The sequence below is a fragment of the Podarcis bocagei genome (assembly GCF_964188305.1).
Source record: "Podarcis bocagei genome assembly, chromosome: 13".
NCBI lineage: Eukaryota > Metazoa > Chordata > Lepidosauria > Squamata > Lacertidae > Podarcis > Podarcis bocagei.
The window spans coordinates 31,186,437-31,258,213 of NC_138138.1; the positions used below are offsets into that span (position 1 = coordinate 31,186,437).

Below are 71,777 nucleotides of genomic sequence, written 5' to 3' on the forward strand. Positions count from 1 at the left end.
CATAAAGTTTGATAAAACACTAAGGACATTCCTCTGTTTAGTCTGGCAATTTCTAATAAATCAATGTGAAAGCTGTAGAGGAGTGGAGAATCTGGAGGATCTTCATTCAAATGTTTTTGAGATGGATATGTCTGGTGAGAGCCACGGTATCTACAATGCTGTCTATGCTGTGGCACATGCTTTGCATGCTGCATATTTTTCCAGGCAAAGAATAATGTTGGATAAAGGCAAAGTGGAACATGTGAATTTTCACCCATGGAAGGTAAATAAATCACTCTGAGGATGGAATTTGGCTATACATCATGGGATAATGGGCATATTTTGAATTTTGAGAATGAGTCTTGGCCACCAGTCACAAAATGGTTTCCATGGGTATTATAGGACATACTTTTGGGTTCAATTGCATCCACAGGTGCAATTTTGGCTCCCTACTCCAGGGAATGTCCTTGTGTGGTTGTCTGAAGCTGGTGAGGGGTATGTGTCTATTTTTTTGTTTAGCAAATTGCTGTGGGGAAATTCTCTTAAGATGTTAAGTAAAGTATTGGGGGGGGGGGGTAGAATATATTTTTCTCCCTCCTCAACCCAATGAAAAATAAATGGAGAATATGGAATTTGCTAACTATTTTGTGACATTTTAGTTGCCCTTCTATCAATTTTGGATTTGCTTTTGTAGGCCAAGGTGACTACCTTACTTTTATAAATAAAATAAAACCAAATAACTGACACCAATGAATTCAAACTGAGAGGTTGTAAGTTGATAGGGAACTGAGGAAAATATTATTTCCATGTTTATGTTAACAGTAGTTTGTAGATGTCTGAATGGATGAGAGTAAGAAGATTCACTCCAGTTGATAATAATTGTTGTAGTTTCTCCCAATCAAGTTACACAACTAATTCACATTGCTATTCCGCTTTTTTGTGGAGGCAAAATGATAGAAATCTTCTGAATTTGTACTTTGGGTCCAGTTTTAAAATGCTTGTACATTGCAGAATTGAACAGGCAGAAACAATGGGTTCCATTTTATAAAATTTATTGCATTGTCTCCAAAACTAGCTCCATCCTTTCCTGGAAAACATCCACTTTAACAATGGAGCTGCCCAAGAAGTCTTGTTTGAGAACAATGAATTGAGCATTGGATATGATATCATCAACTGGGTCACTTTCCCCAATCAGTCCTACCAAAAAGTCAGGGTTGGAAGAGTTTCATCAGGTCAAATGTTCAGCATTATCAATGATGCCATTGTGTGGAATAGAAGGTTAAAGGAGGTAGGGACACGTTCCATATCTTAATAGAATGGTGCTACTCTTGGTTATCTGCATTGCTGATGTGAAACCTTCAGTCCATCATTTGTCTTGAATGATCATAGACTGGTGCACTATATCTAGATAAGTTCAGATAAGGTGTTTCTCCGCAACAGACCACGTTGAATTCTATGCAAGGCAGGTGGCAGGGAATTGTTTTGGACCCTGGCCAGTGGTGCTGGCAGTATTTGAGTCTCTGATGACCCCGGGAGACAATCAGCACCCATGACTGACTCCTAGGGGCAGAGCTGGGGCATAGGCCTGATGGAACACTGTACTTCCTTAGTGTGTACCATGACTGTAAAAGAAGAAGCCTAGACTATGACAGCTTAAGTCCTGCTGTCATTGACTGATATTCTCTCTCTCTCTCTCTCTCTCTCTCTCTCTCTCTCTCTCTCTCTCTCACACACACACACACACACACACACACCTTTGTCACAGCAAGACTTTAATTCATAAGCCTGACTCACATATGTCACAACTCAGCCAGGGAGGAAATTGGGCAGAGTCTCCCAAACTGGTATTGTTTGAGGCATAGAGCTGGAAAACAAATGTCACACACTTAAGTTCCTGTGGGATCCAGGGAAGGTCAGCGGTTCAAATCTGTGCAACGGTGGTGACCTCAGCTTCTGCCAATCTAGTAGTTACAAAACATACCAGTGCAAGTAGATTAATAGGTACCACTGCAGTGGGAAGGTAAACAGCATTTGCGAGCACTCTGGCACTCATCATAGTGGCCTGTTGCACCAGATGCGGTATAGTCATGCTGGCCACATGGCCCAGAAAGCTGTCTGTGGACAAACAGCAGCCCCCTCAGCCTGAAAAGTGAGATGAGCACCGCACCCCATAATCGCCTTTGACTGGACTTAACTGTCCAGAGGTCCTTTGCCTTTTACTTTTTTACCCTTTTGATAGGGTAAAAGCTGCTTTTCGTCCAAGCTGCTTTCATCACGTCCTGGCTTACTTCCCTTGTAAGCGCCTCCTCTCAGCCTCGAGACACAGAAGGTTAACCCTTCACTACACCCAACACACACCTTCTTCCTTTCTCAATGAACTGCAGGGTAAATCAGTACAGGTATGCATTTCTTAATGCTTGTTTAACCTGGAGGTAGGCTGTCTGAATTGTGCATTGCTTTGTAACGATTTGTTGGGTCTCTGGACCTTAATAAAGATTGATAATGATATATTTTTATAAACAGATACCACCACGGTCTACATGTGTCAAAAGCTGCCATACTGGACACAGAAAAATAGTTCAAGAAGGAAAACCAGCCTGTTGCTATGACTGCACTCCGTGCTCAGAAAGCATGATTTCTAACAAGAAGGGTATGTAGCAATATAAAGATATGCACAGGGAAATGTGTTGCAGATTGCTGCATACTTTGTATGGAGCACAGCTCAGCAACAAAAGGATTAAAAACTGCTCCTTGTACAGTGTAATCCTAATCCTGATCAGGAGGATCCCAAGAAATTCATGATTTTAAAGGATTGAGGGGTTAGAGCAGACTGCCTCAACCTTGGCTCTCCAGATGTTTTTGGCCTACAACTCCCATGATCCCTAGCTAGCAGGACCAGTGATCAGGGATGATTGGAATTGTAGTCTCAAAACATCTGGAGGGCTGAGGCTGAGGAAGCTTGGGTTAGAGCCATTGCTTTCAAAATAGGCATTGTTCCTTCCTGAGACTTCTCTCAATCTGGATATTATAAACAAAACTCCACAAACCTCTAGAGCAGGCATTTTACTGAAGTTCACAAGGCACACGTAGAGATATTTGCTCACATTCGAGTGTATGATGTTCTTTTGCTTTGAATGAATGAAGTTAGGAAACTCTCCATGAAGTTCTTTATGGTGTTTTCTATGGAGTTTTTAATGGAGTTTTTTAAGAACAAGCGAATTTGCCTCTCTTCCTGGGCTTGCAAGAACTAAACTGAACTAGGTTGTAAAGGACAGAAGGAGGTTTTCTCTGCTCTGGGCAGAGCGAATAGAAAATAAAATACTCCTGTGCCTTCATTTTCCAGCCTACTTTGGGGAAAGGCACTACCTTTCCTTAAAGGGACAACATTATTCCTTTTACTGATACTAATATACTGATATGCTATCACTAAATAATTGAAACGGGGGCGGGGGGGGGGCAGAACAGATATTTCTGGGAATAAATGGACTAAAGGGAAATAAATGTGTTGAGACAATTTTGGCCAACACTAATTGCGTGCATATATTGTATATATATTATATTGCAGATGCAGCTTATTGTATCAAGTGCCCAGAAGATCACTATCCAAATGAGAACCATGACCAGTGTATCCCTAAGGTTATATATTTCCTATCTTATCAAGAGCCCTTGGGTTTTGTTTTGGTTAGTGTTGCTCTTTCCTTTGCTCTGATCACTTGTTTTGTGCTACAAACATTCATGAAGAATTGGAACACACCCATTGTCAAAGCCAACAACCAGAACCTCAGCTGTGTTCTGCTCATTTCCATCCTGTTATGCTATCTTTCTTGTTTGCTCTTCATTGGCAAACCTGAGAAGGTGTCCTGCCTTCTCCGACAAATGACTTTTGGTATCATTTTCTCTGTGGCAGTTTCTTGCGTGTTGGCAAAAACAATCCTTGTGATCCTGGCCTTCTTGGCCACAAAGCCAGGCAATAGGATGAGGACATGCCTGGGCCAAAAAGTGGCTATTTCCATTGTTCTTTCCTGCTCCCTCCAACAAGTGTGTTTTTGTATTGCATGGTTGTTGACCTCTCCACCATTCCCAGATGTTGACATGTACTCACAGACTGGGAAGATCATACTGGAATGCAATGAAGGTTCCATCACCATGTTCTACTGTGTCTTGGGCTATATTGGCTTCCTGGCCCTCTTCAGCTTCATTGTAGCTTTCTTAGCCAGAAGCTTGCCTGACACCTTCAATGAAGCCAAGTTTATCACCTTCAGCATGCTGGTGTTTTGCAGTGTTTGGATCTCCTTTATTCCTGGTTATCTGAGCACCAAGGGAAAACACATTGTGGCTGTGGAGCTTTTTGCCATCTTGGCCTCCAATACCGGGCTGTTGGCTTGCATCTTCTTCCCCAAGTGTTACACCATTGTTTTCAGGGCTGATCTCAACACAAAGAACCTGTTAACTGGAAAAAGGATTGGCTGATTTTGCATGTTAATATCTCCATTCATTCATCCAAATATGTAATTCCTGCAATTTGCTCACTTTTGTGGTATGTTGCTTTTAATCAGTTTTCTAGTGACACAAGTGTTAATGAAGTATTAATAAAGTAGGGCTGGTAAAATAGTTGACTTTGGGATGTCAGGTTGAATGATGGAACCACACTGGAATAAAATGAAGACTCCATCATCACGTCCTACAGTTAGGTTTCTGGTCATCTGCAGCTTCACTTTTGCTTTTCTAGCTGGGACATCACTTGACATGTTCATTCACACTGAGCCCCTCGTTTTAGGCATGCTGGCTTTTTCTAGTGTTTGGATTTATTTCATACCTGCTCATCTGAGCACGATAATAATATACTAATGCTATTTAAATGAGTCCGTGGGAGAGGGTAATTAGTAATTGTAGAGTAGGGTGAACTGTACTAAAGATTGGAAGGATGAGACACACAAGGAAATAAAAATAGAGAGGTTTGTTCTTTCCTTCTCCCATGTAATGGATTATAGGATTGCCACCTTAATTAGTCATATTTAGCTTGAAAAGCCTCACTTATTTAAATGGAAACTGAATGCAACATAATGATTGACCTAACACCACACACTAGGAATGATTGATATAGCCATGTTTCTGAAATATAATTTCAGCACACTGTCCCTTACTCATATTAGCTCTCAAACCTCATCATTAAACTAGTTACAGACTATATTCTCTAGTGCCTTGTTATTAATATTTCTGTCTGTCTCTACAGAAATAATCTCTGGTGAATCTTGCTTTTTTAAAAAAACAGAGAATAAAAGATGTGCAAACTGAATGACAGAATCTAAAAGAATTAAAGGTGTTTAGATAAAACCACCCAGACAATAGGAACAAATATCAGGAGTGTAGGTAGGGTATGAAGGAAGATTCTTAAAAGCCATTTCTGAGATGAAAAGTCATGGCTTGAGTCATATTTGAGTGAGATGGACAAATATGACAAAAGTGTGACTTAGGAATCCCTCACTCCCCCCTCCCAAAATCCAGAAGCTACCCAGATATAATCATTTGAATGAGACACATCAGAAGAAAAGCCCAAATGTGCAGAAGCCGGTTGAGAAAACTAGACAGAAAAGGTAAGGTTTGTTACATATCCCTTATCCACTCTCTTCATTTCAGATGTAATTGTTTCAGTCACAACCCATAATAAAATTTCATACATCATTTCATACAAGGAAACAAGGGAAAATGAACACTTAACAGCAAACACAAAAATGAATTCACACCCCATGATTAACAATTCAGCAAACTATCTTTTGGAGGTTTTTTAAATGGCTGTTTCCAAAAGCATAGCTGTATTAGTCCCTTGCAGCAAAACTGGCAGTCTTCTGGCATCTTAAATGCCAACAGATTTAAAAAACTTATTCCATAATAAATTTCTTGGTATTGAGTGAGGTGCCACAAGACTGTCATATTTGCATTTTTCACAATGGTGAACAGTCTACTTTGACACATAATTTTGTGATTAAATATTTCTGCATTATTGTTTAAAATACTTCTTCCTCCCATAATTAGGATTACCTGATGGAAATTTTTATGCAGCAAAATAGAACAACAATGAATCTATTAATTCTCCATGGATTTGGGGACCTCCAGGAACTTCAGTTTTTTGTTTTTCCACTGTTTTTAGGAATTTATGGAATAACAATGGTCGGGAATTTTCTTATTTTATTATCTGTATCAGTTGATAATAAACTTCACACTCCCATGTATTTCTTTATTGGCAATTTATCATTCTTGGAACTCTGGTATACCTCAAACATTACCCCCAAAATGTTGGTGGATTTACTGAGAAAGGACAAGACCATTTCATTGACAGGCTGCATCATACAGCTATACATTTTCTGTGCCCTGGGAACTGTTGAATGCTTTCTCCTGTTGCTCATGTCATATGATCGTTATCTTGCCATCTGTAATCCACTGCACTATGCCAAATCAATGAATTGGAATTGTTGCCTTAAATTAACTGCTGGAACATGGTTATGGGGCTTCCTGTTAGCTGCTGGGCTGAACATCATTGTATCCATGTCTTTAACACTTTGTCGCCCCAATCAGGTTGATCATTTCTTTTGTGACTTGACACCCTTGTTGAAGTTGTCCTGTTCTGATATCCACCTAGCAGAAGTGGCCATCTTTGTAGCATGCTTTGCTGTGTCATTAGTTCCTTTTCTTCTAACCATCACATCATACGTCTCTATCATACTGACCATTTTCAAAATTCCATCATCATCTGGAAAGAAGAAAGCCTTTTCCACTTGTAGCTCTCATCTAATTGTAGTAAGCTCCTTCTATGGGACTCTGGGCATCACATATGCAGTCTCTATAGGGACACAGTCAGTAGAATTAAACAAAATACTTTCCTTGTTGTATACTGTTCTGACTCCTATGTTTAATCCCATTGTATACAGTCTGAGGAATAAGGAGGTTAAAGAAACACTAAGAATGTTGTTGAGTAAAGCTTTGGCTTTCATAAACTGGTCAAATGCTATGCAGCAATATTGATAATATTTCCCCCCAAAAATGTTGAGGTTGGATTTGCTATAAGTAAACTGCAGCAAAAGGCAGCAATACAGGGCTTGAGACACTGTATGCCAGCACCACAGGACACATTATACTACAGATGTGGTAAAATCTTCCAATTCCTTCTAGTCTACCTAAATACTTTAGCCTTCCTTAAACATTCTTGAGACACACTTTCTGAGAAGGGAACTTGCAAATCTGCTTTGAAAATCCCATTACCTGCAATCTTGTGACCCAAGTCTGGAAGCTCCCTGATAAATTCTCATAGTCCTATTAAAATTCTGCGCTCGTATTTTCATTATTTCAAATTATAATGCACTCATCATGATAAATATTTCTAGGTCAATTTACAAGGTGTTGGCGCAACACTAGCTTTTCAACAGGGGTGCTGCTGCTGCTGCTGCTGCTGCTGCCCAGCAGGGTGGAGAGTGAGGTGACAAGGTCTGCAGGGTATGGTTGAAGTGATGTGAGCACAGGGTTGGCCCCCCCCTGTGTACCAGCACCATGCTAACCTCTTTGCACCCCTTTTGCTCCTGGTAAGTGGCAGCTACAACACTGCTGGAAAGCTAGCATTACAGCTCCACCCTTCTGACTCTTCCTTTCTTTCTCACACGATGTATCTAAAATAGCAAGTTTGAATTTTTATGTAAAAGCTTTGTAATTTATTTTGACATACCAAGAGAAATGAATAACAAGCTTATCTTCCCAATGGATGTGTTTGGGATATGGTATACATTGCAGAGCTCTTGATTTACTGGTTTTTGTTTTAAGTAATTACCACCTTTTGTTTCTTTGACGTATACACTATTGTTTTGACAGCAATAAGATTCTATTTCTTTTTATGTGTTTTAAAATTTAATACAGCTCCCCTCCTCTCTTCTCCCCCAACCTTATACTGTACACAACATAAATGTCTCACATCAAATGTAACTGATTTGTAGAAAAGACTCTATGACCTGAAAATAGAGACAATACAGTACTTTTGTAACCCAGGAAAATCTTTAATAAAGCTTAAATAAATAAATACAAAGAATAAAGATTAATTTGAGACACAGGAGCCTTTGCATTTAACTCAAAACATCTGTAGGCAGGATAATGTATTGAAAGCCACAGAGAGGTCAGTGACACGCTCCTTCCATTGGCTTGAATAAGCTTCTTCCTTTCCATAACTATAATTATCATAGGTGTGCAGCCATCATGAGAAGGTAAAAGCTGTTTCCATGCATTTGTCCGAACACACAAAGGGTTAAAATAAAGATGGGGCAGGGGTGCACATACAAGGTCTGTAAAGTATAATTAATTAATTGACACTGGAATAAGAATGGCTCTATGTATTGCCGAAAGGTTTAACATTGGAAAATTCCACTGGAGTATAGCCAGCAAGAAGAGCTCTCTAAGCTGCCTAAATGGGTTGATAATTCGGTATTGTTATTGTTCTCTGGTAGCTCTGTTGTGGTGGTTTTAACCTTAGACCATATGAGAGGTATTGAATTGTAAATTGGAAGGGTGGTGGCTGAATCTTTGATCTCAGGTTCTGTGGAAGTAAGGGTGTATAAATAACCCCTCCAGTGCGTGAATACAGCTCCAGGGAAAATGGAGACTGTAAGGAGAGACAGACCTCTGATTTTAGATCTGTTTGAAGTATTTCATATTTTATTTCTAAGGTGCTGAGCCTGTGCTGGACTTGCACAATATATTCTATGGAAATATTTGGATGCATCTTTGATGTTTTTGTTGTTTTGAGGCAAGTTCTGCAAGTAAAGCTTTAATTAAACTCATGAACCTTGCCAATGTTTTATTTTCAAAAGGAGTGAGTTTTTATGCACCCTGTCACTTCAAACTGTTCAATATTAATATTTGAAATAAAGCCACCACCCAGAGTACCCTGACAGCTCTTTGGCCCATCAATGCTTTATATTGATCTGATATATGCTCAGCTTGTTAATTCCCCCAGGTTTGAAAGCTCTTCACACTGTTCTGCAGCTGTCCCATATGTTGCTTGCAAGAATCTGAAATTGCCAGATGCACAGAATATTCAAATAAAGAATTACCCCACTGGAGGGATCATGAACAGTTTTCTTTGACTTTTCCGTGGATCTGTAAGCAGGGGCAGTCTCCTTCCATCTCCTCCATTTCTTTACATGCCTCTCCCCACCAATGGTAAGTTTTTTGTACTTTCAGTTTCCAACTGCTTAAGAGCAGACATGGTTCCATGCTGTCTGAGACCCAATATTTCCTGAGATGTGGAACAATATTCACTTAGGAATATCCTCATCCAGAGATCCATAATGAATGCACGAGAAAGCACAAAAATCCATGGAATGGACAAAAAGATGCACAATTTCAGGGCTGGGATGTGGGCTGTGTCCACTCTCCATATATTGGCTATCAATTGGAATGACTAAACTCTGAATACAGCTGATAACACATTCACATCACACTGAAAGTATATGACGCTTCAATGTTTATACCTTATTCACAGATTGGATGTGTGTGTGTGTGTGTGTGTGTGTAGGTGGTACATATGCACATAAGTATGTTTCAGAAGAATCTGTACATTTTTTATAAAAAAACCAATATCAGATATGGAAACAATAATTTTTAAATAGAAATTTACAGTGATCTGTACTTCTCCACATTCACATGGTATGCCAACATTCTCTTCACTCAAGTGGCAATATAGGCTTTCTAGTCAAAAGCTTCCTCAATGCATTCTGGACATCCTTGTTCCTCAGACTGTATATAATAGGATTAATCATTGGTGTCCCCACTGTATAGAGCATAGAAAAGACTTTGCTTAAGTTGGGATACCAAGTTGTTGTAGGTACACCATACACCACCATCAGTGTCCCATAGAACACTGTAACCACAATGAGATGTGAGGAGCAGGTGGAAAAGGCTTTCTGTTTGCTTTTGGCAGATGGGATCTTGAGGATGGTGGAGACGATTTTATAGTATGATATAATAGTGAGAAGGAAAGGAGAGAAGGTTACAAGGATGGAGATAAGAAAAGAGGGGAACCTCACTTTTTGTGTGTCTCCACAGGCAAGTTTGATGACAGGGGCCAAATCACAGAAAAAATGATTGATCTCATTAGAAGCACAGAAAGGCAACATAGAAACCATTATTATGGTGAGCACTGGGGTCAGAAACCCACCAATCCACGACCCTATTGCTAGCTGAATGCACACTCTGAAGTTCATTAAGTTTCCATAATGCAGTGGTTGGCATATGGCTACATAGCGATCATAGGACATTGCTGCTAGAAGAAAACACTCAGTAACTGCCAAAGAGCCAAAGGTGTAAAACTGGAGGAGACAAGCTGAGAAGGAAATGGCCTCATGGGCAGTCAGTAATGTTTTCAGCATCTTTGGAACCACACTGGTGGTGTACCATATTTCTAAGAAAGAGAGGTTTCCTAGGAAGAAGTACATAGCTGTATGAAGGCTGTGGTCAGTCAACACAACTGCCATGATAATTATATTCCCTGTTAATATTACTATATAGACTGCAAGGAATGCCACAAACATAGGGATCCTTAGCTCATGAAGGTTTCCTAGTCCCAGCAGAATGAATTCTGTGATCAGTGTATGATTAGGGCTTCCATTTCCATCTGGAAAGAGAAACACACGGGGTATGAAGGAAAGGAAGACCAACAGAACAAGAAATTAGTTCAGCATAATTTGAATAATTTGATTTGCTATAAATCATATAGTGTCTTAGCAAATCCCTTAGATTGTACGATCACATGCAGCCATGGGAAAACTCCTTGCTAGGTGCCAGACTACATCAGCCATGCACATAAATACACACATAGGAAACTCACAACTTCCACCCCATACTGGGCTACCTCCAAATGCAATGCTTTAATTATCTCTTATGAGTGTATGACACTCATTCATTTTCATGGTGACCAGAGCTGAAGGAACATCCATGGTGTGAGGCAAGTGTCTAGGGCTGTCACCTCTGAACTATGTATTGAATTCCCAATCACTAATGATGCTTTTTGGCATAATATAAGCAGCCTTCTAGGTGTGTCAGAAAGGAGAATCAGGGAAATTAGACTAGATGAGCTTCAGCAGGACTTTTTTCAAGGGCTGTCATTTGGTTCACACAGAGTTTTAGCCAATTAAATTCTACAGAGTGGACTCACTGATATACAGTGGTCCCTCGGGTTAAGTACTTAATTTGTTCCGGAGGTCCGTTCTTAACCTGAAACTGTTCTTAACCTGAAGCACCACTTTAGCTAATGGAGCCTCTTGCTGCTGCCGGGCCGCCGGAGCACGATTTCTGTTCTCATCCTGAAGCAAAATGACATGTTACAGACTCCGCTAACCCAGAAATAGTACCTCGGGTTAAGAACTTCGCTTCAGGATGAGAACAGAAATCGTGCTCCGGCGGTGCGGCAGCAGCAGGAGGGCCCATTAGCTAAAGTGGTGCTTCAGGTTAAGAACAGTTTCAGGTTAAGAACGCACCTCCAGAACGAATTAAGTACATAACCAGAGGTACCACTGTACCATGCTCCCTCATTCAAAGAGGAACTGGACCCTGTGATGGAAATATGGGGAACCTGTAGTTCTGCATAGATTTCTGGACTCCAACTCACATTAACCCAGCCAGCATGGCCAGAGATCAGGGATGATCAGAGTTGCAGTCCAGCAAAATCTGGATGGCTAAATTGTCATTAATTCTACTCAATATTGATCTAGAATATATTCCAATGTATAGTTACCAGAGTAAAAACTTAAACACGTTGCAGGATTCCACCAAAAATAGTCCAGATTAATTAATTAATTAATATTTCATCCAGCAGAGCTTTACTGCTACTGAAGGTAAATGAGCATAATGTTCACAAATCCAATACATTCAGAATTGGCACTGCCCATAAGAAATCCAGTTGCAGCAGACTTAACTTAAACTTACAATAACTTACAAGTGTAAACTTTAATACTAAGCATACTATGTACAGAACACCACACCAGAATGAAAAGCGATAGAAAGAGAAAGTGAAACCCAGGCTTCTTCTGGCCTATTTTTATAGTCAGCATGAGATAACAGAATCAGTTTAAGCCAGCTGTACTCAGCTTCTCTAAAGGAATAACCCAAACATCTTGAACCTTCTGCTTGTTTCTTTCACACAGAGAAGCTTCCAGAACGCTTCAGATATCTACATATCAGATGAATACTTTGAGTAAATCCATTGAAGGAATGGGGACATAAGTTAGATTTCAGTAGGTCTACTTTAAGCTTAGGTCTGGATGCAATTCAGAGTTACTGTTTAAATGTGCTTTCAAAGAAGGAAGGAAGGAAGAATAAATTTTGTTTTACCTTTCAAAATATTGCCTCCAAAATGCATCTTGAATCTCCGTCTTGACAATTACCACAGAGTATTTTATTTCTCTCTCTTCCTGATACTTAGAATATAGTCTTTAGAATATAACCGAAAACCTGTTTTGATGTAAGAAGCGGGAAAAGTAGTTCGCTCAGTATTTTATGTGGAGGAAATGGGAGGAGTGATGTGACATCCTGGCAAACCAATAAATGAGGTGCATGCATCACCAATTAAAAGCAAATTATATTTGGCAGTGCTGTACTGACTTGATTGCAGCAACAATAGGGACTACTTTGAATCACCAGTATATATACACTTGGGAATATTTAATTATGAATCAGCTCAAAGCCTAAGTTACTGAAAAACAAGGGAGGATATAATCAATATTTGATATTGGGGAAACCCAGCCGAGTGGGTGGGGTATAAAAAATTATTATTATTATTATTATTATTATTATTATTATTATTATTATTATTATTATTATTATTATTCAGGATATTTTGCCCACTTCTTGAGTTGGATCAGTAAAAAAATAAGTTAATTACTTAAACTTAAGTAAACATCCAACCATCTGTAGCCACTTGGGAAGAAAAAAATGGCCCTTTGAGCTTTCCCCCTCTGTAATAAATTCTGTGTAAACATGTGGTGAAATACATTAAAAATAATACAGATACAACATGGTGAATGCCACAATGGTTTTAAACCCCTAATTATGAAATTTTAATGTATTCAATTTGTCAAAAAGATTGGTGCTTATTTTAACTTTTTATGTGGTTTGTTTCTATGGAGCAGATCCTCAGTGCAGGCTGGCATGGTTTAATATTGAAATTGCCCTATAACCCTAGTACCTTTTCTATCTTGTCCAGGACATAAGAGAACAACTGGCATCCTCTACCTACTTAACACTTAACCAGATTGCCCTGGCAAATATGAAGGTTATCAACTCCCTTAAGGAGGAACTCAACTTCAAACAATGAAGCTAATTTTGGGGTAAATTTCTGATTTGGGAGCCATAAATAAAAACATAAGAAAAGCCCGTTCTCAGAACTACAGAGATAAGAACTCCCCCCCCCCCAACAGTAGTGTCTTTCCCTTTTCAGCTCAATCTTATCTCAGGAAAGCATGACAGAGTAAGGTGTATGGAACAATTTTGCACCTTCATTTATTATACAGGAATAAGTGAGGCCCCCCAAATATATTTAAATTATAGGTTCTTACAATGGCAAATTAGCAACACACATTTGCTCCAACTCTTTCCTCAGCACTCTCAGTTTCTGTAGATTTATAATGCTAGATACATCCACTCCTTCTGCATACCTCTAAGAGAATTAAGATTTCTTAAGAATAGAATATTTGAATGTAACAATGACTGGGCTCTGCCTACATACAATTAATTTGTAACTGGCTAGACAGGTTGTGCATTTAGTTGTGTTTTTCTTTTCCTAGTAATAAATCAAATTTGCTGCTTGTGTGGAAGTATATGAATGTGGAGAACTCCATACTTCGGATTCCCATCTTCAGGTATCCCTACTGAATGAATGGTAATCAAGGTGACAGGAAGACCCAGTCAGCTGCCCATTCTGCCTTAGTACTGGCCAGTGGGGTGTATCCTCAGCCTGCTCAGACTTAGGGAGACAGCATATCTGCTGCTTCTGCATCAATCATACACTTGTGGGTGAGGTGGTGGGTCGTCCTTTTAAGGGTTGGGGGGGGGATGCCTCCGTCCCGCTTCTTTTCCCAGCAGCACCACCCTCCCTCCCATCTCTCAATGTGGCTTATTCGTCGCTTCAGGGCCATGTAGGAATCTTTGGCAGATCCACCTCTGGGTGGGTTGGTTTTTTCACCTACTGCATATTGAATAGCTGAGTCTGTTAGGATTTTTATCTCACCAGCTGCTCAGCGAGCAGCACAATGGTTGTTTATATCATGTGAGTGTCTGGGAGTGTGAGACAGGAAGTCTCAGCACAGTCTCAGTACTGTGAAAAAAAGTTACTTTCACTTCTGAGTGAAGTGTTCTCTTCCGTACTGCTGCTCAAAGAGAGCAGACACACTAATGGGTTCTCTGTATATATGGACTGTGAAATAAAGTAGTTTATAGCTGATTGTCTTTTTCTTCTGCAATGAGATGCCAGAAGACGAGTGTGCTCCTCTCAGGAGGGAGGGGTTGCTTATTACCGGTGTCTCTGGACTGAGGAAGATTTACAGCCAGAGGGTGACCACTGGAGAGACGCCTCGGTGTCTTGGGAAGGTGGCAGCCTTCCCGGGCATTTTTCCAACAGGGTTGTGGGCATTAGATGGTTTGCTGGCCTGTTAATTAAGTTAATCTGCTATTTTATTCATTCGTTTTTGGCAGGAAGGGGAGTTGTTGTATCCTCAGCCTGCTCAGACTTAGGGAGACAGCATGTCTGCTGCTTCTGCATCAATCATACACTTGTGGGTGAGGTGGTGGCGGGTCGTCCTTTTAAGGGCTGGGGGGGGGGAGAAGCCTCCATCCCGCTTCTTTTCCTAGCAGCAGCACCCTCCCCCCATCTCTCAGTGTGACTTATTCGTCGCTTCAGGGCCATGTAGGAATCTTTGGCAAATCCACCTCTGGGTGGGTTGGTTTTTTCACCTACTACTTATTGAATAGCTGGGTCATGGGCATTAGATGGTCTGCTGTACTGTAAATTAAGTTAACCTGGTATTTTATTCATTCGTTTTTGGCAGGAAGGGGAGTCATTGTGTTTCAGCCTGGTCACCCCCTTATGGCAGGTGCCACAGAAAGACTGTAGTTGGTCAAGGGAGCCTTGGATTCTAAAAGGTTGAAAACTTCTCCCCTAGTGGTTGCAATTTATTCCTGCACCAAGTGTTTTCCCCCTGCAAGGATTTTTAATAGGGCACCAGGGAATTATATGCAGTTCACACAAATTGGATGTTCAAGATGTATTAAAGAAAAACTCCACCCCAATGGGTGTGAATTATACCTAAAGTGACAGATTGCTTAGAATTGGTCCCAAATGCTCGGTCTGTCCTTCAAATCCCTTGGTGTATTCCTAGACTCTCTATGTTGAAGGGCCTGTGGGAACACAGCACGGCTTAAGTTATCTAAGGGATTTCTTTTTCCTCCAGAGGAGTTTAAGACTTGATAGGGCTATATTTTCAAAGCTGAGGTGAAATCTTGAAGGAGACGTGGCTTTTAATAAGATAAATATTTCTTATTCAACTAAATTAATTTGAGTTACAAACAGCTGTGCAGGACAGCATCCTTACTTGAATTTTTAACTGGGTGAGTAGAAAGAATAAGACAGTCAATTAGTTGTTGAAAATAGTAACAGTGGAAGAATAGTATATATTATAAGTTAATTGATACAAAGAGAGCAGTAAATAGTTGGTAAGTGGCTCTATTTTCCAGTGTGTTTCGGAATATAAACTTTGAGAGAATTCAACTTTTTGTATTCTCCTGAAGCAGTTCCAGCTTCCTGATAAGGCAATGGGCCATGAAAGGGAACAAAGGATGTGGATCTGTACAAGACAGAAAATGGGGCACCTTCTCCATTTAGAAAGACAAAGTATTTGATTAGAAGTGGTGTGAGCTAGAAGTGATTTGAATGTGAATGTGAATGGCATAAACCCCTCCATTGTAATCTCAAGTAGTGTGTGTGTGTGTGTGTTTTAGTGAAATTGAACATATCATTTTGTGATAGATAGCTATTCCTTGGAAAGTTCCAAGATGGCGCCGAGGTAAGACACGCATACCGGAGCTCCTCGGCTTTCTTTTAATCTTCCTTTAATTCTTTATATTTTATCTTAACTTACCTAGTCAGTCTTCGAAGCATCTTATAATTGCTGCAGCTATATGCCATGGCAACCTTCTGAGAGACTTGGCCCTACTCCAGATTGCTGCAGACTGCTCCTTGTTTCTCTCTTATCTGCGGGCCGGCCTCGGCTGCTAAAAGAAGAGAACGCCATTATCTTAATTGGAGAGAGGGCTCAAGAGGAAGACGTGGGTGGTGTTTAAATCCCGAATAAGTTATCGTTCGTTCCCAGGCTGCTGTCATAGAGGGCTGAGAGAGGCCAGTGGAGCCAGGACACTTGAGTTAAATGTTATGTTAATTTAAGAATCGTATAATCCTTGGCCTGAAGAAGTATGGGTAAGGACAAACTCTTGAGAGACTTTGACGAGCCCCTATCACCCCCTAAACCAAAACTATCAAGGTTGGTGCCACACCGGAATAAAAGAGGGAGTGACCATGCCGAGCATTGTCTTGCGGTGGAAACTCAAAATCGCTTCCTACCTCTAATTGATTTAGAAGACACTCCAACTCTGACGACTCAAAATTTTTCAAAAGTAAAGCCAGTAAAGGAGAATATGAAAGAAAAACTCTCACCACAGGATGATGGTTTCACATCTGATGGGGGGGGGGGTTCCCAGCAAATGGGGCCCCTTCTCCATTTAGAAAGGCAAAGTATTTGATTAAAAGTGATGTGAGCTAGAAGTGATATAAATGTTAATGGCAAGAACCCCTCCATTGTAGTCTCAAATTGTGTGTGTGTGTGTGTGTGTGTGTGTGTGTGTGTGTGTGAGAGAGAGAGAGAGAGAGAGAGAGAGAGACTACTGCATTAAAAATAAATTAGTGAAATTGAACATATCATTTTGTGATGGATAAGTAAAGAGTACGTTATGAAAGTCAGTTTGTATATACTGCATAAGCGTTCAACTACATCATATTATGGCAGGAACACATTTTCCCCTCCCTCCAATACTACTTTACAGTAATTTAAACAACGGGAAATTTTTTATTCTAGAATATCATTCACATGCTTTCTTTATATTTCAAGACCTTTTAAGATTTTGTTTTTAAGTTCCTGTGGCATGGTTGGTAGTTTTATTGTGCACATTTTGTTTCTGTGCTGAGTGTGGTGTTTTGTAGTGATTTGTTTGTGTGTTTGGAGGAGCAGTGATCTCACTTTCATGATACTTTGTGTTTTAAAGCTTATAGGCCTTATTTATTGTTCTATACTAAGTTTTATAGTTTTACTTTGTGGACAACATCATATATGTGATGATGTACCTCATAAAGAGAATTAAAAATGATATTCTTTCCTTCTTTTTAGAGGCATATGCATAATGTTGAAATCATTGCTGACAGAGGCTTTTTAAAAATCGAATTCTAATCTAACTTTATTTAACCTATCAATTGGAAGGAGAAGGCATGTAACCTGAGGTACTCCATGCAGCGCAGGTGGGTTCAGTGGTTTGGCATGACTATGGGCAGGTGCAGCTAGTTTGCTGGCTACCACCATTCCTAGATTGGAATAATCTAGGATCAATCCCTGGCATAGTAACCTCCCAAGTAGAGTATTGTGACTCACTCCATATGGGCCTGCCCTTGAAGATAGTCCAGAAGATGCAACTGGTGGAGCAAGCAGCCACTAGTGTCCTACGCAACATGAGACCCGAACACCTCAAGAGTACCTTCCCCCTGTATCAATCTTCCAGTGACTAAGGTCCAATGGGAAGGCTATCCTTGTTGTCCCACCAATGGTTTAGGCTCACAATATACAGTAGTAACATGGAACAAAACCTTATCTATAGTGATAACCCACTTAGGGAACACACACACTATTGGGCTGTTTGATGATACTGACAGAAAAAGGTAGATAAAGTGAGGTTTAAACAGAAGTCAAAAGCAAGTAATAAATAAATCAGTGAGGGTACTGGGTGAGCCTCCATTGGAAAGTATTTTGTTAGCAGATAGCCACAATGAAGAAGGATCTTTTCACCTTACAAGATAGTGAGAGTCAGTGATATTGTTCTAGAAAAAGAGGTGCTGGAATTCACTATGAATGCCTCCCTCATTCTCTTCAAATGGCGATGATGATCTTAATACTATTATGTATATAGTACATTAACTGACTTTACCCCATGAAATAATAATATATTCAGATATATATCCGGAACTCAGCTCCCGGATGCTCTTCTGGTACAATCTGTCCCTACATACATATCTCCCAAGGGAAGAACAGAAAGTGGCCCTCCAGCGTTCTATTTGCAAATAGAGTTGATGTTGCTTCTCTCAAATACATGAGTGATTGTAAAGAAAAATACTACTTTTGGAATTTATTTGTTTGCTTGTTTATATTCCTCATTGTGAAGTAGTTGCCTTTGGTGATATATTTCTATGTGATTTTGCATTTTGCTATTATATCACTACCCTGTGTTTCGTTTGTTGAGGAACTTGGTTCGGGCAAGTTCCAGCTTTAAAAAAGCCCCAGTCAGAGTATTTGGGGGGGGGGGGGAGTCATGACAGATAACAGGTTGATGGGAAAGGTGCAGGGGCAGGTTCATGTTGGATATATATATATATATATATATATATATATATATATATATATATATCCCCAATATTGTATCATTTCCTGGTGGATAATGAATTTGTTAATTTGGCTATTTGTTCGAGCAGTTAAAAGAAGATTGATGGGAAATACAAATGAAGGATCGCAAAATGGAACAAAAGTGATGGAATTCATCCTTCTTGGCTTCCCGGGATCTCAGTATTTACAGATGTCCATCTTCATGCTCTTTCTTATCATGTATGTGATGTCACTGCTGGGAAATGTGGCCATCATCATTCTGGTAATAGCAAATCGTTGTCTCCATACTCCCATGTATTTCTTCCTATGTAATCTCTCCTTCCTAGAAATATGGTACACTACAGCTTATATCCCTAAGACTCTTGCCATCTTTCTGGGGAGGAGCAGAAGCATCTCTTTCACTGGCTGCATCCTTCAGATGTACTTTGTGTTTGCCTTTGGATGCACAGAATACTTCCTGCTGTCTGTCATGGCTTATGACCGATATTTGGCCATATGTGATCCCCTGCACTATAGCACCATCATGAACAACGAGCTCTCCAGGAAACTGGCAGCTGGCTCCTGGCTATGTGGTTTCCTCATTATTTTTATACCGGCCTTTCTAATCACAAGATTGTCTTTCTGTGGGCCCAGTGTGATCAATCACTTTTACTGCAACATTGATTCCTGGATAGTTCTTTCCTGTAGCAATACCTATGACATTGAGATGGCAGTTTTTGTAATATCCATCATTGTCATATTGGGCTCCTGTCTGATCACCTTTCTTTCCTACACATGCATTATCTCCACTATCCTACGCATCCCTTCTGTACAAGGTCAACAAAAAGCCTTCTCCACATGCTCGTCCCATCTTGCTGTAGTGCTCATTTGGTATGGCTCCACCATCTTTCTCTATGTCAAACCTTCTAAACGGACATCCCTAGAAATGACTAAAATTGTCAACATCTTGAACACAATTGTTACTCCATTGCTGAATCCATTCATCTACACACTACGAAATAAAGAAGTGAAGGATGCAATCAGAAGTTCATTGCATTAGGCTTACGGTCCCAATTGCATTAATGGAGGCATCCCCCACAACAGCTGGTGGTCGTCAGTGAATGAAAAACAAGGATGACAGAGGGTAAATCATCCTTGCAAACTCCCACAGGGACAGGGGAAATGGGCTTCACTCACAGTTCATCTTGGTACCTGGCTTTTGAATGGAATATGGGAGGCAGGGAGGCGCTGAGTGCAAAAGCACTTCACCTGGCGAAATCCCTCCTGTGACGCCATTAAGAAGCAGAGGTTCTCCATTTAATGGGATACAGTGGTGCCTCGGGTTAAGTACTTAATTCGTTCCAGAGTCCATTCTTAACTTGACTTAAGTGTTCTTAACGTGAAGCACCACTTTAGCTAATGGGGTCTCCTGCTGCCGCTGTGCCACCGGAGAACGATTTCTGTTCTCATCCTGAAGCAAAGTTCTTAACCCAAGGTACTATTTCTGGGTTAGCTGAGTCTTAACTTGAAGCGTATGTAACCTGAAGCATATGTAACCCGAGGTACCACTGTATTTAATTGGCTTTAAAGTACAGTGGTGCCCCGCAAGACGAATGCCTCGCAAGACGGAAAACTTGCTAGATGAAAGAGTTTTCTGTTTTGGAGGTGCTTCGCAAAACGGATTTCCTATGGGCTTGCTTCGCAAGACGACAATGTCTTGCAAGTTCCTGCTGGTTCCCCCCCCCCTTTTCCTAAGCCGCTAAGCTGCTTATTAGCTGATCCGATCAGCAGATAAGCCGCTAAAAGCCACTAATAGCGCTAATCCGATAATCCTTCAATGGGCTTGCTTCGCAAGACGAAAAAACCGCTAGACGAAGAGAATCACAGAATGGATTATTATTGTAACTGAAATGTAACTGACATTAATTAAGATTATGGAACACAGTGATATAAGATTGGAAATGCACCCCAACTATCATGTGGGGAGCCACTTTGACAGTGCCCAGAATGTTTTTGTTTGAGCAAGGACCTTTTATATCAAGACGTCCTTGCCCCACCATCCAGGCGGGGTTAAGAAGGGAGAAGACATTTAGTAATCCCACATGAATAGCGGGGCAAAATCCTGCAGCATGCTCACAATAGTGTATTTGGAGCGCATATCGGTATTACATGTACAAAACGGAGAGTGGCTCAAAAATTTTATTGGCCAGGCATGGGGAAACAAATAAAACAATACTGTCAAGCCTGTGACATATGTCAGAGAAGAGGCACCGGTCAAGACAAAACAAAAGCCAAATTGTGCCCCTTGCCTATCATATCAACCCCTTTTCAACGGTTAGGCCTGGACCTGATAGGGCCATTGCTTAGAGCCAGCAGGCGGGGAAACAGATACATCCTCACCATAGTGGATTACACAACCAAATATCCAGAAGCCATTCTGTTGCAAAATATTGAAATGGAAATGGTGACAGCCTCTTTAATTAACTATATGAGTAGGTTGGGCTTTGCCAGTGAAATAGTCACTGACTTGGGTTCTTCTTTCACATCAAGACTAATGAATAGACTATGGGAAGTGTGTGGTATTAAGCATTTAACATCAACACCTTACCACCCTGAAACTAAGAGTTTAGTTGAAAGATTTAATGGAACCCTAATGAGAATGATTAATGCCTATACCACAGAAAATCCCAATGATTGGGACGACAAGATACAACCACTACTGTATGCATATAGGGACATACGCCAAGAAAGTACTGGGTTTAGCCCATTTGAATTATTGCTGTGATGTAAAGTAAAAGGGCCCCTGGACTTACTTCGCATGAATTGGGAAGAACAGTGAGATCAAGATCCAGAGTCCATTGTGGAGCATTTGTTTAATTTGCAGAATACCTTAAAGAGATCCCTAGAGTTAGCGGGGGGGGGGGATTTAAAAAGTGCCCAAACCAAGCAAAAAAACTGGTATGACAAGAAGGCATGGGTAAGGTCATTTACACCTGAAAGTGAAGTATTGCTGCTGAGACCAATTAAAGGAAACAAACTACAATTAGCTTGGGAAGGACCATATAAAATAAGGGCCAAAATGAATGAAGTAAATTATGTGATCCAACAAGGAGAGTAAGGGTGGAAAGTGGTGCATGCAAATATGATCAAACCTTATTTTAGAATTGAAAACTGGGCATTGTATGCCCTACGAGAGGACCCATGTGAACCAGACATACCATGTTGGTCTGATGTACTGTTAATTAAGTTAATCTGGTATTTTATTCATTGGTTTTTGGCAGGAAGGGGAGTCGTTGTGTTTCAACCTGGTCACCCCCTTAAGGCAGGTGCCACAGAAAGAATGTAGTTGGTCAAGGGGGCCTTGGATTCAAAAAGTTTGAAAACTTCTCCCCTAGTGGTTACAATTTGTTCAAGTTTGCTCCTGCACCAATAGTGTTTTCCCTCTGCAAGGATTTTTAATAGTGCACCAGGGAATTATATGCAATTCAAACAAATTGGAAGTTCAAGATGTATTAAAAAGTCCACTTCAATGGGACTGAATTATACCTTAAGTGACAGATTGCTCAGAATTGCTCCTAGATACTTGGTCTGTCCTTCAAATCCCTTGGAGTATTCCTAGACTCTCTCTATGTTGAAGGATCTGTGGGAACGCAGCACAGCTTAAGTTATCTAAGGGATTTCTTTTTCCTCCATAGGTGTTTAAGACTTGATAGGGCTATATTTTCAAAGCTGAGGTGAAATCTTGAAGGAGACGTGGCTTTTAATAAGATAAATATTTCTTATTCAACTAAATTAATTTGAGTTACAAACAGCTGTGCAGGACAGCATTCTTACCTGAATTTTTAACTGGGTGAGTAGAAAGAATAAGACAGTCAATTAGTTGTTGAAAATAGTAACAGTGGAAGAATAGTATATATTATAAGTTAATTGATACAAAGAGAGCAGTAAATAGTTGGTAAGTGGCTCTATTTTCCAGTGTGTTTCGGAATATAAACTTTGAGAGAATTCAACTTTTTGTATTCTCCTGAAGCAGTTCCAGCTTCCTGATAAGGCAGTGGGCCATGAAAGGGAACAAAGGATGTGGATCTGTACAAGAAAGAAAATGGGGCACCTTCTCCATTTAGAAAGACAAAGTATTTGATTAGAAGTGATGTGAGCTAGAAGTGATATAAATGTTAATGGCAAGAACCCCTCCATTGTAGTCTCAAATTTTGTGTGTGTGTGTGTGTGTGTGTGTGTGAGAGAGAGAGAGAGAGAGAGAGAGAGAGAGAGAGAGACTACTGCATTAAAAATAAATTAGTGAAATTGAACATATCATTTTGTGATGGATAAGTAAAGAGTACGTTATGAAAGTCAGTTTGTATATACTGTATAAGTGTTCAACTTCATCATATTATGGTAGGAACACATTTTCCCCTCCCTCCAATACTACTTTATAGTAATTTAAACAATGGGAAATTTTTATTCTAGAATATAATTCACATGCTTTCTTTACTTTTCAAGACCTTTTAAGATTTTCTTTTTAAGTTCCTGTGGCATGGTTGGTGGTTCTATTATACACATTTTGGTTCTGTGCTGCATGTAGTGTTTTGTTCCAGCTTTAAAAAAGCCCCAGTCAGAGTATTTGGGAGGGGGGGAGTCCTGACAGATAACAGGTTGATGGGAAAGGTGCAGGGGCAGGTTCATGTTGGATATATACACACACACACCATCACATAATATAATATTGTATCATTTCCTGGTGGATAATGAATCTGTTAATTTGGCTATTTGTTTGAGCAGTTAAAAGAAGATTGATGGGAAATACAAATGAAAGATCACAAAATGGAACAAAAGTGATGGAATTCATCCTTCTTGGCTTCCCAGGATCTCAGTATTTACAGATGTCCATCTTCATGCTCTTTCTTATCATGTATGTGATGTCACTGCTGGGAAATGTGGCGATCATCATTCTGGTAATAGCAAATCGTCGTCTCCATACTCCCATGTACTTCTTCCTATGTAATCTCTCCTTCCTAGAAATATGGTACACTACAGCTTCTATCCCTAAGACTCTTGCCATCTTTCTGGGGAGGAGCAGAAGCATCTCTTTCACTGGCTGCATCCTTCAGATGTACTTTGTGTTTGCCTTTGGATGCACAGAATACTTCCTGCTGTCTGTCATGGCTTATGACCGATATTTGGCCATATGTGATCCCCTGCACTATAGCACCATCATGGACAACGAGCTCTCCAGGAAACTGGCAGCTGGCTCCTGGCTATGTGGTTTCCTCATTATTTTTATACCGGCCTTTCTAATCACAAGATTGTCTTTCTGTGGGCCCAGTGTGATCAATCACTTTTACTGCAACATTGATTCCTGGATAGTTCTTTCCTGTACCAATACCTATGACATTGAGATGGCAGCTTTTGTAATATCCATCATTGTCATATTGGGCTCCTGTCTGATCACCTTTCTTTCCTACATATGCATTATCACCACTATCCTACGCACCCCTTCTGTGCAAGGTCAACAAAAAGCCTTCTCCACATGCTCGTCCCATCTTGCTGTAGTGCTCATTTGGTATGGCTCCACCATCTTTCTTTTTGTCAAACCTTCTAAGCGGACATCCCTAGAAATGACCAAAATTGTCAACATCTTGAACACAATTGTTACTCCATTGCTGAATCCATTCATCTACACACTACGAAATAAAGAAGTGAAGGATGCAATCAGAAGTTCATTGCATTAGGCTTATGGTCCCAACAGCCTTAATGGAGGCATCCCCCACAACAGCTTGTGATCGCCGGTGAACGAAAAGCAAGGATGACAGAGGGTAAATCATCCTTGCAAACTCCCCAGAGGGACAGGGGAAATGGGCTTCACTCACAGCTCATCTTGGTACCTGGCTTTTGCTTGGAATATGGGAGGCAGGGAGGCGCTGAGTGCAAAAGCACTTCACCTGGCGAAACCCCTCCTATGACTCCATTAAGAAGCAGAGGTTCTCCATTTAATTGGATCTTTAATTGGCTTTAAAGTACAGGCGCGTGATGCAAAAGGGTTGCAAAAACATACTGTCAAATATACCAGCTACATGAATCAAAGGTTTGAATTGAGATAAGATTTTCTTCGGCATAAGAGTCAAATGGGGAGAAGGAAGCCACAGTTTGTTTATTCTAAGTTTCTTTTATATATTCATGATTCGGCAATCTGGAATATAAGATAAAAATATATTTACAAGTGAGGAAGGGACATTGGAGTAATGTTGATATTAACAAGCAAAAATAGAAACTGTGTGTGATTTGAAATGAAGAAAGGAAGGGAGGGGTAGCTCAAGTATGACTGTTGGAAAGACAGAGTAATTCTCCTCACCTCTGCTTAAAAGCAACAGACAAGGAAAAAGAGACTGAGATTTATGTGTGCTACTGATGGAATGTAATCTAAGATAAAGTTTAATTGGGCCATAAATCTCTTGCTGGAAGGAAAAGAATCTGGAGGCTGTGAAAAGAATGCTGCAGAGATTCTGGGAGTTGGAAAGGAGTATTAAATCTTCAGCTTATTCAAAAATTGCTCACCTTTTCCTAGGCTGAGGGAAAAATGGTGACATGTTTTACAAGTGAGACAGAATGTGTTTTAGCAGACTCAGGGCCGTCTTTACTCAGGGTTGCAAGGGGTGTGGGGCACCTGGGCACCAAATTCTGGGGTTTACCTACTGTATATGGTCCCTCTCAATTGGTGACAGTGAAAAGCAATGGAGCGATAGTCCCCCCCCCTCGTCACTCTGTTACTCCATAGCACAAAATACTCCCAAAGAGTCAGGAAACAAAAGCAATTATTTCCGCTGCGTCGTTACAGGTGAGCTATTCCCCCCCCCAACTTTGAGTTCACCTCTCCCAAAAAAGGTCAACAACTTTGGCTCCCCCCTCCCCGAAAATGCTCAATAAATTTTAATTTGGGGGTGGCTAAACTAAATTTGGGGCCGCTGGGCAGATTTTTGCACCCTGGTGGCGCATATGCTAAAGATGGCCCTGGGCAGACTGTTCTCTGTTCTGAGACATTGAAGCAAGGAATGGAGAGATAAGACCTCTGAGAAACTTCAAGATTCAGTTCTGCCCCAAGCCATAATGGGAGAAAACAACAGCTGGGAAGTGAAAGAGACAACATACTATATGGACAGAAGGAATCTCCATGGATATAACAGTTTTCACATGCAGAGCAGAATAAAGATAATAGTTTGAGTTCCTCACTTGAAGCTATATAAATTTATATATTGTAACATCACAAATGTAAATCATTAATTATGTAGCTGTTGACTAAGGGATTATTATTGTAACTGAAATGTAGCTGACATTAATTAAGATTATGAAACACAGTGATATAAGATCGGAAACGCACCCAAACTATCACGTGGGGAGCCACTTTAACTGGAGATTGATTGGGACTTTGATAAGTGTATAATTCGGGAATTAATTGTTATTGTTATAATTTGGCTATTATTGAGAGTGTATTGGAAAACTAATAAAAATATTTTTTTTAAGAAAGAAGTTCATTGCATTGAGGTTCAAGAGAAACATTTATTAATTGATAATAAAGGGTATAGAAATAATGCCACAAATAAACTCATGGTGAAGAACCTCTGGATAGAGGGGCATATGAGGCCTTCAGTAGCTTGGATCTGGTTGTATGGAAAGGATATTCCCCCTCCTAGACCTAGTTTCTGCAATGGTCATAGGGTTAGTTGCCATACGTCCAGGAAATCCCAGACATGTCCTTTTGGGCGCCTACATGCTCATCTGGGCGATTTTTTTTACAATTTTAAGCAAATGTCCGGGTTGGGGGAGGGTAAAAAAAAGTGTGTGCACGACTGGCTCTGGCTCTGTTTCGAACTCTGTTTTGGGTGCCTCAAGCTCTGTTTTGGGCTCTGGCACGTGTGGCTCTGGGTCTGTTTTGGATTCTGGCATGGGCGGGTGAGCTAGAATAGGCTCAAGTACAGTACAGGTGTTGATGACTTATTGATTAAGCACTGGAGCAGCCCTTGAGTACTTTAGAGACAGAAACATAAGGGAATGGGAAGCTGAGTGTGTTGAGTTGTATGTGATGGAGTGGGCCACCTAACGCAGCATTAGTTACTATGGCTAGGATTTGAAACTGAGGCTCCATGACTTCATTTTGACTAGAGGTCCTGGAGGGCAAAACAAGGATTTTCCCTATACAAAAACATGCTTTGTACTCTACTTTTTCTTAATTTGTGAGTTGAGTAACAATGCAAGAAGCATTATCAGAATGTTGACTGTGTGAAGGAGAGAAGACCATTGTGTGGAGAGGGACCATATACTATTTCTGGTGGATGATTGGTTTGTTGGTTTCCCTTGTCTTGGGTAATTCCAAACTCTACTCTCCCTTGCTCAGCTGTAGAACAGCAGATTTGTCATCATCTCCCAGGGCACAAGATGCTCCTTGCTTTCGGAAGTTGATGAAGCAGTAACTAAGCTTCCAAATTTTACTGTTGTTTGATATTAGAATAGTGGAATTCAACAAAGCTTACTCCCAAGTAAGTATTGTGCATAGATTGTAGTCATGACACATGGCTGATCAGGGATATAGATCCAGGTCTCCTCAGACAATTTCCAAGATGCTAACTACACCACACTATATTTTGGAGTCCCAATTGGCTACAGGGTTTGTTATGATGAGCTCCTAACTTCAAAATTCACCACTACACCACTGGTCCCTTATTATCTAACCAAAGGGAATTAAAAAGTGACAGTTCTGAATATGTGACAAACACATTTTCTCCAGCATTTCCACTGGGAATACCTAGCACTTAATGAATAACTACTTTCCTGTTTGATTATTAAGAGGACTATAATGAAAGCTGCTGCTTCTCAAAAATCCTTGTGGATGTTCAGTGATAACTGTCAAAGGATACTATAAATCAAATCAGAATAGATAGAGTCTGGGATCTAGAAGTCTGAGTTTGGATATGCCCAAATTGAAGCCTCTGAGGAAACTAAATTACCATTCAAAGTAGACAATTTTCATCTTGGAAATGCTGCTCATAGTATTGCCAGAAAAATAGTGGTCTCTGTGTAGAATGAAGATTGTATTGTATTAAGGATGGTTATTTTAGTAATCTTTCTGCTGGAACTATTTCCTTTCATGGTATGTCAGGCTCACATAGCAAAATGCAGGCTCCAAGGTCCTCATCGTCCACTTCACATCTATCATCAGCCAGGAGATTTCATCATCGGTGGCATTGTTTCCCATGGTGGCTTCTTATCCACTTCAGCAACATTCATGGAGGAACCTCCACCAGTACTGCCTGAAGAACTTGTGTAAGAACTCAGCCTCTCATGATCAATCCCAGAGCAGCAGCTTCAGAACAATGGCTGATGCTGCAAATGTCAACTCAGTAGTCTTTGATTTAAATATAACATACTGATCTGAAAACTCACATGAATGAACTGTGAATAAAGGGAGTAACACAAACTCCAATTTATGGGATATATACTAAGAAATATTGAATACAGTGAAAATATACTGATCCCACAATGGAAAGTAAGCTCCATTGTGCTCTTTTAGGTTTAGTTGTATAGATTAACAGTCTAGTAACTTAGCAGTAAACCCAGCTGAACTCAATATGATTAACTTCTGAATAGATATTTAAATGTCCCAAGTGTTGAAGGTGCTTCTGAAACAATCTGCAACTCTCATTCTAGGGTGGTGCCCAAGGCTTACCAGCATATCCTGGCATTGACATTTGCAGTCAAGGAGATTAATGGATGCTCCCACATTTTACCCAATATCACCTTGGGCTTCCATATCTATGACAGCTATATTAATGCAAGGAAGACATATCTTGCCACACTGATACTTTTATCCAAACTGGAGAAATGTGTCCCCAACTATGTATGTGATACTGAAAATAATCTAACAGGGGTTATTGGGGGACTCGACTCTGAAATCTCCTTTTATGTGGCAAACATTTTGGATATCTATAAGATTCCACAGGTATGGCACTTATGGGCAATACCTCTTTGCAATCTAAGTATCCACCCCTTCATTTCTACTATGCACTTTAATGACAACATTGCTTTGCAGTAAATTTGCATGGGAGGGGAGAATAATTCATGCTCTATTTCAACCCCCTCCCCTTTCCTGGAGACAGATGTCCCAAGGTCCACTGGCAGGATAATCAGCTATGTTTGGGTATGCAGCATTTTCTACTTAGTGAAGAAGGAATGTGCATTCAGTGGGAGGGGAGAAGCTTTCAGGTTACTGGCACTAAAATCCTTCTCCCTCCTCACCACCCCACCCCCAAAAGTAATGGGTTTGGGGAAGATTAAACACATAATTAAATTATGTTAAGTAGCAGAAACAATCAAGCTTTGCTGGAAAGGAGTAATAGTAGTGAACAGCTGGTTCACAATTGAAATGTGGTTTCATAAAAGAAGTGCGAGGAATCCTGTAAAAAGGAGGCGGAAATCTCAGTTTTGCTCTGGGCTGGGTTCTGTGCATCATGAATAAGAAAGAAGAAGCTCTAGAAAAATAAATTCAGAACTTACAGTTCTGACAAAGCTAAATAATATCTAATGTACAGGTAGCTAATCCTCTTATTGGGGCGAGATATGTACCTCCCATCAATTTTATTCAACCTACAAGACCTACCAAAGTCAGCAATGACACACACACAAAAATCTTTAAAAATAAATAAATGACACAGTGCCTGCCCCCACTCATCAGATCAAATGTTTAACAAGCAGGAATGGAAAATTTTCCCAGTTTTCAGCTCATATGAATGTGTCTATTTTGAATAAATGAAAGACAGCATGCGGCCAACAGAATTCATCATATAATGTACATAAATAGTTTGAAATAACTCTGGAAATTATATTTTGTCTCGTCCCTTCCTCCATTCCCTCTTTAGCTCATTTATGGCTCTGCTCCAGTGATGAATGATAAAACCCCAGGGCTTTCCTTCTACCAGCTGACAGCCCAGGAAGACCTTCAATATGAGGGAATTATCTCTTTGCTTCTGCATTTCAAGTGGACATGGATTGGGGTCACTGCAATGGACAATGACAATGGGGAAAGATTTGTGCATACAGTACTTCAATTGTTTTCTCAAAATGGCATCTGTTTTGCCTTCATAGAAAGAATTCCCAATTTTAGTTTCATCTCTGAAATTAAAGATATGCTACAACAGGGGGCAAAAATACATGATAAAATAATGAGCAGCAAGGCTAATGTAGTGGTGGCCAATGGAGACTTTTATTCTATGGCACTTTTTAAATGGCTTCCATACCTATCAGAACACGATATGACAAATAATGTAAAAAGTAAAGTTTGGATAACAACAGCTGAGATTGAATTCACTTCATTTGTCTATCAAAGAAACTGGGATTCGGGACTATTCAATGGTGCTATAGCCTTTGAAATTCACTTCAGTGACCCACCAGGATTTCATCAGTATGTTGAGCACAGAAACCCTTCCAACACAGATGGGGATGGTTTTATCAGGGACTTCTGGCAACAGGCTTTTGATTGTGTATTCCCAGATATCACTGCAGACCAGGTGGATGGGAACATTTGCACAGGAGAAGAGAAGCTAGAGAACCTTCCAGGATCATTTTTTGAAATGAGTATGACAGGGCACAGTTACAGTATCCACAGTGCTGTCTATGCCATCGCCCATGCGTTACATGCTATGTCCACATCCAGACCCAGAAACATAGGAATGGCATATGGAGGGAGAGTGAAGAATCAGAATCAACTGTTTTGGCAGGTAACGGGTTGAACTTCCTCAACATGGAAGAGCACTTTTATTCTTTCACAATGTATGGGTTTCCAAAATACTGTCAACTTGCTCTTTCCTCTCAGGGTTCAGGCATATGGAATATGAGGAGCAACTGAATCATAATTTTGTGGACAAATGATGGCTGTGTCTTTGTTTCTCTGAGGAAAAAGCAATGATGGCTGCCTCCTTGTTTGAACAGAAACCCCCCAGTACATGATAAAGCATTTGCTTGGAGATGTTTTGTGGCCCATTGAGACACCATTTCACTAATAGTCAGGAAGCAGTGGTAACAGACAACAGAGATGAGCAGCATTCTTGTTAGTCCAATTGTTACAGCAAACCTGCAAATAGCTGTGTAGCTGCTATATATGTATAGGCATCCAGAGGAGTAGAAGCAAATGTGATATTCTTGACAATAAATAATTATCTGTCATGTGCATTCCTTTGGCTGTGAAACACCCTTGACAGCCTGCAAATTTTTCGTCAGAGCAGGGGGTCACACACCACTGTTCTGCCTGAGGGATGTAACAGGGAGAGAGAGGCCTGACAGAAAGAATGAGAAAAAAAACATTTATGTGGGAGAAAATGGGTTGGCTCTCTACATGCTTGTCCCTGACTCCACTCACTGTAGGTTCTGACCTCAGAGGAAAAAGGATTGCTCAGCCCTGTATTAGAGTGCAGCCTTTTCTAAACACTTGTCTTTTCTGTTTACAATTTAGCTCCACCACATTCTGAGAAGTATCTCATTTAATAACACTGCAGGAGATGTGGTATCCTTCAACAAGAATGGGGAGGTAGCATCTAGCTTGGATATTATCAACTGGATTATATTCTCCAATCAATCCCTTCATAGAGTCAGAGTCGGAAGGATAGATCCTGGAGCGCCTTCAGATCAAGCATTCACCATTGATAAAGAAGTAATAACTTGGCACAGCTGGTTTAACCAGGTAGAATTCAAGTCACAGGCATTTAGCAAAAGGTCTAATAATAAAGGAGCCCTGATGTTCTATCCTGATCTTTAAAACTGATTTCATTTGATGATGAACACTTGTGAAATACTTGTTTTATTTTGAAAGGAGGATATAGTGTGGACCAAGAAAGGATAAAAAATGAAGATAGGATAAAATGTGACTGAAAGGCGGCGGGGGGGGGGGAGAACATGGGTGAATGGGTGGAGGTGTGTCCTGAACCACCCACGTAACTGGAAGTACATTGCACTGGTGCAAACAGTCCCCAGAGCAATGCTAGATAGTCCAAAAGGTCAAATACTGGTCCCAGTCCAATACAACAAGCAAAGTCCAGACTCAAACAGTAAGGCCAAGTTCCCACGTCTGCAAGTGATCTAGGATCAGAAAGCCTAGAGTCATCTGAGTGCCCACAAAATTCCTCCCAGATCTAACAAGCCTCATGGTACCACCTGGTCAATTAGTGAGCTGGGCTGTGTTCCCTTGCCTGCCTCACTCTTCTAGAGTATGTTTCCCACTACTCCTGATGCCTCACAGCCCGCTGTGCCCATAGAGATGGAGGCACCTCTGGTTCTAATGATGTGTCAGCTGCCCCTTGAACATCACCTACTACTGTCCTATGAGTACCTCCAAAGTCCCCAACCACTCCTGCCCTATCTTCAATTTGTACCAGTTGTGACTAACATCCCTTTCTGGTATCCTTTTCCCCTTCCTCAGTGTCCTGATTGTTCATGAGAAGAAGGCAACAGGGGATGAAATGAGGCCAGAGGGAGAAACTGAGAGTTGACAGCAGGAAGTATAGAGGAGACAACTAAAGTTGTTAGGGGAGCTGTAGAAGAGAAAAGGGGAGGGGTGGTAGTGAAGTTGGAGATAGTGGAAGAAGGGAAGGACAGGGATAAGGTGAAGAACCTGGTGTAGGAGTCATGGCACACACTGGTATTTACTGCCATTCTCCTTATTAATTTACAAATTACTTTTGTATACTCTCTGTACAACTAAGCTATCTTCCCACTGTTATTGATGCATATTTTTATGAATAGCTCAGTTCAGTTCCTTTTAAAAAACAAAACTGGTTCAATGAACATGTTTACTTAATATGCATATTTTCTCTCAGAACACATATTTAATTACATGTTTTGATTAAAGAGACACAATGTGTTGGATAGTTAACTTCACATTCTGATTGTACGTATCAAGACGTTTTTGTCATGTGACATAGACACATGCAAGCAGAAGCAGCAAAGCAGGCTGGGAAGTGCTGAGACTGCACAATCATTTGGACCTACTAAAGTTATTCAGGCCTAACTGCTAGCTGTTGAGTCACCCTGACATGTGACTTAGCAGCCAGTTTCTCTTTGTGCTCTCTGTAAGTTTTCAGTCAGTAATTCTGCCTTATTTGTGAGCAGAGTCAGTATGTAATCTCAGTCAAACTGTTTGGAACCATGTTGTTTATGAAGAAGTTTATTTACTCAGTAAAGCTTTTATTCTTTAAAACTCTGCATTATTAATTTACGCTGCACGTCAGTTTTGTATTAGAATATTGAGAGACTGAATTCATCAAATGTCCCCAAATGATTTCATCCACCTCAGATAGTAGCTGTTGAGACTAGGGTTGGTAATTCCTTCTACAGTGTCCGGTGCCCTCAAGGGAGCCAATTCATACCCTACTGAAATGCTGTGTCATTTTAGTAAGACAAAGCTGGGTCTAGCACCTGAGGGATTCCAAACACCTTATTTTCTGTTCATCATTCTTCTCTTTAATTTATGAATTAGGCCTGTCCTCTTTCGGCCTGCACTAAAAGTTGCCAACCAGGATCTAGCAAGAAAGTGAAAGAAGGGAAGCCATTTTGCTGTTATGACTGCATCCTATGTCCAGAGGGCAAGATTTCAAACCAGGAAGGTAAGAGACATAAATGATTGCACAGTCAACTGAACTTAGTTTCCTCACACATGATGGGGATCTAAATCTAGCCATGGCTAACAAGCTACCATATTTTTTGCTCTATAAGATACACCAGACCATAAGACGCACCTAGTTTTTGGAGGAAATCGAGAGAAAAAATATTCTGAATCCCAGAAGCCAGAACAGCAAGAGGGATCTGGCTTCTGGGACAGCCTCTTGCTGTTCTGGCTTCTGGGATAGCCACGCATAGCCTCTCCCGGGCAGCGGAATGAAGGCTTCCCCTGCCCGGAAGAGGCTGTGCGCGGCTAACCTGCCCTCTGTCCCTTCCCCCACCTCCTCCAAAAGCCAGCCAAGAGCGGCGAACTGTTTAAAGGGAGCACTGGTCTTGTGGGCTTTTGCAGGAGGTGGGGGAAGGGACAGAGCCACGCTCTGTCCCTTCCCCCCATCTCCCGCAAAAGCCATGTGCTCTTTAAAAGGAAAACAGGAAGACACAATGAGAGATAAAGGAGGTGCTGTGGGATTGGTGGAAGTCAATGTCTTCTTGTTGTTTTAGTGTTTATAATATTAACTTGTAAGATATGGATTTGTTTGTTTGTTTTTGTTGTTTGTTTGTTTTGTTTTCAAATGTTGATTTTTGTGTGTTGTGTATTGTTATTTTTTGATATCTTTCTTGTTGTTGTTGTGTGGAAAATACTAATAAAATTCATTTAAAAAAATAAAGGGAGCGTGGCTCTTGGGGGCTTTTCTGGGAGGCGGGGAAAGGGACAGAGCTGCGCGCCCTGTCTCTTCCCCCACCTCCTGCAAAAGCCAGGGATAGTCGCATGAAGCCAGAAGCTAGAACTGCAAGAGGGAGCACTGCGCAGGGCTCCCTCTCCCTGTTCTGACTTCTGGGATAGCCGCGTAGCCTGCATTTGCTCCATAAGATGCACACACATTTCCCCTTATTTCTTAGGAGGGGAAAAGTGCATCTTATAGAGCGAAAAATAAGGTATTTTCAAAGGGGCTGTTATGGATAAGAGTCTGATGCTGTGCTAACCAGAGCCAATAATCACACCAGGATGTGGGGGTATTTTATTGAGACTGCAGTAATATGATACTGGGAAATGGATTCCAAAGCCTATATATCTCATGGGTGCCCAGGAAATATTTTTATGCATGATACTTAGATCAAGCCATCAGGAGGATATATCATGTTACATGCTGATTGGTTACAAAGCATTTTCGTAGAATCAAGGTATTTGCACACTATTCAGCTTTTCTACTTGTTTTTCAGATTCGTGGTAATACCATCTATCTTCTTCTACTGCTTCCTTATTCTGAAATCTAAGGGCAGGTTTCTCTCTCCTCTTTCTCACAAAACTGAGAATATGGTCAATTTTTATTCACCACAGTCAGGGGATGCTTTTTCATACCTCACCTGGCTTACCACATCCTTGCCATTATAGCCCAAAATCATATTATAGCACCACATAGCTCCAAAGCAAATAAACAAGTCCCCACAACAATTCAAAGTATTTTCCAACTTGAATAGATCCATTTCTTTTTCTGAGTTTGAGGGAAAGGCATGGGATGTTTCTGGGACTGATAGCATATATGTGAGCTAAGGTTAATACTTTTCTTTTCCCAGATATGAATGACTGCACTAAATGCTCAGATGAAAACTATCCAAACAAGGAACGAGATATATGCATTCCCAAAAGCATCAGTTTCTTGTCGTATGAAGAACCTTTAGGCATCAGTTTAGCTATAGTTGCTCTTTCTTTTGCTTTCATCACAACTCTGGTACTGGGAACATTTCTGAAGAACCACAAGACTCCCATTGTCAAAGCCAACAACCAGAATATCACCTATACTCTCCTTGTCACCCTCTTGCTATGCTTTCTTTGTGCTTTACTGTTCATTGGCCAACCGAAAAAGATGACATGTCTCCTGCAACAAGCTGCTTTTGGCATCGTCTTTTCAGTGGCTGTTTCCTGTGTACTGGCAAAAACTGTCACTGTGATTCTGGCTTTCACGGCCACAAAACCAGGATCCAGGATGAGAATGTGGGTGGGGAGAAGGCTGGCCAACTCCATTGTCATTTCCTGCTCCCTTATTCAAGCAGGCATCTGTACACTGTGGTTGGCAATCTCTCCCCCATTCCCAGATGTTGACAAGCACTCAGTGCCTGAGGAAATTATACTAGAATGTAATGTGGGGACTGTGATTATGTTTTACTGTGTCCTTAGTTACATGGGCCTTCTAGCAATAATTAGTTTCACAGTGGCTTTCCTTGCCAGGAAATTGCCAGACATTTTCAATGAAGCAAAGTTTATCACTTTCAGCATGTTGGTATTTTGCAGTGTTTGGTTGTCCTTTGTTCCATCCTACCTGAGTACCAAGGGGAAATATACAGTAGCTGTGGAGATCTTCTCTATCTTAGCCTCCAGTGCTGGTCTATTAGGTTGCATCTTTTCCCCCAAATGTTATATTATTTTGTTGAGGCCTGAGCTGAATGTTAGGGAACAGATAATAAGCATTAACAAAATGAAGAATTAAATATCTGTGTTTTGCTGTATGCTATGTAGGGAAAACACCTCACTTTATTACCAGCTTTTATTTACACTGCTGATTCAACTTCTAACCACTACCACCATAAATATGAGGGATGAAGGCCCTGCCCTTTGAATATGTTGATAGTTACACAGATGCATGTGTGAGAGAAAAATCACTGCTTTATTAGGGTTGCCATATTCCCAAAAGTGAAAATCCAGACAAAGTTGTTCAGCCCTAGCTCTATTTCTCATTTTAAATAAATGAAGCAGTAGTTCTAGTGGAATAATCACGTGTGTTTGTTTGGTAATTGTCAGGGGACTCCCATCGGAACAGGGAAGGGAAGGAGAGGGGCAGTTGGGTTACAGGGATCCTCCCAAAATCTTGCAAAGCAGTTCCTCTTTGTGATGGCCTGGGATTCCGAGTCGGATGCTGAACCTGAAGAATTCCAGCTTGCACAGGATTCCCTGCTTCCAGAGCCATCTGAGCCAGGGCTGGGGCATGAGCCTGAAAGGTCCTCACCTGTGCTGGATCCTCAGGTGCAGGCACCAGCTGAGTCTGCTCTGGCTCCTGAGGTGATGAGGACCCATTGCCTGCAGGTGCTCCACTCTCAGCCCAGTCAGAGGAAGCTGAGGTTGCCTCTGGGTCAGATAACCCTCCAGCCTCTCCGGGGTTGTAGAGGCTTAGGGCAGAGAGGCGGAGGGAACTAAGTTCCCACAGGAGGAGTGCTCACCTCCAGGCCAGGAGAGGTGAGTCACCTGAGGATCGGGGCCACCCTATGTCTCAGGGCAGATAAATGCCAGCCAGCCCCACTCCCAAGTTACGGAAGCAACATTGTTGGTCGCCAGTTCCTGCCTGAACCCTGCCCTGCTCCCGGCCTCAGCTTTTACAGACTGCCTCCATATTGCTCCTTCGACCTCGGACTGGACTTGGACCTTGCCTCTTGATCTACCCATGGGACCAGCACACTCTTCCTGTGGTGGGGAAAGCCACACCTCCAGTGGGGAAGAGGGGAAGGGACCAGAGGATGCTGCTGGGAGCCTTAGCACCACTCCTGGTCAAGCCAGCCAGGAGGGAAGCACGCCTCTTCCGTCGCCCACCCTGCGCAGAGGTGTAAAATGCACATAAGGAAGGAAAAGGCTGGGGGTGACTAAGCTATTATGTTGGGGGAGGACCCGGAAACGACCACTCCCGGATTCTTCTAGCGATTGAGGCAGACATGAACTTGTGGTTCTGCACTGTAAATAGTCTTGCACCAAAATAAAACCAGTAAAAGAGTCCTGACTGGTTACTCACAAGCCACCACCATTGCCATCTGACAGTAACTGAAGCATTTTAAGCTTCCTTTTTCATCAACAAGGCTCCTAGAGTAGCTAGCAAAGATCAACAGTAATAAAGTTCTTGTCCTTGGGTTTACAGTATGTACATTATATTTTTAAAACACTCTCGAAGCTTCACTTGAACCTTGTGTATTCATGGCTATGTGTGCTCTTGATTTTATTGGGACAGTCATACTTGATCCTCAAAGCTTCACTTGAACTTTGTGTATTCATATATATATAGAGAGAGAGAGAGAGAGAGAGAGAGATAAAGATAAAGGGACCCCTGACCATTAGGTCCAGTTGTGGCTGACTCCGGGGTTGTGGCGCTCATCTCGCTTTATTGGCCGAGGGAGCCGGCGTACAGCTTCCAGGTCATGTGGTCAGCATGACTAAGCCGCTTCTGGCAAACCTGAGCAGCGCACGGAAACACCGTTTGCCTTCCCACTGGAGCGGCACCTATTTATCTGCTTGCACTTTGACGTTCTTTCGAACTGCTAGGTTGGCAGGAGCAGGGACTGAGCAACGGGAGCTCACCCCGTCGTGGGGATTCAAACCACCAACATTCTGATCGGCAAGTCCTAGGCTCTGTGGTTTAACCCACAGTGCCACCCGAGTCCCATATCTATATATCTATATCTACAGTATATCTTCATGGTTATGTGTGCTCTTGATTTTATTGGGACAGTCACACTTGATCCTGTTTATACTGTTTCAGAATTTAACCCCTACAATATTTTGTTGCTGATCCATACTTGTCCTCTTATTATTTCTGGATTTCTTTTCTTGGTCTTGATCATCCCATCCCCAAATATCCTTTGCCATGGGAAATGGGTTCAGGAACCAACAGAGTGTTGGGTGAGATACTCTCCATTGGGAGAGTGGTTTGTTAGCAGAGAATCACAATGAAGAAAGCTCTTTCCACAGCAGCTACCTGCCTTAAAAGGTAGTGAGTATATTTTAGCCAAAAGGCCTTGCACATAGCACATTGATGGGATAGTGTAGGGACAGGTTTACACTCAATATACAGAGTTGGAAGGGACCTTGTGGGTGGCATTAACTATCCATAAACCAGTGGGCAGTCTGGTTGATTAGTAGATACATATCCTATGCCCAAATCTGCAAAAAATCATCAATAAAGTTGTGGCCTTATTTGATCCCAGCACAGTCCTTGGATGCATTTTATGTATCCACTGTGTGTTCACCAACCCCCTCATGGCTTCATTGCGTCTGGACTCACAATTTAAATGCAGATTGATTTCCCTTCTTTGTATATATCAACAGGGAGGGCCTCTTCATAGCTAGTTTCTCATTCTCATTATTTGTTACGGCAGGGGTATCTGAATGCCATTTGCTACTCAGGAAAGCAAGTTTGTAATATGATGCTATTATTTTATTCTCCAACTCTATCATTACTTTCCCCCTGTTACTAGCTTTTCATGTCTATATGTTCTTGTATAACAACAACAACAGATTAGTATTGTGAATCAGGTTAATATAAAGCTGATGAAGACGAGTGAAATTTTAAAAATCTACTTAACACACAAATACAAAACACACACACTTGCAAACCTCTCGATTAAAATGTATAGCAAAGAACTTAAATTCAGTGCTTTATTCTTTTCTTCTTGTTAGCATTTCCCTGTTGTTCAAGTCAGGTCTTAACACAATAATATAACAAATTGGGGAAAAAATGCAACCTAACAATCCAGCACTAGAGGCTAAGATACAAAAGATCTCCACTGCTACCATATATTTGCCTTTAGTGCTCAAGTAACTTGGAACAAAAGATAACCAAACACTACAAAAGACCAACATGCTGAAAGTTATAAACTTGGCTTCATTGAAACTGTCAGGTAATTTCCTGGCAATAAAAGCCACTGTGAAACTGACAGCTGCCAGGAAGCCCATGTAGCCAACAGCAGAGTAAAACATAGTCACAGAGCCCTCGTTACACTCTAATATAATTTCTTCAGTCAGGGAATGCATGTCAGCATCTGGGAAGGGGGGAAATGTTGCCAGCCACACAGCACATATGCCTGCTTGAATAAGGGAGCAGGAAAGAACAATTGAGTTGCTCAGTCTTTTCCCCACATACTTCCTCAACCTGGAACCTGGTTTGGTGGCCATGAAAGCCAGAACCACAGTAATGGTCTTTGCCAGCACACAAGAAACAGCCACTGAAAAGATGATGCCAAAAGCAGTTTGTCGGAGGAGACATGTCACCATCTTAGGTTGGCCAATGAACAATAAAGCACAAAGGAAACAGAGCAGGAGGGAGATGAGTAGAGTATAGGTGAGGTTTCGGTTGTTGGCTTTGACGATGGGAGTGTTCCGGTTCTTCAGAATTATTCCCAGCACCACTGCTGTGATCAAACCAAAGGAAAGAGCAAGGAAGGCTAAACTAATGCCCAAAGGCTCTCCAAAAGACAAGAAGCTTATATTCTTGGGAATGCATGTATCTTGCCTCTTGCTAGGATAGTTTTCATCTAAGCATTTATTACAGTCACTCATATCTGAAAAAAGAAAGATGTATTCTGAGTTCACATAGTTGCCATCTATATCAACAGCACGATGTAACAGCTACCCTTGGACAGAGCAGTTCAAATAACATAATAGAGGAAGTGTTGATATGATAAAAAGTGTTCAGGGGTGAGTATCACTGTTTAAGGTCTACATGGATCTAAAGAAGCATCATAGTGTGGGACGATGCAGGGATAAAAATGATGGTAAACTATTTGGGATCATGTGTGCTAAATCTCAGAGTGATGTCATAACTCAGTAGCATTTACGTCCGATGCAGACTGACTTAAATACACACAGGCCATAATATCAACCTGCTTGTTACCTTCCGAATCATATATGCAAATATAAAGAGTAATTCCTAAAGCTTGCAATATACTCCTCAGATTCATATATCTGAATAGCCAGAGCCTTATTGTGCTTTGCTAGTCAGTGGCCACCATTTTGGGGCATGAACCATGCAGAGAGGAAAGGGGAGCTAGATTGAACAAATCAGAGAGCAGGAGAGATCAGACAAAATCAGTTTTTCCTTTGTCTCTCTTTATCTGGTTGGCTGCAGCCATCATAACAGCAAACCATTGTGGAAGGCAAAAAGAGATCACTGATTCCTGTAAGTATCAATGGAAATCATGGACTCATTGGTCAAATGCTTGCTCAATGTATGATTTCCAGGGAACGCTTGTGGGTGTTAAGTAGGACCGGCATTTACACTAAAATTTCTTACATTTACTGTATTTCAATGGAAACTAAGTGCAAATAACTGAGTGGATCCAGCTTTCTATGTTTATCTCTTACCCTCCTTGTTTGTCATCTTCCCCTCTGGACACGGGATGCAATCATAGCAGCAAAATGGCTCCTCTTCCTTCACTTTCTTGTAAGAACCAGGTTTGCAACTCTCAGTACATACAGAAAGAGGCTGAGCCTAATCCATAAATGAAAGAGCAGAATGATAATGAAGAGAACAGTGTCTGGTGAATCCTTCAGGTTCTGGGTCCACTTGTTTGGGGAGAGATAGAAAATACCTAGTATGATATACAATATATAGATAAAGCAGTTTTAGGGCTACACCCATTCCCAGTTCCAGCAGCTGCTACCATAGGAGGATGGTCACGTTTAGGAATGTTTGATAAATTCAGTTTTTGTGAATCCCAGTACAATATGTTTGATCAGCATCTAGTGGACCAATCCATATGTTTTGAGCTTCCTCAAGCATTGCAGCACAGTTAAAACAGATTAAAACAGAAATTTAAATATGCTTTCTGAATATTTATCTTAATTCATATTAAAATGTTTTTTATTTTAAAAAAATCACATCTATGAGGAAATGGACCTATGGCTTAAAATATGCATATGTGACAAAAACTGGCAAGAGAAATTAGTTCCATGGGTAGTATACAAATGTAGTTAATAACTGAAAAATAAAAAAAACCATACAATTAAAAGCAGAAAGAGTGGCTGGTGGGGAGGGCTATCAAATATCAGTCATTTTGGCAATGCTTTCACTGTTGCTTATTGGAAGGGAGAGTGGGATATGGTGGAAAAGTTGCCCCAACCAACACATACCCTTTGCCAGTGCACTTACAGTGCATTGACCTTTCTGCTGTATTTCCCCTCCTCCTATCCCATCCAGTAATGCAGTTGCATTGCTGTTGGGAGGCCAGGTATGCTGTGTCACCCTTCCCTGACAACCACTCCTGTAAGAATGATATATTCCATATCTCCTGCTCAAGCCCCTTCACCACTTCTCTTTTTTTCTCCTCTTCTATTGCTGCTCTAAAAACAACCTGATCATGTCTGCTCTCAGCTGGTCTTTTTATTCTTCACCCCTTTATTGCACATCAACCTGGATAGAATTCATAGTAATCTTCTTTCAATCAAAAATCTTTTTTGTGGGTATGCATGATTGCCACAATGAAAGCAGTTTTCACCATAAGGAGAGATCATCAGTGCTCAATCAATCCCAGAAAACCTTTGAAGTAGCTGACAGTTGGGCTGTACCTGGTTAAATAAGCTGGGCCACATTATGACATCCTCATAAATGGTAAATGCTTGATCTGGAGAACCCTGTGGATCCATCCTTCCAACTCTCACTCTCTGAAAGGATTGATTGGATAATATAACATAGTTGATAATATCCAAGCCAAATAGCACCTCCCCATTTTGGTTGAAGGAAATCTCATCCTCTGCAGTGTTGTTAAATGAGACACTTCTCAGAAATTGGTGGAGCTAGATTGGAAAAAGAAAATCAGTAGGGAATGGGGCAGGTGCCTCCAGCCATTATCGTCTCCTGTTTGTTATTGGTTTGGCATCTCAGCTGGCTTTGTGGGATCTTCCATACAAACACTTTGTCATGAAAAACAGGATGCTTTCTGCATGAACGATCCCATGACCATATTCTTTTTGTCTCCGGAAAGTGCCACCTTTGTACAGCCAGAATTTGCAGGCATCACAATATGCCACAAATCAATCAGACTACCATAACTATAATTCTCCCCCCCTCCTTTGTGTGAGATGTCATGATTCAGCACTGGTTTTCTCATCCTCTTTGTAAAACTAAGCTGCAAAGAGCAGGCTAGAAGCATGGAGGAAGACCAGATGTCAGGAGAAAGTGACACCCAATGTGTTCTGCTCTGCCACTTGAGGATCTTCAACTCCTTACCTTCCAGAACTTGTGGTTCTGATTCTTCTGCCTCATTTGGTGCACCATTGCTCTCTGTTCATGCTTGACTGTAGACATCTCATGTAAAGCATGGGCCACAGCATAAACAGCGTTGTAAATACAGTAACTATGACCTGTCATGCTGTTTTCAAAAAACTCCGCAGGAAGGCTCTCCAGCTTCTCTTCCCCAGTGCAAGCATTCCCTTTCACCTTGCCAGCCATGTAATCTGGGAATTTACAGCCAAAGGCCTGTTCCCAGAAGTGCTTAATAAAACCATCTCCATCTGTAATGAATGGATTTCTGCTCTTAACATATAGATTAAATCCTTCTGGGTCATTCAAGTGAATTGTGAAAGCAATAGAGCCATGGAACATTTCTGAATTCCAATTCCGCTGAAATGCAAATGAAGTGAATTCAATCTGGGCTGTTGTTATCCATACTTTGCCATTCATGTTCAGTGTCATCTGCTCATGTTCTGATAGAAAGGGAAGCCATCTAAACAATACCATGGAATAAGATTCTCCATAGACCACCACTACATTAGCTTTACTGCCCATAATGTTATCATGTATTTTTGCTCCCTGTTGTACCATGCCATAACTTTCACTGTCATAACTATATTTGGGGAATCTTTCTAGAAAGGCAAAGCAAACACCACTCTTTGTAAACATTGGAAGCACAGTTTGCACAAATCTTTCTCCATTGTCATTATCAACCACAATGACCCCAATCCATGTCCACCTGAAATGTAGAAGCAAAGAGAGAATTCCTGCAAACTGGTGGTGTTCCTGGGGGGCCACCTGGTAGAAGAAAAGTCCTGAGGTCTTATCATTCACCACTGGAGCAGGGCCATATGTGAGCTAAAGAGAGATTAGAGAAAATGTGAAAGCTATTATAAATTATACAACAGATTAAACTAGTTATAGTCATTCACATATGTTACTATAGGGATTTTTAGAAGAACCCTGAAAGGCATTTGAACTTTACAATTGCATGGAAAACAGGCTCTGGAATTTGGGATTGGGTGAGGATGTACACTCTTGTATTTATTTATTTCAGGATCTTGGAGAAAGACTATATTTTAAATGGGCTTGAGAGAATGGTTTAGGTCATCAGCTTTCAGAGAGCATTTGTTATCACATATGCCATGACATTATGCATGGTCTTCATGCGCTGAGCATCCTTTGTCTTTTGTACCTGGGGTCTGCCAGGGCCTTGCCCTCTTAGGAGAGATGGGGACCCAAACTGAAGTATGTCAAGAAAATTGGTTTCATCCAAGAGTCAGGCATGAATCTCACTTATATTGCTAGAGCATTGTTTTCCAATTATAATGTCTTCTCTCTTTAATGAATGAATTGTAAGAAGGGTTTTTATTAGCCTGGGTATAAGAGAGAGGGAGAGAAAGAATAATTGTTGATCTGATTATTTCTAATGTGTCTAATTCTCCTTCCAACACACAAAATAAAATCTGGAAAGAGCACGAAAGTATGAAAATGGCATTGGATTCTCATACTCCAAATGAAAACAGACAAGAGTTTCCTACCTGTGGAATCTTATGAATATGCAAAATAGATGCCACATGAAGGGAGATTTCAGAGTCAAGCCCACCAATGACAGCTGTCAGATTATTCTGGATGTCACATATATAATTGGGGACAAATTTCTCCAGGGTTGATAAAAGTAGCATTGTGGCATAATACGTCTTCTTTGCATTGTCATTGCTGTCATAGATGTGGAAGCCCAAGGTGTGATTGGGTAAGATGTGAGGGTTTTCATTGATCTCCTTTATTGCAAATACCAAGGCCAGGATGTGCTGGTAAGCCTTAGGCACCACCCTAGAACAAGAGTTGCAATCTGTGTCAAAATACTTCATACTGGTAAGCCCCTTATATTTCAACTCAGAAGTTAATCAGTTTGCATTCAGTGGGATTTATTCCAATGAAAGTGATTGTGGGTTAAGTGCTGCAACTTCTGGAGGCTCTGGAGAAGAATCCGCCAAGTAAAGCAATGCCGTCAATTATTAACTCTCATGACTGATTATGCATATGAGATGGATAATGTGGGTACTGCACTCTGAATTTAACAATATGCAGTTCAGTAGGGTTAATTCCCTGAGAAATGGGAATAAGATTTTCAGGAAGTTAAAATGACCATAAATGGTCTGGGTTTTTTGTTTTTTTTTAATTGTTTTTCTTAAAAAAAACCCAACTATTTAAAGGTGGTATTTCAGATACGCAAAATAGATATTCCTTTCAATGAAGCATTATTTATTCGCATGTGGAGAAATGGGAGATTATTTTCTTCATTATTACTTTAAAAACATTAATTTAAAAACACACACCTCTCCATTTTCTGTCAGAAATGGATCATATCATTCAAAGGGAGCTGTTTCCAAATAAGCGTGCATATGTTTGCAGCCTCAGTGGGTGTTTTGAGGCTGATAATTCAAGTGACATGAGAAATATAACTAAAAACCCAAACAATAAATATGTTCTTACACAAGCTCTTCAGGCAACGCGGGTGGCGGATCTTCAGTGAAGGTTGTTTGACTGGAGTAGAAACCACCATGAGTAACTATGCCACCAATAATAAAATCTCCTGACTGATGATATATGTGAACTGGATGGTGTGGATCCTGCACCCTGCATTTTGCCACATGGGAATTGCATATCTTGTTAGGAAACATTGCCAGCAGCAACACTACCAAATCCACCATCCTTAGAACAAGAGGAAATCTTCCTTATGCACAAATATTTCCCTATTCTCTTCTGCAACACTCTCATTACTTTTACACTGTCTCTCTTGAGTCTAGGAGCATCCAATATCAGACTAGTGGATACCATATCTTTTAATGGTACTGGGTATGCTTATATCATCTTCCACAGGTTTTGCTGTGAGTTTTGCCAGTGTTCACTTCAACTCCATAGGGGCTTTGGGAAGCAGCAGAATTAATTACAGTACTTTTGATCATGAAACAGGAAGATAATTATTAAGTCAGAATGGGAGATTCCCTGTAGAACTGCTGCTACGTTTCCAGTAGTATCATTTTGAATTCTCTTCTTTTAGATAATGTGGTAACAAGGGTGTTGTAGTGAATTCTGATGTTAGGCACTGATTTTAACAGCTGCTGTAGCCAAAAGGGACTCCCTAATGGAGAGTGGTATACATATAATGTTCAAATTAGGCTGTGGAGACCTGGGTTCACATCACCAATAAGCCATAAGGCATTACTAAAATACTGTTCATAATAGTTGTCTGGGAGTAAGGTCCACTGAATCCGGTGGCTCTTATCTCATCATAGTTTTACAAATTTCAACATGTAAAGCATAATTATTATTTTTAAAAATATATTTAGTGAGCTAAAATGTGACCTTAAGGTTTTATTTAAAAATACAAACTAGTTGTTATTTTTTAAAAAAGTTACCCCACAAACTACTAGTATAAAGGAGAAATACAATCAAAGGAAATGACACATTCATTGCTTGATTGTTATCCTTATGTTTTGACGTCCACTTTGCTGCTCCCTCACAAGGAACAGTAAAAGCTGAAAGGCTCATTATATTCTCATTATCAGAGAGATTCTGCTGTTACCTTTGTACTGTAGCAGTCAATGATATCATTTGTGTTCTGAAACACACCCACCCAGAGCTGACCTCTGTTCGTTCCTAAACCTATTCCCCATGACAAAGGATATCTGGAGATGGGATGATCAAGACTAAGAAATGAAAACCAGAAATAATAAGAGGACAAGTGTGGATCAGCAACAAAATATTGTAGGGCTTAAATTGTGAAACAGTATGAACAGGATCAAGTGTGACTGTCCCAATAAAATCAAGAGACACATGACCATGAATACACAAGGTTCAAGTGAAGCTTTGAGAGTGTTTTTAAAATATAATGTACATACTGTAAACCTAAGGGCAAGGACTTTCTGACTTCTGATCTTTGCTAGCTACTCTGGGAACCTTGTTGATGAAAAAGGAAGCTTAAAATGCTCCAGTTACTAAACACACGTGATTATTCCACTAGAACTAATGCTTCATGTATTTAAAACAAGAAATAAAGCTAGGGCTCAACAACTTTGTCTGGATTTTCACTTTGGGGAATATGGCAACCCTAATAAAGCAGTGATTTTTCTCTCACACATGCATCTGTGCAACTATCAATATATTCAAAGGGCAGGGCCTTCATCCTTCATATTTATGGTGGTAGTGGTTAGAAGTTGAATCAGCAGTGGTAAACAAAAGCTGGTAATAAAGTGAGGTGTTTTCCCCTCATAGCATACAGCAAAACACAGATATTTAATTCTTCATTTTGTTAATGCTTATTATCTGTTCCCTAATATTCAGCTCAGGCCTCAACAAAATAATATAACATTTGGGGGAAAAGATGCAACCTAATAGACCAGCACTGGAGGCTAAGATAGAGAAGATCTCCACAGCTACTGTATATTTCCCCTTGGTACTCAGGTAGGATGGAACAAAGGACAACCAAACACTGCAAAATACCAACATGCTGAAAGTGATAAACTTTGCTTCATTGAAAATGTCTGGCAATTTCCTGGCAAGGAAAGCCACTGTGAAACTAATTATTGCTAGAAGGCCCATGTAACTAAGGACACAGTAAAACATAATCACAGTCCCCACATTACATTCTAGTATAATTTCCTCAGGCATTGAGTGCTTGTCAACATCTGGGAATGGGGGAAAGATTGCCAACCACAGTGTACAGATGCCTGCTTGAATAAGGGAGCAGGAAATGACAATGGAGTTGGCCAGCCTTCTCCCCACCCACATTCTCATCCTGGATCCTGGTTTTGTGGCCGTGAAAGCCAGAATCACAGTGACAGTTTTTGCCAGTACACAGGAAACAGCCACTGAAAAGATGATGCCAAAAGCAGCTTGTTGCAGGAGACATGTCATCTTTTTCGGTTGGCCAATGAACAGTAAAGCACAAAGAAAGCATAGCAAGAGGGTGACAAGGAGAGTATAGGTGATATTCTGGTTGTTGGCTTTGACAATGGGAGTCTTGTGGTTCTTCAGAAATGTTCCCAGTACCAGAGTTGTGATGAAAGCAAAAGAAAGAGCAACTATAGCTAAACTGATGCCTAAAGGTTCTTCATACGACAAGAAACTGATGCTTTTGGGAATGCATATATTTCGTTCCTTGTTTGGATAGTTTTCATCTGAGCATTTAGTGCAGTCATTCATATCTGGGAAAAGAAAAGTATTAACCTTAGCTCACATATATGCTATCAGTCTCAGAAAAATTTCATGCCTTTCCCTCAAACTCAGAAAAATAAATGGATCTATTCAAATTGGAAAATACTTTGAATTGTTGTGGGGACTTGTTTATTTGCTTTGGAGCTTTGTGGTGCTATAATATGATGTTGGGCTACAATGGCAAGGATGTGGTAAGCCAGGTGAGGTATGCATGACTGTGATGTGGGAGTAGTGGCTGGTGCAAAATTTACCATATTCTAAGTTTTGTGAGAAAGAGGGAGCGGGAAACCTGCCCTTAGATTTCAGAATAGGGAAGCAGCAGCAGAAGATAGATGATATTACCATGGAACTGAAGAGCAAGTAGAAAAAGCTGAATAGTGTGCAAATACCTTGATTCAACGACAATGTATACATCAATGCTTTGTAACCAATCAGCATGTAACATGATATACCATCATAGAATCATAGAGTTGGAAGAGACCACAAGGGCCATCGAGTCCAACCCCCTGCCAAGCAGGAAACACCATCAGAGCACTCCTGACATATGGTGGTCAAGCCTCTGCTTAAAGACCTCCAAAGAAGGAGACTCCACCACACTCCTTGGCAGCAAATTCCACTGTCGAACAGCTCTTACTGTCAGGAAGTTCTTCCTAATGTTTAGGTGGAATCTTCTTTCTTGTAGTTTGGATCCATTGCTCCGTGTCCGCTTCTCTGGAGCAACAGAAAACAACCTTTCTCCCTCCTCTATGTGACATCCTTTTATATATTTGAACATGGGTATCATATCACCCCTTAACCTTCTCTTCTCCAGGCTAAACATGCCCAGCTCCCTTAGCCGTTCCTCATAAGGCATCGTTTCCAGGCCTTTGACCATTTTGCTTGCCCTCCTCTGGACACGTTCCAGTTTGTCGGTGTCCTTCTTGAACTGTGGTGCCCAGAACTGGACACAGTACTCCAGGTGAGGTCTGACCAGAGCAGAATACAGTGGCACTATTACTTCCCTTGATCTAGATGCTATACTCCTATTGATGCAGCCCAGAATTGCATTGGCTTTTCTAGCTGCCGCGTCACACTGTTGGCTCATGTCAAGTTTGTGGTCAACCAAGACTCTTAGATCCTTTTCACATGTACTGCTCTCAAGCCAGGTGTCCCCCATCTTGTATTTGTGCCTCTCATTTTTTTTGCCCAAGTGCAATACTTTACATTTCTCCCTGTTAAAATTCATCTTGTTTGTTTTGGCCCAGTTCTCTAATCTGTCAAGGTCGTTTTGAAGGGTGATCCTGTCCTCTGGGGTGTTAGCCACCCCACCCAGTTTGGTGTCATCTGCAAATTTGATCAGGATGCCCTTGAGTCCATCATCCAAGTCGTTGATAAAGATGTTGAATAAGACCGGGTCCAAGACAGAACCCTGTGGCACCCCACTAGTCACTCTTCTCCAGGATGAAGAGGAACCATTGATGAGCACCCTTTGGGTTCGGTCAGTCAGCCAGTTACAAATCCACCGAGTGGCAGCATAGTCAAGACCGCATTTTACCAGTTTCTTTACAAGAATATCATGGGGCACCTTGTCAAATGCCTTGCTGAAATCAAGGTAGGTTACATCCACTGCATTCCCTTCATCTACCAGGCTTGTAATTCTGTCAAAAAACGAGATCAGGTTAGTCTGACATGACTTATTTTTCAGAAATCCATGCTGACTATTGGTGATCACAGCATTCCTTTCTAAGTGCTCACAGACTGTTTGCTTAATGATCTGCTCCAGAATCTTCCCTGGTATTGATGTCAGACTGACTGGGCAGTAATTATTTGGGTCCTTTCTTTTCCCCTTTTTGAAAATAGGGACAACATTTGCCCTCCTCCAGTCTGCCGGGACTTCGCCTGTTCTCCAGGAATTCTCAAAGATGACTGCCAGTGGTTCTGAGATCACATCTGCCAGTTCTTTTAATACTCTTGGATGCAGTTCATCTGGCCCTGAAGACTTGAATACATCTAAACTAGCCAAGTATTCTTGTACTATCCCCTTAGTTATTCTGGGTTGTGTTTCCTCTGCTGAATCATTTGCTCCAAATTCTTCATTTTTTATTTTTTTTAAAATAATTTTTATTAACTGGCCAATCACATCAAATTAAATCACATCGTATAAATTCCAAATTAAAAAGCCAATTTTTTAAATTTTGTTGGGGCAACCCATACTTCAAGATCCAAAGGGAGATAATGTCCAAATCAGTCCCAATCAGTCCAAACAAAGTTCATAATTCTATCCAGTCTTATCTTGGTGTTTCCACATCATATCTTATTCATATAATTTCTCTTTTTCCTTTACGATCTCTTCTGTTGGTCTCCTTAAGTCAATAACAAGTATAATAATCCTGTGTGGATTTCCTGTTCCTCCACTAAGTCCAGATGGTTTCCATATATCTCCTTCGTAGATAACATCGCTCTTTCCATCATCAATTTTGGCATTTGTCGCTCTTAAGTCCCACCGAGGAGTTGATCCACGATATGTAAACAACTCTATTTCTCTCTTTCTCCTCCCAGATCCAAGAGCTCCAACAATGCCTCCCAAAATGGCGACGGCATTTTTAACTGTGTCATTCCCAAACTCTTAGCTTTCCAGCTTCATCTTGAAAAATTGCTTTGGATTGAAAGTTTATCTCCACACAGCCTTAAATCCACAGCTTAAGTCCTTAATTTCTGACTCATTTGGGGGAGGGGATTCTTGTTAAATCACATGAAAAAAAGGAAGGCAGGTTTTCTCCCCCCTCCCCCATTTGTCATTACCGTATCTTGACGTATCTTCTCATATTTTATTCTTGTCTTGTTATCAGAGATCTCTTCTGTCAGCAGTCTTTACTCCCCTTTTTCCTTGAAGCATGTGCAATTAATCTCGTCCAAATTGTTTCTTTTAAAGATCATCGCAACTAGCAGTGCGAATCAGGGACAGCGTCCAGGAGAGCCGAAAACCCACAGGAGGGCTTTGTGCCTAGTGCCCCCACCCCCACAAATTCGGGGGTGATATAGGGCACAGCAGGCAAGGGCCGCGCCCCCCCCCACAATCCTGGGGGGGGTTAAGGAGGCTAATTACCCCCATGATAGCCTCCAAATTACCTCGTGTGGGTTGGAGAGATGTTATTGTCAGCCATCTTCCAATGCGCCACCTAGTGCCCCCCCCATTTGCTCCAAATTCTTCAGGTCGGGCATTGTTTTCTTTATCGGAGAAGACAGAGGCAAAGAAGGCATTGAGGAGTTCAGCCCTTTCTTCTCCTCTGAGTGACCCCACTGTTTCTTTGTTCTTCCTTTTGCTACGAACATACCCATAAAAGCCTTTTTTGTTGCTTTTAACCTCTCTAGCAAGCCTGAGTTCATTCTGTGCTTTAGCTTTTCTGACTTTGCGTCTACACGTGCTGGCTATTTGTTTGAATTCCTCTTTGGTGGTTTCCCGCCTTTTCCATTTTTTGTACACATCCTTTTTTAATCTTAACTCAGTTAAAAGTTCTTTAGATAGCCACCCTGGCTTCTTTAGGCACCTTCCGTGTTTCTGTCTCATTGGTATTGCCTGAAGTGGTGCTTTTACAAACTCTTAACAAACTCCCAGCCATCATGAACTCCCTTTCCTTTTAGTATTACAGCCATGGGATCTCACCCAGCACTTCCCTAAGTTTTATGAAATCGGCTTTCTTCAAGTCAAGAAATTGAGTCCTAGTATGCTTGGCTGCTCCTTTCCGCTATATAGTAAACTTCAGAAGAGCATGATCACTCGCGCCTAATGATCCTTCCACTTCTACCCCACTAACCAGGTCATCAACATTGGTTAGGACCAGATCTAAAATGGCTGTTCCTCTTGTTGCTTCTCCCACTTTCTGGACAATGAAGTTGTCTGCAAGGCCAGTGAGGAATCTGTTTGACCTTATGCTCTTGGCTGAGTTTGACATCCAACAAATATCCGGGTAATTGAAGTCCCCCATTACTACTATCTCCCTTCCTTTTGCATGCTTGGCCATCTGTTCCAGGAAGGCATCATCTATGTCCTCCGTTTGGCTTGGGGATCTATAGTAAACTCCCACATTGAGGTCACTGCTATTCTTCTCTCCCTTAATTTTGATCCTGATGGCTTGATGTAAGCAACATGCATAAAAATCTTTCCTGGGCACCCATGAGGTATATAGGCTTTGGAATCCATTCCCCAGTACCATATTACTGCAGTCTGAATACAATACCCCCCCCCCCGGTGTGATTATTGGCTCTGGTCAGCCCAGCATCAGACTCTTATCATTAACAGCCCCTTTGAAAGTAGCTTGTTAGCCATAGCTACATTTAGATCCCCATCATGTATGAGGAAACTAAGTGCAATTGACTGTGCAGTCATCTATGTCTCACCTTCCTGGTTTGAAATCTTGCCCTCTGGACATAGGATGCAATCATAACAGCAAAATGGCTTCCCTTCTTTCACTTTCTTGCTAGATCCTGGTTGGCAACTTTCAGTGCAGGCCGAAAGAGGAGAGGCCTAATTCATAAATGATAAACAGAATAAGCAGAATGATAAACAGAAAATAAGGTGTTTGGAATCCCTCAGGTGCTGGACCCAGCTTTGTGTTACTAAAGTGACACAGCATTTCAGTAGGGTATGAATTGGCTCCCTTGAGGGCACTGGACACTGTAGAAGTAATTGCCAACCCTAGTCTCAACAGCTACTATCTGAGGTGGAGGAAGTCATTTGAGGACATTTGATGAATTCAGTCCCTATATATTCTAATAAAAAACGTCCTGATCCATACCATCAGAATATGAAGTTAACTATCCAACACATTGTGTTTCTTTGATCAAAATATGTAATTAAATATGTATTCTGAGGGAAAATATGCATATTAAGTAAACACGTTCATCGAACCAGTTTTGTTTTTTAAAAGGAACTGAACTGAGCTATTCATAAAAATATGCATCAATAACAGTGGGAAGATAGTTGTACAGACAATATACAAAAGTAATATGTAAATAAATAAGGAGAATGGCAGTAAATACTATGACTTCTGCACCAGGCTCTTGACCTCATCCCTGTCCTTCCCTTCCTTCACTATCTCCACCTTCACTACTACGCTTCCCTTTTTCTCTTCTACAACTCCCATATCAACTTTAGTTGTCTCCTCTATGCTTCCTGTTGTCAACTCTCAGTTTCTCCCTCTGGCCTCATTTCATCCCCTGTTGCCTTCTTGTCATGATATATCAGGACACCGAGGAAGGGGAAGAGGATCCTGGCAAGGAGTGTTAGCCACAACTGGTACAAATTGATGATTGGGCAGGAGAGGTTGGGGACTTAGGAGGTACTCACAGGACAGTAGTAGGGGATGTTAAAGGGGCAGCTGACAGTCCATGGGAGCCAGGGGGAAAGGACACATCATTAGAACCAGAGGTGCCTCCATCTCTATGGGCACAGTGGGCTGTGAGGCATCAGGAGTAGTGGGAAATATACTCTAGAAGAGTGAGGCAGGCAAGGGAACACAGCCCAGCTCACTAATTGACCAGGTGGTACCATGAGGCTTGTTAGATCTGGGAGGAATTTTGTGGGCACTCAGATGACTCTAGGCTTTCTGACCCTGGATCACTTGCAGACGTGGGAACCTGGCCTTACTGTTTGAGTCTGGACTTTGCTTGTTGTATTGGACTGGGACCAGTATTTGACCTTTTGGACTATCTAGCATTGCTCTGGGGACTGTTTGCACCAGTGCAATGTACTTCCAGTTATGTGGACACTCCTCACCCATTCACCCATGTCCTTTTTCCTCCCCCTTTCAGTCACATTTTATCCTATCTTCATTTTTTATCCTTTCTTGGTCCACACTATATCCTCCTTTCAAAATAAAACAAGTATTTCACAAGTGTTCATCATCAAATGAAATCAGTTTTAAATTTCAGGATAGAACATCAGGGCTCCTTTATTATTAGACCTTTTGCTAAATGCCTGTGACTTGGATTCTACCTGGTTAAACCAGCTGTGCCAAGTTATTACTTCTTTATCAATGGTGAATGCTTGATCTGAAGGTGCTCCAGGATCTATCCTTCCGACTCTGACTCTATGAAGGGATTGATTGGAGAATATAATCCAGTTGATAATATCCAAGCTAGATGCTACCTCCCCATTCTTGTTGAAGGATACCACATCTCCTGCAGTGTTATTAAATGAGATACTTCTCAGAATGTGGTGGAGCTAAATTGTAAACAGAAAAGACAAGTGTTTAGAAAAGGCTGCACTCTAATACAGGGCTGAGCAATCCTTTTTCCTCTGAGGCCAGAACCTACAGTGAGTGGAGTCAGGGACAAGCATGTAGAGAGCCAACCCATTTTCTCCCACATAAATGTTTTTCTCTCATTCTTTCTGTCAGGCCTCTCTCTCCCAGTTACATCCCTCAGGCAGAACAGTGGTGTGTGACCCCCTGCTCTGATGAAAAATTTGCAGGCTGTCAAGGGTGTTTCACAGCCAAAGGAATGCACATGACAGATAATTATTTATTGTCAAGAATATCACATTTGCTTCTACTCCTCTGGATGCCTATACATATATAGCAGCTACACAGCTACACAGCTATTCGCAGGTTTGCTGTAACTGGAATAGCAAGAATGCTGCTCATCTCTGTTGACTGTTTTCACTGCATCCTGACTGTTTGTCAAATGGTGTCTCAATGGGCCACAAAACATCTCCAAGGAAATGCTTTATCATGTACAGGGGGGTTTCTGCTCAAACAAGGAGACAGCCATCATTGCTCTTTCCTCAGAGAAACAAAGACACAGCCATCATCTGTCCACAAAATTATGATTCAGTTCCTCCTCATATTCCATATGCCTGAACCCTGAGAGGAAAGAACAAGCTGACAGTATTTTGGAAACCCATACATTGTGAAGGAATAACAGTGCTCTTCCAAGTTGAGGAAGTTCAACCCGTTACCTGCCAAAACAGTTGATTCTGATTCTTCACTCTCCCTCCATATGCCATTCCTATGTGTCTGGGTCTGGATGTGGACATAGCATGTAAAGCATGGGCGATGGCATAGACAGCACTGTGGATACTGTAACTGTGCCCTGTCATACTCATTTCAAAAAATGATCCTGGAAGGTTCTCTAGCTTCTCTTCTCCTGTGCAAATGTTCCCCTCCACCTGGTCTGCAGTGATATCTGGGAACACACAATCAAAAGCCTGTTGCCAGAAGTCCCTGATAAAACCATCCCCATCTGTGTTGGAAGGGTTTCTGTGCTCAACATACTGATGAAATCCTGGTGGGTCACTGAAGTGAATTTCAAAGGCTATAGCACCATTGAATAGTCCTGAATCCCAGTTTCTTTGATAGACAAATGAAGTGAATTCAATCTCAGCTGTTGTTATCCAAACTTTACTTTTTACATTATTTGTCATATCGTGTTCTGATAGGTATGGAAGCCATTTTAAAAATGCCATGGAGTAAGATTCTCCATAATTCACCACTACATTAGCCTTGCTGCTCATTATTTTATCATGTATTTTTGCCCCCTGTTGTAACATGTCATTAATTTCAGGGATAAAACTAAAATTGGGAATTCTTTCTATGAAGGCAAAACAGATACCATTTTCAGAAAACAATTGAAGTAATGTATGCACAAATATTTCCCCATTGTCGTTGTCCACTGCAATGACCCCAATCCATGTCCACTTGAAATGCAGAAGCAAAGAGATAATTCCCTCATATTGAAGGTCTTCCTGGGCTGTCAACTGGTAGAAGGAAAGACCTGGGGTTTTATCATTCATCACTGGAGCAGAGCCATAAATGAGCTAAAGAGGGAATGGAGGAAGGGACGAGAAAAATATAATTTCCAGAGTTATTTCAAACTATTTATGTACATTATATGATGAATTCTGTTGGCTGCATGCTGTCTTTCATTTATACAAAATAGACACATTCATATGAGCTGAAAACTGGGATAATTTCCCATTCCTGCTTGTTAAACATTTGATCTGATGAGTGGGGACAGGCACTGTGTCTATTATTTATTTATTTATTTTTAAAGATTTGTGTGTGTGTGTCATTGCTGACTTTGGTAGGTCTTGTGGGTTGAATAAAATTGATGGGAGGGGCACATCAGGCGCCAATAAGAGGATTAGCTACCTGTGCATTAGATATTATTTAGCTATGTCAGAACTGTAAGTTCTGAATTTATCTTTCTAGAGCTTTTTCCCCCTTATTCATGATGCACAGACCCCAGCCCAGAGCAAAACTGAGATTTCTGCCTCCTTTTTACATGATTCCTCACACTTCTTTTATGAAACCACATTTCAATTGTGAACCAGCTGTTCACTACTATTACTCCTTTCCAGCAAAGCTTGATTGTTTCTGCTACTTAACATAACTTCATTATGTGTTTAATCTTCCCCAAACCCATTACTTTGGGGGGGGGGTGGTGAGGAGGGAGAAGGATTTTAGTGCCAGTTACCTGTGTTTGAATCTTGAAAGCTTCCCCCCTCCCACTGAATGCACATTCCTTCTTCACTAAGTAGAAAATGCTGCATACCCAAACATAGCTGGTCCATTATCCCACCAGTGGACCTTGGGATATCAGTCTCCTGGAAAGGGGAGGGAGTTGAACTAGAGAATGAATTATTCTCCCCTCCCATGCAAATTTACTGCAAAGCAATGTTGTCATTAAAGTGCATAGTAGAAATGAAGGGGTGGATACTTAGATTGCAAAGAGGTATTGCCCATAAGTGCCATACCTGTGGAATCTTATAGATATCCAAAATGGTTGCCACATAAAAGGAGATTTCAGAGTCGAGTCCCCCAATAACCCCTGTCAGATTATTTTCAGTATCACATACATAGTTGGGGACACATTTCTCCAGCTTGGATAAAAGTATCAGTGTCGCAAGATACGTCTTTCTTGCATTAATATAGCTGTCATAGATATGGAAGCCCAAGGTGATATTGGGTAAAATGTGGGAGCATCCATTAATCTCCTTGACTGCAAATGCCAATGCCAGGATGTGCTGGTAAGCCTTGGGCACCACCCTAGAATGAGAGTTGCAGATTGTTTCAGAAGCACCTTCAACACTTGGGACATTAAATATGTACTCAGAAGTTAATCATACTGAATTCAGTTAAGTCTACTACTGCGCTTCTAGACTGCTAGTATGCTAAAAATTCTTACAAGGAAGGCTCAAGTAGTATGTGGACCGAGAACTCCCAGAAGTGCAAGCTGGATTTTGAAGGGGCAGAGGAACCAGAGACCAAATTGCAAACATGCGTTGGATTATGGAGAAAGCTAGAGAGTTCCAGAAAGACATCTACTTCTGCTTCATTGACTACGCAAAAGCCTTTGACTGTGTCGACCACAACAAACTATGGCAAGTTCTTAAAGAAATGGGAGTGCCTGAACACCTCATCTGTCTCCTGAGAAATCTCTATGTGGGACAAGAAGCTACAGTTAGAACTGGATATGGAACAACTGGTTGGTTCAACATTGGGAAAGGAGTACGACAAGGCTGTATATTGTCTCCCTGCTTATTTAACTTATATGCAGAATTCATCATGCGAAAGGCTGGGCTGGATGAATCCCTAGCCGGAGTTAAGATTGCCGGAAGAAATATCAACAACCTCAGATATGCAGATGACACAACCTTGATGGCAGAAAGTGAGGAGGAATTAAAGAACCTTTAATTGAGGGTGAAAGAGGAGAGTGCAAAATATGGTCTGAAGCTCAACATCAAAAAAACGAAGATCATGGCCACTGGTCCCATCACCTCCTGACGAATAGAAGGGGAAGAAATGGAGGCAGTGAGAGATTTTACTTTCTTGGGCTCCATGATCACTGCAGATGGTGACAGCAGCCACGAAATTAAAAGACGCCTGCTCCTTGGGAGGAAGGCGATGGCAAACATAGACAGTGTCTTAAAAAGCAGAGACATCACCTTGCCAACAAAGGTCCGTATAGTAAAAGCTATGGTTTTCCCAGTAGTGATGTATGGAAGTGAAAGCTGGACCATAAAGAAGGCTGATCGCTGAAAAATTGATGCTTTTGAATTATGGTGCTGGAGGAGACTCTTGAGAGTCCCATGGACTGCAAGAAGATCAAACCTATCCATTCTGAAGGAAATCAGCCCTGAGTGCTCACTGGAAGGACAGATCCTGAAGCTAAGACTCCAATACTTTGGCCACCTCATGAGAAGAGAAGACTCCCTGGAAAAGACCCTGATGTTGGGAAAGATGGAGGGCACAAGAAGGGGACGACAGAGGACGAGATGGTTGGATAGTGTTCTCGAAGCTACCAGCATGAGTTTGACTAAACTGCGGGAGGCAGTGGAAGACAGAAGTGCCTGGCGTGCTCTGGTCCATGGGGTCACAAGGAGTCGGACACGACTAAACGACTAAACGACTAAACAACAACAACAACTAGACTGCTATACACCCTTACCAAGAACTAAACTATTTCTTTTTTTCACAGCTGATTCATGTGAGTTTCCAGATCAGTATGTTATATTTAAATCATAGATAACTGAGTTTACATTTGCAGCATCAGCCATTGTTCTGAAGCTGCTGCTCTGGGATTGATCATGAGAAGCTGAGTTCTTACACAAGTTCTTCAGGCAGTACTGGTGGAGGTTCCTCCATGAATGTTGCTGAAGTGGATAAGAAGCCACCATGGGAAACAATGCCACCGATGATGAAATCTCCTGGCTGATGATAGATGTGAAGTGGACGATGAGGACCTTGGAGCCTGCATTTTGCTATGTGAGCCTGACATACCATGAAAGGAAATAGTTCCAGCAGAAAGATTACTAAAACAACCATCCTTAATACAATACAATCTACACAGAAACCACTATTTTTCTGGCAATACTATGAGCAGCATCTCCAAGATGAAAATTGTCTAATTTGAATGGTAATTTAATTTCCTGAGAGGTTGCAATTTGGGCGTCTCAAACTCAGACATTTGGATACCAGACCCTATCTATTCTGATTTGATTTATAGTATCCTTTGACAGTTATCACTGAACATCCACAAGGATTTTTGAGAAGCAGCAGCTTTAATTATAGTCCTCTTAATAATCAAACAGGAAAATAGTTATTCATTAAGTGCTAGGTATTCCCAGTGGAAATGCTGGAGAAAATGTGTTTGTCACATATTCAGAACCGTCACTTTTTAATTTCCTTGGGTTAGATAATAATGGACCAATGGTGTAATGGTGCATTTTTAAGTTAGGAGCTCATCATAACAAACCCTGTAGCCAATTGGGACTCCAAAATATAGTGTGGTGTAGTTAGCATCTTGGAAATTGTCTGAGGAGACCTGGATCTATATCCCTGATCAGCCATGTGTCATGACTACAATCTATGCACAATACTTACTTGGGAGTAAGCTCTGTTGAATTCCAAGAGCTTATCTATGATCGCAAAGTTGTACAAGACTCGTAAAACATATAAAGGAGAAAATACCATTAAAGGAAAACAAAATGCAGTCTCTACTTTATTATCATCCCGCATCTTCAAATTCCACTATAATATACTAATGACAAACAACAGTAAAACTTGGAAGCTTAGTTACTGCTTCTTCAACTTCCAAAAGCAAGGAGCATCTTGTGCCCTGGAAGATGATGACAAATCTGCTGTTGTACAGCACTGCAAGGGAGAGTAGAGTTTGAAATTACCCAAGACAAGGGAAACCAACAAACAAAGAAACCACAAGAAATAGTATATGGCAATTTTTTTATTAAAAAAATATTTAAAGATCCCTCTCCACACAATGCTGTTCTATCCCTCACAAAGCCAACATTCTGATAATACTTCTTGCATTCTTGTTCAACCCACAGATTAATAAAAAGTGGACACTTCTAGACTGAGAGTAAAATACATGTGCTTTGTAGGGTGAAGATCCTTGTTTTGACTTCCAGTACCTGTCTTCAAAATGAAGTCAGGAAACCTCAGTTTCAAATCCTTGCTATAGTAACTAATGCTGGGTTAGGTGGTCCACTCCATCACATACAACTCATCACACTCAAGTTGCATGAAGGGCTGCCTATAAGGATCACTTATGAGCATTATAGATTGCGTGGGCAGGCGGAGTCCCCAGATCCTGCACGGTCCCCCCGTCATGTGGAATAACGACTCAAGACAACGTGCTATGGGATTAAATTGGCCACAACTTTATTAAATTTCAAATGTGGGTAGACCTTGGCTCAGGCATTGGGCGTTCTCCCTCCCTGGTCCCCAGCCGGGGACCTAGGGAGCATCAGGGTTATCCAGTGTGTGTGTGGGGGATGGGCCAGCTCTGGAGAACATATGTTCAAGCAGAGATGGCCGCCCCCGTAACGCCGCCGCCGCAGGGGAGAGCAATGACAACCTTTCGGTGTACGGCCAAAGCCTCCCTTCAGAAAACCCCTTTAACGGGGAACCCTGGTATCGCCGCCGCAAGAGGAAGATGGACAAAAGGATTCCGCCCAAGGCCTGATACCGCCAAAGTTGTGACGTTTTGCTACGGGAAAGGCGAAACCTGCCAATGCAGGGAAATTCCTTTCCGGCCCTTTAACAGAGACCTTAACGTAGCAGCGCCCGCATACCTGTGAAGAAAAGTTAACCTGCAAAAACCTGTGAAGAAAAGTTAACCTGCAAAATAAGACATTAACTGAGGGTGGGTAGGGTGGGAGAAGCTCTGGAGCCAAGTGAGGATTCCTAGGTGAGATCCTCCCTCTATTGTGTGGGCAGGTAATCCCTCCCCTACCTGGCCTGGTCTCCTTGGCAACGCTTCCCCCAGGTGGGATTGGACAACTGACTGAGGTAGGCGGAGACCTCCAGGTATCACACCTGAGGGAAGGCAAAGCCAAGCCTATGCTGTTGGGGCCGCTCCAGGTCTAGGGGCTGCACGCGCCCACGCAAAGGGCGCCCCCCGTTTTAAGCGGGGAGCGGTCATTACCATTGGCTGTAAAACAAGCGAAATGAGATAACTAAACCTTTCAAAAAGTAGATTTTGTAAAGAAATAAATGGTGCTTATATAAGTACCGTATGTTGAAAATATCCTACATACCTATATCTGCCAAATATGGTAGACATCATTTTAAAATACAAATTAGCAGATACTTTGTTGTTCCCCACATTCAAAGGGTGTGTCAAAGTTTTCATTCACATGCCAGTGCAGGATTTCTAGTCAACAGTTTCCTCAATGCATTCTGGACATCCTTGTTCCTCAGGCTGTATATAATAGGATTGACCATTGGTGTCCCAACTATATAGAGCACAGAAAAGACTTTGCTTAAGTTGGGATACCAAGTTGTTGTAGGTACACCATACACCACCATCAGTGTCCCATAGAACACTGTAACCACAGTGAGATGTGAGGAGCAGGTGGAAAAGGCTTTTTGTTTGCTTTTGGCAGATGGGATCTTGAGGATGGTGGAGATGATTTTACAGTATGACAGAATGGTAAGAAGGAATGGAGAGAAGGATACAAGAGAAGCAATAAGGAAAGAAAGGATTCTCACCAGTCGTGTGTCTCCACAGGCAAGTTTAACCACAGGTGCCAAATCACAGAAGAAATGATCAATCTTATTAGAGGCACAGAAAGGCAGCACAGAAACCATTGGCATGGTGACAAATAAGGAAATAAACCCACCAACCCATGACCCTATCGCTAGCTGAACACACACTCTGAAGTTCATTAAGTTTCCATAATGCAGTGGTTGGCATATGGCTACATAGCGATCATAGGACATTGCTGCTAGAAGAAAACACTCGGTAACTGCCAGTGAGCCAAAGATGTAAAACTGGAGGAGACAAGCTGAGAAGGAAATGGCCTCATGGGCAGTCAGTAATGTTTTCAGCATCTTCGGAACCACACTAGTGGTGTACCATATTTCCAAGAAAGAGAGGTTTCCCAGGAAGAAGTACATGGGGGTATGAAGGCTGTGGTCAGTTAACACAACCGCTGTGATCATTATATTTCCCATTAATGTTACTATGTAGACCACAAGAAATATTACAAATGTAGGCATTCTTAGCTCATGAAGGTTCCCAAATCCCAGGAGAATAAATTCTGTGATCACTGTTTGATTAGGGCTTGCATTTCCACCTGAAAAACAGACACACGGTTGATGAGGAAGAGGAAGACAAGCAGAGCAGGGTATCTGTTTAACAGAATCTGAATAATTTGACTCCCTATAATCAAATGGAATGTACAATCATATTGAGCAATTCAAAACTTATTTCCAGTTAACTCTCTTCATAAGCCATTTGCACATTTAGTTATGTAGGAAACTCACCCCCATTGTTCTTCGGGTGAGTGGCAGCTGGGCTGCTTCCAAGAAGTATTTCCTAGTATAAATTTTGCACATTTGTACGTTCTGCAAAATTTAAATATTTGAATACGTAGAGCAGGGGTAGCCAACATGGTGCTTTCTGCTGTTGTTGGATCACAACTCCCATCATCCTGACCACTGACCATCCTGGCAGAGGGTGATGGGAAAATAGCTACCCCTAATATAGAGGCTTGTAATCTTTGATTCCTTAAACTTTCGCAGAACCTTTGGACAAAATTCATAGACTCATAGAACTGTAGAGCTGGATAGTATCCCAAGGGCCATGTAGTCCAGCCCCTCACAATGCAGGAATCTCAACTAAAGCATCCATGACAGATGGTCACCCAACCTCTGCTTAAAAATCTCAAATGAAAGAAAGTCTACCACTTTCCGTGAGAATCTGTTCCTGTATCAAACAGCTCTTGCCATTAGAAAGTTATTCCTTATATTTAGTCGGAATCTCTTTTTTTGTGACTTGAAGCCATTGGTTCTGGTCCTACTCTGTGGAGCAGGAGAAAATGAGCTTCTCCACCTTCCATGTGGCAACCTTTGGGATATATGAGGATGGCTATCATATCTCCTCTCTGTCTCCTCTTTTCCAGGTTAAACATATCCAACTCCCTCAACCATTCCTCATAAGGCTTGGTTTCCAGACCCTTGATCTTCTTAGTTGCCCTCCTCTGCACATGTTCTAATTGTTATATTTCTAAAACCAAGTCTCTGGTGCTCTGTCATACAAAGGGAAACTAGACCTGATTGTGCAGGGAACCTGCTGCTCTCCTGATGTTGCGGATCCACTCACAGTGACCCCTTCCCAGGGAGCAAGAGCTAACCTTTGAAGGTGAACAAAGCAGGCAAGATTTCAATGGCTCTACTTAGCATGACTAATGGAACAACCCTATGCACAGGAAGCTTGTGTGAAGCAAGCCCAGTGTAAACTGAACTGGCAAAAAGTACATCAGATCCAAACTCTGTTCAGGGGCTGGCTACTTCTGGCTGAGCCAGCCTAAATATGACAGGAGGGAAAGACACCTTTAAAATGTGTTTTGAGTTATACCCCCCATCTTGTTGGCTTAATGTACACCAGGTCTCCAGGACACATGACTGAGCTGAAAGGGTTTGAAATCCAACCTAAGTCTCCCTTCCCTCTATCCCCCCCCCATCTGTTTTAGAGCTTATGCCAATTAAAGATTATCCAGGCTCAACTCAGATGACTGGATCCCAGCTCAGATGAGATAAGGATGGGGAGATAAGCTGGTGTAGTCTGGGTGGTCCAGGAACCTCCCAGCTCAATCAGAGATCTGCTGGATCCTAACTCCACTCATGCTGGTGGATCTTGCTGTAGAATTGAGTCTGGATCCAACTCAAAGTTTGTCTTTTTAAAATATTTAAAGGAAAGGCAGCTAAATAAATGAATTTTGTTTTACCTTTCAACACATTGTCTTCTAAATGCATCTTGCAGGTCTTGGCTATGTATTTATCATAGGTTATAGGTTATTTCAGATTCTCTCTCATATATATATATATATATATGCAGGTTTTGGTGTTTTCGGGTATCTTCCCGTGTAAGAGTTGGGGTGTCTAGGCGACGTTTCGACGAGGTCTCACTCGTCATCTTCAGGCTGGTGCTTTCGGCTTCTTGTTACTAGAACAGAGCTCTGTTCTAGTAACAATGTGTTGAAAGGCTCTGTTCTAGTAACAAGAAGCCGAAAGCACCAGCCTGAAGATGACGAGTGAGACCTCGTCGAAACGTCGCCTAGACACCCCAACTCTTACACGGGAAGATACCCGAAAACACCAAAACCTGCATTCCTGTACCCGTGAAAATCTACGAAAGCATATATATATATATATATATATATATATATATATATATATATATATATATATATGCTTTCGTAGATTTTCACGGGTACAGGAATGCAGGTTTTGGTGTCTTCGGGTGTCTTCCCGTGTAAGAGTTGGGGTGTCTAGGCGACGTTTCGACGAGGTCTCACTCGTCATCTTCAGGCTGGTGCTTTCGGCTTCTTGTTACTGGAACAGAGCAGGATCTCAGTGTTTGAGTTCCTATAAATACTGTTGAGGGGGTGTGGTGTATAGCCTCCAACGTTCTGGGCAGAGGGGAAGTTCCCAGGTTAGTGTGTCTTTTCTTCTTTTGTTCATTAATTACTTGAGGGATATCTTGAGTGATTTCTTGAGTGATATTCTGAGTACCACTTAGGAGGGTCATTAGGTGTGGATTAGTTGCTAAAGCTTTCGTGTCTTGACCTCTTGACCTTGTGAAGAGTTTTTTCTGAGAAGATGGCTGTACTGCACTTAGTTGTGCTCTGGCTTGGCTTCGTGTATAGGGGCGAGCTGTGGTTTTGTGCCCTGTGCCAGCCAGATCTGTGTAGGGATTGCAGGGGGGTGCAGCATCCGGAGGTGCCACTATGGTTTGGCTACTGGATGGTGTCTGTAATTTATCTGTGGAGAGGGTCTGGGTTTGGGTCTGGTGTGGTTGATTGGAGATGGCGTTCTGTGTGCCTCTGGTTCTGGTGTCGGTTTTTGTGGGGAGGGCTATTTTCCAGATGTCTGGCAGGCGGGACGTATCGTCACGCTTGTTCATGTTGTGAGGGTGTTTCTCTATCTCGATGGCTTCCATGATTATTCTCTTGTGGTGGTGTTCCATGTTAAAGAGCAATTTGGAATCTGAAAAATTAATTTCGTGTCCTGTTTCTTTCATGTGTTGGTAAAGAGAGGAAGTTTTTTCTTCTTTTTTGACGGCATTCTTGTGTTCTGCGATACGTGCATTTATTCGTCTGTTTGTTTGTCCAATGTACGTGGCTGGGCAGACTTTGCAGGGTATTTCATAGACCCCTTGGTTTTCTAACTGGATTTTATCTTTGGGGTTTCTGAGGATATTGGCTATTTTTTGGTTGGTGCAAAAGGCTGTTTTGATATTGTGTTTATGGAGGATTTTGCTAATTTTATCTGTAGTGCCCTTGATATAAGGAAGGAGGGCCATGCCATTGTTTTCTTCTGTGTCTTGCTTTTTGGGGGGTGTTTCTTTTTGGATTAGCTTCGTAACCCTGTTTTGCTGGTATCCGTTGGCGATTAACACATTTGAAAGATTCTGTAACTCAGTTGTCAAGTGGTCTTTGTCAGCCAGGCGTTTGGTTCTGGAGATGAGAGTCTTGGCTACGGAGTTTATTTGTGCAGGGTGGTGGTGTGATTGTGCATGTAAGTAGCGGTTGGTGTGTGTTTTTTTCCGGTAGATAGTGTGTCCTAGGGAGCCATCAGGTTTTTTGTAGATTAGGACGTCAAGGAAGGGAAGTTGGTTGTTGGCTTCTATTTCCATAGTGAATTGTATTTTGGGGTGTAGGCTGTTGAGATGTGTGAGGAAGCTATCTAGTTTTTTCTTCCCGTGTGGCCAAATTACAAAGGTGTCGTCAACATACCTGAGCCAAAGTTTGGGTTTGTGTTCTGACAAATGGTGTGTCTGTACTGTGTCATGTGATCAATTTTGCAGGGCAGGGCTTACCTGGGCCCCCACAATATTTCATTCAAGTCGGCACACCTGATGTGATCTGCTATTTCTATGCTGTCGAGTTTGCTTTATTGATTTATAAACTAAGTGCAAAATTACTAAAGCACATTTTAAAGGAGACAAGATTGAATTTTTGGGCTCCTTTAGGAGGAAGGGTAGTATATACATTTAATACACAAATAAATAAATTCCTCCGTTTCCAGACTGAGGCATAGCTGTCAACCTTCCCTTTTTTTGCGGGAAATTCCCTAATTCCAGTGCCATTTCCCGCTGCTTCCCGCTACTACCCTGGATTGTTAGATATATTGTAGACTGTCCCCAGGACAGGTGAGGCTGCTGATCCCTTATTTTCAAATCTGAAAGTTGACAGCTATAGACTGAGGCCTTGTTTTTCTGGTGTCTGATCCTTCCTGTAAGTCCCCATTCTATAATTTCCTATCAAACTAGGTGCATGAGGAAACACCCTTTTCAGATGTGGCAAACATGTTTTCTTGTGCAATTTCTCAGGGAATTTCCAATTTTGAATTCTTGATGCCATTCATTATCATGAGCAGTGCAATTAGTTGCTGCATGTCAAAAATAAAAAGCAACGAACAAGCCAAAATGTCATCTGTGTAGTTGTAGTTACATTTATTATCATGATGAGTATTATAATTAACTGCTGCTTGCCGAAACAAAAACAAAAAAGGAACTTAGTTGTGGTTTCTGTTAATTAAATTAACAATATATACCATGAAGGATGCCATAAGTATATCCTCTAGCACTTAGAGGGAGGGCTAGCAACTAAAATGAGGCATTTATTCATCAGAACGATCCTCAGGTCTTTCTATTTGCAATTGCAGACTTAAGGACTGTTGAACATTCAGATTAGGCCATTGTAATCTTGCAGGCTGTTGGGACTGTTTTATAGACTTCAACAGGAGAATCTGCATGTAGATGGAAAAATTGAACTTGTGCTGGGGATAATGGTTCTCTTGGTGTTATGGATGCTAATTCTGCTCCCTCACATAGCATGCAAGGCTCACACTGTTAAATGCAGGGTCTGGTATCCACACCCTCCATTCCACAAGTATCATCAATCAGGAGACCTCCTCATTGGTGCTGTTGTTTCCCATGGTGGCTTCATTTCCTTCTCACCAGATTTCACAATAGAACCTCCACAGCCACTGATGGAAGATTTTTTGTAAGGGTTTAATTTTTTTACTTAATATTGGCTTCATTTATCTTAGAAGTAGAATGATTGGTGGTAAGCAAGTCTTGGGCTGATTGTCATCTGATGCCTTTTTAAAATGTCTTGTGGGAGGGGGGATTATTAGGTTGTCTTTGGTTTTGGTTTTATTGTGTTCTGTGTTTTTTTTTAATATGGTGATTATATGTGCATATTGATTATGATAAATTGTAGAATATCCTTCTGATACAAAATGTAACTCTCATTCTAGAGTATTGCCTAAGAATTACCAGCATATTGTGGCCTTGGTCTTCGCAGTGAAGGAGATTAATGAAAACTCTCAGATCTTACCCAATGTTACCTTGGGCTTCCGCATCTATGACAACTATTACAATTCTATGTGGACCTACCATTCTACAATGCTGCTCATGTACAGTTTGGAGAGATTTTCCCCAAACTACAACTGTGATCTACGTAATAAGCTAACTGCAGTAATTGGTGGTCTGGATTCCCAAATTTCTTCTAATATGGCCATTTTCTTGGATATGCACAAGATTCCACAGGTAAGATATGCAAATAAGAGTATGACAAGTTTACAATTCCTTCACGACTCCTTAGTCATAGTTGGGTGCAATGGATGCTTCTGAAGGCAACAAATGAATCTTATCTTACATGTTAGTGTCATCTGTGGGAGAGGGGTGTTATTGTTTTATTTTGATTTTCTTCTCATTTTTATTGTGCATTTTATGTTTTGTACATTTTTATGCAGTGAACCACCCTGAGAGCTTCAGATGAAGGGTGGTACACAAATTTAAATCAACATCATCCTCATCATTTTTAGGTGCTAGCCCTATTCTTTGGATGAGAGCAAGTTTGCTACTCTCTTTCTCTTTTATTAAGGAAATCATGGGAGTCTTCCTTCTGGAAGAAGTGACTAAGCAGGATTTCACATGGTACAAGGGGCCAATCAGATTGGGAAGTGCACCCTCATTTTAATGGCAGTGCCACCCGCAACCTCTTATTTTTTAAATCTTCATGCCATCTACCTTTCCAATGTTTGGCAATATGGGACTAGGCATTTGACTATACAGGGTGTAAACTGGAATTGCTGGGATATTTTTAAATCAATGTTAGGTTTTTGTTTGCTTCTTTTTGCCTACTCCACGTTACCCTCCACTGATACAGATTAGCTTTATGAATTTCTCTGTTTCATTTCCTAAACCGGTAAGTGGATTTGATCATCATCAAGCATCCAATGTTTCTATGCTTAGGTATGAGCACTCCTTTCACTGCCAACCAGCTTAGAAGGCTGTTTGGTATGGTGCCCTGTCTGGCCTTCTGGATGCCCCCTGTGTAACATGTACCAACAGCGGTGGGGTACACTAGTCAGTCACAAACTCCCAGGGATCCCATTTAATGAGAGATGGGAAACTGCTTCATCCCATGTGATTAAACCGATGGAGTTCAGCTGGGGTAGTTTTGCAGAGTTTGGTGTTTTCACCAGTCTGCAAAGATTCAACCTGACTGCACTTAATTGTGTTTGGTTATATTTAATAAATATAACCAAAACTGGCCTCCTGATTCTCCCTTCTGGTGTGCAGGAAAACACAGTCTGTATGGCCCGTTCATAACCTATAAATGCCACACTCTCATTGACTTTTAGTTCAAAGTACTTAATTACAGTGGTACCTCGCAAGACGAACGCCTCGCAAGACAAAAAACTCGCTAGACGAAAGGGTTTTTTGTTTTTTGAGCTGCTTCGCAAGACGATTTTCCCTATGGGCTTGCTTCGCAAGACGGAAACGTCTTGCAAGTTTGTTTCCTTTTTCTTAACACCGTTAATACAGTTGCGACTTGACTTCAAGGAGCAACTCATAGAACGCGGTGTGGTAGCCTTTTTTGAGGGTTTTAAAGACTTTGGTGATTTTGAAGCTTTTCCAAAACTTTCCCGACACCGTGCTTCGCAAGACGAAAAAAATCGCAAGACGACAAAACTCGCGGAACGAATTAATTTCGCCTCGCGAGGCACCACTGTACTTTGTTTTCCCCTCAGAATATTTACTGTGAATTGATTCATGAATCTCAAGGAGATTCTTCAGGACTACATATTATCATAGTGCACCCCACCCTGTAAATAGCCCTAGGAAAAAGGTAATTTAGGAAGCTTCCAAACCAGCTGTTTATTGAGCAGTGATTATTGTATATTTGCAGAAAACCTGCATGGAGCTTATATAGCATTGCCTCTTTATTAAAAATATTTATATCTCATCCTTCTTAATTTCACTGAATAAAACTCTGATAATTATTATAAAAATGCATCACTTGCAGACAGATCATAAAACAACTTTAAATTTGAGACACCTTCATACAGTTCACTAACTTTGCAAGTAAAATGGCTGTCAGAGTAGAAATGACATGTGCCAATAGTGCCAATTTCTCTAGCACTAATGGGTAATGAATGGGAGTTTAAATCACCAAAAGTGATTTTTTTTATCTTCAACCTCATCTTTACATGTATCCTTAGCTAACATACAGCCCTGCTCTGGTGACGAACTATAAAACCCCAGGCCTTTTCTTCTACCAGATGGTCCCTAAGGAAGACCTTCAGTATGATGGGATTCTCCATCTGCTTCTGCACTTCAGGTGGACGTGGATTGGGACCGTTGTTATGGATACTGACAATGGAGAAAGATTTGTGCAAACTGTGCTTCCAACGTTTCCCCAGAAAGGTGTCTGTCTTGCCTTCATAGAAAGAATCCCCATTCCAACTTTTATCCCAGAGGTTAACAGCATGGTGGATCGTGGGAAAGAAATAAATGATAAAATAAGAAACAGCAAAGCCAACGTAATTGTGGCTTGTGGGGAATCTTATTCCTTGCCATTTTTTAGATGGTTGTCATTTCTGTCAGGCGTAGACCACATGGCAAAGAAACCCAAAGGCAAAGTGTGGATAACAACAGCCCAGATAGAGCTCAATTCATTCTCCTATCAAAGGAATTGGGATATAGAAACTTTCAATGGTGCAATAGCCTTCTCATATCAGTACAATGATGTGCCAGGATTTCACCAGTTCGCTGAAGGCAGAAACCCTTTCAGCACTTCTAGAGATGGTTTCATCAGGGACTTCTGGCAACAAGCTTTTGATTGTGCATTTCCAAATACAACAGTGGGGGAGGTTCCTGAGAATATTTGCACAGGAGAGGAGAAGCTGGCGGACCTTCCGTCCATCTATTTTGAAATGAGCATGACTGGCCATAGCTACAGTGTCTACAATGCTGTTTATGCTGTAGCTCATGCATTACATGCCATGTCTTCTTCAAGACTGAAAAACATAGCAATGCTGGATGAAGGGGATCTGAAGCTTCAGAATCAACCATATTGGAAGGTAGTTAGCTAAACATCCTCATGGGGTGTAGTTAAACTAATTTGAGAAGTAAGCTGTCTCTCTATACTCTTTCAGTACTTATGGTTATATCTTCCTTAGTCTTTCTGAAAGCTAGAACCATCATATTTAATTCAACCATCAAGCTATCTCTACTTTCTTATTTGTTGTGTATGTGCTGAACCCTAAAATCTTTGTAACCAGTACAGAAATCCACATTTTGAAGCTACATCTTTTTATAATCTTAGGAAAGTTTGCTTCTGCATCTGGCTGCAAAAGTGGTCCAGGCAGGATTGCTTTTGTGCGGGGACAGAAAGACTGGCATGCAGCCACTCCAGTTTCTGATACTAGAAAATTTCAGCAAGGGGAGGGGGGCAGAGTTATTTAAGGTGATGCTTTCTGCCTTTTTGTCCTCTTTTTTTCTGAGCACAGGATCCAATCTGCCCTCCCAGTGTGAGTTTAACTGGTTGCCTTATTTGGGGGGAAGAATATTTTTTTGTCCTTTTCTGTGATTGGCTTACAGAGGCATTCCCCCCCCTCCTATTCCATACTGTCATGCCAAGCTGCCACAGTTAGTGGTGCATAGTGGATATTTATGTTGATAGGTCATGTTGATGATGGGTGGGAAAGGTAGAGACTTAAACATGTGGTGAGTAGGGTCTGGAACCTGTGTCACTCACTCTTGAGGGGGCATGAATGGGTTTCTAAAAAAGCTCAATAACTTTGCAAAACAAATTAACAAATGCCGGAATTATGAGACAAATGCAATTTCATGACCCACCTGCATCATTTTCTAAACCTTTATATTTTCAATCTAGCTCCATCACTTTCTGAGACATATCTCATTTAACAACAGTGCTGGACAGAAGATTTCCTTTGACCAAGATGGGAAGTTAGTAGCTGGATTTGATATCATCAACTATTTATGTGGTTCAAATATATCTAAAGTAAAGATTGGAAAGGTCGATCCTAGGGCCTCTTCAGAACAAGTATTAACCATCAATGAGAATGCCATCACATGGGACAACTGGTTTAACCAGGTAGGATCCAGTTAATAGCAATTACCAGCTACTACTTGTTCCTTGAAGTACTGGCTGTCAGTAATGATACACAAAATTAATTTCCTGAGGTATTGCTCAAATGAAGAGACTTTATATAAATTTGTAAAAGTTTATATACTTCATAACATTATGCTTGGCATAGAGAAAATGGATAAAGGTAAAGAGACCCCTGACCATTAGGTCCAGTTGCGGACGACTCTGGGGTTGCAGCGCTCATCTCGCTTTAATTGGCCAAGGGAGCTGGCGTTTGTCCGCAGACAGTTTTTCCGGGTCATGTGGCCGGCATAACTAAGCTGCTTCTGGTGAACCAGAGCAGCGCACGGAAACGCCGTTTACCTTCCCGCCGGAGCGGTGCCTATTTATCTACTTGCACTTTGACGTGCTTTCAAACTTCTAGGTTGGCAGGAGCAGGGACCGAGCAACGGGAGCTCACCCCGTCGTGGGGATTCGAACCACCAACCTTCTGATCAGCAAGTCCTAGGCTCTGTGGTTTAACCCACAGCGCCACCTGTGTCCCAGAGCAGTTTTTCCGCCTCTCACATAACACTAGAACCTGTGGATGAAACTGAAGACAGATAAAAGAAAGTAATTCACACAGTGCATACTTAGACTATGGAACTTATTCCCACAGGATGGCCACCAACGTGGATGGTTTCAAAGTGGATTGGACAAATTCTTGGAGGTTCAGGCTAAGAATGGCTATTAGTTATGATGACTATGTTCTGCCTCCACCGTCTGAGGCATCTGAATAGT

The 71,777-nt window shown here is 41.3% G+C and overlaps 7 protein-coding genes across 7 annotated transcripts in view; 4 read left to right on the forward strand and 3 right to left on the reverse strand.

Moving 5' to 3' along the window:
- Nucleotides 1-9,674: 9,674 nt before the first annotated feature.
- Nucleotides 9,675-22,241, reverse strand: LOC308570581 (olfactory receptor 10R2-like). Its single transcript, XM_081165500.1, has 2 exons — nt 22,230-22,241; nt 9,675-10,630 (listed from the first exon to the last, which is right to left on the reverse strand). Exon 2 carries the CDS (start codon nt 10,545-10,547, stop codon nt 9,681-9,683), a length of 867 nt encoding a protein of 288 aa, XP_081021626.1. The 5' UTR covers nt 10,548-10,630; nt 22,230-22,241; the 3' UTR covers nt 9,675-9,680.
- On the forward strand, nt 18,808-19,822 carry LOC308570552 (olfactory receptor 6F1-like; the record flags this gene model as incomplete). The annotated part of the gene is made up of 1 exon (XM_081165459.1): nt 18,808-19,822. The coding sequence occupies one exon, from the start codon at nt 18,808-18,810 to the stop codon at nt 19,741-19,743; it is 936 nt and encodes a 311-aa protein (XP_081021585.1). The 3' UTR covers nt 19,744-19,822.
- A 1,097-nt stretch (nt 22,242-23,338) lies between the features above and the next one.
- LOC308570550 (olfactory receptor 6F1-like) lies at nt 23,339-26,134 on the forward strand. Its single transcript, XM_081165457.1, has one exon. It carries the CDS (start codon nt 23,480-23,482, stop codon nt 24,413-24,415), a length of 936 nt encoding a protein of 311 aa, XP_081021583.1. The 5' UTR covers nt 23,339-23,479; the 3' UTR covers nt 24,416-26,134.
- Nucleotides 26,135-27,780: 1,646 nt separating this feature from the next.
- On the forward strand, nt 27,781-36,092 carry LOC308570668 (vomeronasal type-2 receptor 26-like; the record flags this gene model as incomplete). The annotated part of the gene is made up of 6 exons (XM_081165579.1): nt 27,781-27,998; nt 28,383-28,674; nt 29,591-30,448; nt 31,180-31,407; nt 33,199-33,325; nt 34,956-36,092. The coding sequence occupies 6 exons, from the start codon at nt 27,781-27,783 to the stop codon at nt 35,864-35,866; spliced, it is 2,634 nt and encodes an 877-aa protein (XP_081021705.1). The 3' UTR covers nt 35,867-36,092.
- A 2,701-nt stretch (nt 36,093-38,793) lies between these two features.
- Nucleotides 38,794-45,078, reverse strand: LOC308570669 (vomeronasal type-2 receptor 26-like; the record flags this gene model as incomplete). The annotated part of the gene is made up of 6 exons (XM_081165580.1): nt 38,794-39,695; nt 40,498-40,624; nt 41,701-41,928; nt 42,362-43,222; nt 43,906-44,197; nt 44,861-45,078. The coding sequence occupies 6 exons, from the start codon at nt 45,076-45,078 to the stop codon at nt 38,794-38,796; spliced, it is 2,628 nt and encodes an 875-aa protein (XP_081021706.1).
- A 1,316-nt stretch (nt 45,079-46,394) lies between these two features.
- On the reverse strand, nt 46,395-52,918 carry LOC308570578 (vomeronasal type-2 receptor 26-like). The gene is made up of 3 exons (XM_081165495.1): nt 52,911-52,918; nt 51,962-52,088; nt 46,395-47,574 (listed from the first exon to the last, which is right to left on the reverse strand). The coding sequence occupies exon 3, from the start codon at nt 47,570-47,572 to the stop codon at nt 46,664-46,666; it is 909 nt and encodes a 302-aa protein (XP_081021621.1). The 5' UTR covers nt 47,573-47,574; nt 51,962-52,088; nt 52,911-52,918; the 3' UTR covers nt 46,395-46,663.
- Nucleotides 52,919-66,378: 13,460 nt separating this feature from the next.
- LOC308570670 (vomeronasal type-2 receptor 26-like) overlaps nt 66,379-71,777 on the forward strand; it is a gene marked incomplete at both ends in the record, with an annotated part of 10,307 nt that continues 4,908 nt past the window's right edge. The window contains 4 exons of the mRNA XM_081165581.1: nt 66,379-66,596; nt 66,853-67,144; nt 69,106-69,966; nt 70,782-71,003. Of these exons, the coding sequence (XP_081021707.1) occupies nt 66,379-66,596; nt 66,853-67,144; nt 69,106-69,966; nt 70,782-71,003 (1,593 nt within the window). The remainder of the gene's footprint in view (nt 66,597-66,852; nt 67,145-69,105; nt 69,967-70,781; nt 71,004-71,777) is intronic.

Bases quoted from the DNA above. Each gene is read 5' to 3' on its own strand.
- LOC308570550 (XM_081165457.1), top strand. From the start codon at position 23,480: ATGGGAAATACAAATGAAAGATCACAAAATGGAACAAAAGTGATGGAA.
- LOC308570578 (XM_081165495.1), bottom strand. From the start codon at position 47,572: ATGAATGACTGCACTAAATGCTCAGATGAAAACTATCCAAACAAGGAA.
- LOC308570581 (XM_081165500.1), bottom strand. From the start codon at position 10,547: ATGTTTGTGGCATTCCTTGCAGTCTATATAGTAATATTAACAGGGAAT.